We start from the raw sequence: 72,089 nt of genomic DNA, 5'->3' as shown, positions 1-72,089 counted from the left end.
AGAAACATACAACTTATATAGTTAGTAACAAGTAGAAACATACAACTTATATAGTTAGTAACAAGCAGAAACATACAACTTATATAGTAAGTAACAAGCAGAAACATACAACTTATATAGTTAGTAACAAGTAGAAATATACAACTTATATGGTTAGTAACAAGCATTGACATACAATTTATATAGTAAGTAGCAAGCAGAAATGATAATTCTATAAACACTTAACCATACGGTTATACTATATTTTTGTATAATTATACTATATAAATCCAAATACAAAAAAATGTATAAAATATACATAGAAAGCAACATAATTATGTTCAATGTATATACTAGCAGAAGCAACATATATGTATACAAAGTACAAGAAATGTATATACATATAGAAGCAAAAGATAAAAAAATATCGTTAGAAAAACCATCGAATAATGTAGCTGTTTAAAGAGTGTGACAATCATAGAATATATAAAATAATTTCTCTTTGCTATGTTTGATTAAAGAATAGTTAAAACTATGTATGCAACAGTTACATTTAACTTCGTTTTGTTGTCATATTTGGCATGTTTATCAAAGATATGTAAGGTTTCTTAAGACATATTACAAAAAACCTTCAAATTTTCAAATTTTCAATTTATTAAAATGCGTAGCTACGAATGTGCTCGAGTCTTTAGTCTCAAGCTCCTGGTTTCCCGTATACTAGTAGTTTTGTGCATGGTTTTATGTGTTTATGGGTTAATCTTATTGAAACTATACTTTTCAGTTTGCTAACTATGATGGAAATAACTTCATTCTATCTGGTGTAGCACCTGCCATAGATTCTCAATGTCCGAACTCGCCTTGTTTGGAATGTGGTGAGATGCCATCTTCGACACAACCAACTACCAAACCACCCACGACGACCACAGTAACCACAACAACCGACATAACCGAGGGAGGGAAATACACTCAAGTACTCATGTTGTCAACACAGGAATTTACAGGAGTGTATGCAGACCAACGAAGAGATATGTACGAATTAAGATTTGAACTAGGACAGAAATGGATCATTGCGTTGGGTGTTTTGGCGGGAGTTGGTCTGTTAGCTGTCCTTGTATTTGAAGTTTATATTTTATACAAATTAATGGGAACAAAAACTGGACGTCAATGGAGAACCTTATGGCTAGGACAGTTACTTCTTTTTGGTATATTTTTATCCTACTTAACTCTATTTGCATATTTACCTATCCCAACCGACGCTACTTGCGGTATCACACGCTTTGGTGTAGGACTTTCATATTCAATTATGTTCGCTGTTCTTTTGGTTAAATTGATGGTCATTTTAACTTCAAAATCAAGCGAACAATCAATTTTAGCTGATGACATTGCATCTCCTAATTATCTTAAAGGCATCTATCAGTTTCTGATGTTTGTATTTGTCGTCGGTGTGCAAGTAGTAATTGACGCACAGTGGTTAATACTTGTTCCCCCAAGAGCAGTCAAGGTCATTACAAATAATGGAGACGAGGCTTGGGTGTGCAACCATTTCACATGGGAAGCAAAAACAGGATGGAGAGATATGAAAAACTTTGTCCGAACTGGGTTCGAAAATCATCTAATTTCTCTAGTTTACATTATGTTTTTAATATTGATGAATACTGTCGTGGCCATGAGAGCTCACGGAATTATTACCAATCATAGAGAAAGCATTTTTATTGGAATTGCGTCTGGTTTCTGTATTCCAATTTGGATTGCATGGGGTCTGGTAGCAGGACTCAACCGGGAACACGACGTGTCACACGAGTTTACGGACGCCTGTATGGCATTTGGGTTGTTCATTACAGCTACCTTAGTTCTATTTTCTATGTTTCTACCAAAAGTCCGCCAACTTGTCAACATGGGCGTAGAAGGCATCTATCTGGAAGATGACAGGGAATCATACTATGCACAATCTGTTATCATGGCACCACCAAGCTATAAGAGCAGACCTAGCTCAGTAATATACGTCAATCATACAGATCCAGTTGTCCTTAGCAACGGCGATCCAAGTAAGAATTATCAATTTAAAAACAAAATTTAATAAATTACATGCGTCCGAAGATCTTTCATGGATTTAACTTCATCAGCTGAACTGAAAGCAAATGAAAAACGAAACAGTTGGAATGTTATATTTATTTGCCAAAATGTGTCTTAAAAGTAATAGCCGAATCCGACTTTGCCTGAAATAATTGAAACCTTGAACATAGTTGTGTAACTGTTTAATAATTTCACAATTACTGTTTATATATATATCCGAGCGGTTGCCTTTAACTGTTCGTCCCTACATCTAATTCATTTGAACTTTGGTGGATAGTTGTCATATTTTCAATCACACCAAATCTCCTTATAAGCATCTTCTATTTTAAATTTAACATTGTGTAAACATACTGATTATTTAGTTTAAAGCTCATGTCCCTCTGTTATTGTGTACATATATATGTCGACTTTGGATATTTTAACTAACTAACTAAACTTAGAACGTAACCCGAGACTAGTAAATAAAAAAAAAAAGCCAACAGGTGTAATTAACAGACTTCTCCGAAAAAGTTAGAACAGATACATGTCAAACAGGTTGGATTGTCATAAGGGAGAACATGCATCAACAAAATTTAACAAAATAGTACTTTGACCTATAAAAGTATAATGGTTTACTTTTACAAATTGTGACTTGGATGGAGAGTTGTCTCACATCTTCTTAAATATAACTATTATTGTAATTCATAGAAAAATCGGATTTGCAAATACTTATTGAAATGACATTTTAACTTTTCACACTTATAATACATTATAATTCACAATAAGTTAACAATTTGAAACAATTTCCAGATCATTTAAAACATCCTGGGAGCATGTATAGTGGACACAGTGCTCCAGTTTATACGAAACGACCAGATGCCATGTATGCAACTGCAAGTAAAAGTCTAAAATTAACAAACGATTTATCTGGGAAACACCCACAACAACAAGAGAGGAAACGACCTCAATCAGAGGCAGGATATATGTATAGAAAAACCAGATCAGAAAGTGGAGGTACTGTAAGGAGTTTAAGAAGTGAGTATTTCTATGTCAGAGGGTCTGAATGGGGGTAATGTACAGAAAACGAATAATGGACAAGGCATGCAAATTAGATGTCCCAAAAAACAAGAGTAGAATAATGTTTTCTGATATAATAAATAGAGATAAATGGCATGAAAGTTAAGCTGGAACATTACACCACAGGGAGATAACTCTGAACATTTTAGGTATACTCTATTGTTAAGGAAAAATTAGGCGTCTAAGTTATCAAAATAAGTGTTTGTAAAATTGCTATTTATCCAAGTTTTTTTTGTGAAAATCTGTGGTTCAAGTTGTTTGAAATTATATATTATTGTTAAAGGGTCAAAGTAAATACTTTTGGTCAAGATTTTATGAAAATTAAACGGGCCAAATTAATTTTAGTCCATGTGTTTGGTAACACCTTAGGGAATACAGTAATACATATTCTTCATAATATATACTCAGAAACATTGATAGCATTTTGAGTTTAAGCCAAGTTTAAATATCTTAGAAAGAATTTGATACGTAACGAAGTTTTTCATGGATCATTGTCATATTTACTTACAAAACTTTCGTTTCTACCCATGATCTCTATAAAAAAGGGCTCATCCTGCCATACAAGGACCACTTTACAAAATATAGTTCTAGAATAAATTAACTATGAAATTAAAAACGAGAACCGCACAACCAAAATCACGCTACAGACTACAGATAATTTCAATGCTTCGTAGAAAAATACAACAAAGCGGGAGCCTCACTTCATCTTGTTACTAAAACTCAGAAAATGAAGTATTTTGACACTTTGTAGAAAAGAACACGGGTATACGTAATTGAGACAATACCAAACGACAACATAGTCAAGATGGCTTTGTTGTGTTCTACAAATCTAGACAGTTGTTTGTTGGTTTTACATTATGCCAGGCTCTTAATAGTTATCAAAGGTACCAGACTTATAATTTAATACGTCAGACGCGCGTTTCATCTACATAAGACTCATCAGTGGCGCTCATCATCCAGTGTCTAAATGTAAATAATTTCAACAGAACTATAGCTTCGCTGTATTAACGTGATGTTTTAATCATTTCTTAAAAGTATGACATCGTTTAGTTAAACTCTCTAAGTACTGTGTTTTCATATTAAAACAAAATGAGGCATATACATTTGTACTTTATCATGCAGACATGTTGAAAAATAACTAATGTATTATGTAACATACATTCTTTTTTTCTTCCTTCACAGAATCGCGTTCACAGACAGATCTTGGTGCTCTATGAGTTTGCATATCAGTAGCCATGTGATATTCGTAGCCAATTATTTTCACGATATATAAATACATGTGAACTTTGACTCACTTCCAGTTCACCTGATAAAACTGAATGAGAATGTGATATGAATTTTTCAATGATTATTATAGACATTTGTGTGCAATTATAATTTTGTGAAACAATTCCATATATTGCACATTGTCCGAATATTAACCAATCAAAACGACATGCTTGCATATCCATGTAGTTTGCAAGTACGCATGTCACCAAACAAGAGTCACCAATATTGGCGGAATGTGATATTATAAACATAGCATTTTGTGGGGGGAGGGGTCGTAGCGTTCATAAATGTATGGTTTGAATCATATTTACTCCATTATTGTTACCTTTAATTTAAGTATTTTTTCTAAGGAAATTTAAATAAAAGAAAATTTGAAAAACGAAAATCAGACAGCCACCAAATGAAATATTTACTAGGCGTAGTTTAACATACATTCTATTTATCTGACAGACATATGTTACAGAATACACTTGTATAAAATTAAAATGAAATGGGGAATGTGTCAAAGAGACCACAGCCAGACCAAAGAGCATGCACGAATATTACACGTGCATCGATAGAACTTGCAAAGTTGTCATTCATCTGTTTAATATTACAATTATTGAACCGTTTGACAACCAGTAAAAGAAGAAGATAATAGATTAAGGTACTTAGAACATGGACACTCGTCTAATATAGCGTATACACAGGTTTTTCGTTCACCAAAGCCTGTGACTTGGTAGGAACAAAAACACTGGTGGTTGGTTTTGGCTAAGGAAAAAAGCACTTTCGTAAATTCAAAACAATAATTCGTTAGCTGATTTGTCTTGTGGTCTGTCAGGTTAAACAGCTTTAAAACATAAAACAGTTCATTATTTTTTTGTTATGTTAGCCATATTTCGTATATGAATTTTTAAGACGTGTCTCATTATTGTAGCGAGAGGGATATTACTAAGTGTATTGAGAGCTTGCCATATATATTTTTATTATGACAATATAGTGTGTTTGTATTAATATTTATATGTATATTAAATACACTTGTACATAAAATTTACATATAATTGAAATGTCTTTCTTATTAAAGTGCTACAATCCAGTGTGTAAAAATGTCTCTTAGTTCCTCGAGCTCCATAGTAAAGCGTTTCATTTTTCAGTTGAATACACCGTTGCCACATGTACATGTATTTCCTTGAAGGATTGTGTTCTTTGAACCCTTATATTCGAACTTTAAGGGCACTGAATTACGACCCTCCAGGTGACTCGAGAAAAGACCTCTGTGGGATATTTCATGGTAATAAAGTATTATCTGATCGAATGAATATTCTTATCAAATAAAAGTAGAGTTCAGTTTTAACATTAAGAGATTACAAATTGAGTTCGGTTCAGATATTGTGAGTGTATTTTAAGTTCGGTTAAAAACATTGAGAGTGCAAGTTCCCTCCGTTAGTCGCAGATATTGAGAATGCCATTCGAGTTCCATTCAGATATTGAGAGTGCTAGTCTTATTTCGTTAACACAACGAGAGTGCAAAATGAGCTTGGTTCATATTTGATTGTATTACTTGTTCTTAAAAAGTCTACCAGCTTTATAATTTTTTTTATTAACAATTCAAAGACGAGATCAAAACTGCAATGTGATCACAAGTGCAAAAGAAAATTATTTAGCATTCGAATTGACTCCATTATCTCTTATTGATTATAATAGTAGTTACAATTTTAAATACTTCGTTTTTTATGACATGTCATACTGTGTTGATTTGTCTTTTGAAAATTGTGGGGGAAAAGTAAAATCACAAAAATACTGAACTCCGAGGAAAATTCAAATGGAAAGTCTAATAAAAATGGCAAAATCAAAAGCTCAGACACATCAAACGAATGGACAAGAACTGTCATATTGTATGCGCACACATTTAACAACGCATAATTTGGTAGTATGTACACAGAATTTCTGATTTTATACCATGCACGATATTGAACTATAATTGATAATTGAGTGTATACGTACCATCAGGTTGGTATATTGAATAATGTATTACTGTGATGTCAATTTATATGTATACAAGCGTTTCAGCTAGACAGTAAACCTCGCTTGACACTGACAGACATCAGTGGCGATCAAAACAGATCAAGACCAAATCAAATACAAAGGTGAATATTTTGGGGTTTTCTTCCCTTGGAGAATATAAGAAAAGGTTTCATTTTCACAATATTCACAAAATTCAATTAAAATGTTTTGTAAATCTCTCACCTCTCTCGGAAAACATCATAGTGTCATCAACATTAAATAGCATAATTATTTAAAAAAAAAAATTACTGCCATCTCGTGTTCAAGGTCATCACCAATAGAGATAAAGGCAACAATAGTAAGCCGCTGTTCAAAAGTCATAAATCGATGAAGGTTCATCATAACCTTTTGGCTAATATACCACATTTACACCACAAATTTTACTCTTGAGTACAGACAAACCTGTGCACCTGAAAAAGTGTTTAGGCATGGCAGGATCTAGATAATTAAGTTTTATATGCATTTCATGATTCAGAAAATTATAAACTTTTCTGGATTTTGCTGTTCATTTTTATCTCACCTGGCCCAACATGGTCATTTGCCCCTTTATTCATCTTGTAACAGTATTAAAACATTTGACTTTTCTACTCTTTACACAAGTATTCCACATTCCAAACTAAAAGACAAATTGAAAGAGTTGGTATTACTTTGCTTCATAAAAAAGAATGGCCAACGTACAAACAAGTATCTTGTCTTAGGGAGAGATAAATTCTACTTTGTAAAGAATCACACTGATTCAAACAAAAAATTCTCTGAAACTGATATTATCAAGATGCTTGATTTCTTGATTGACAACATATTTGTTACGTTCGGAGGGCGTGTTTTTCAACAGACTGTCGGCATTCCAATGGGAACAAACTGCCCCTCTACTTGCCGACTTGTTTCTTTATTATTATTATGCAGGAACTTCTTAGGAAGAAAGATAAGAAGTTAGCAATATCCTTTAACTCTACTTTCCGCTATATAGATGATGTTCTTTCACTAAACAATTCAAAATTTGGTGACTATGTGGAACGCATCTATCCCATCGAACTAGAGATAAAGGATACTACAGATACAGTTAAGTCGGCTTCATATCTTGACTTACATCTAGAAATTGACAATGAGGGTCGGTTGAAAACAAATCTTTACGACAAAAGAGATGATTTCAGCTTTCCAATTGTGAACTTTCCATTTCTAAGTAGCAACATTCCAGCAGCATCTGCATACGGGGTATATATCTCCCAATTGATACAATATTCCCGTGCTTGCATTTCCTATCATGATTTTCTTGATAGAGGGTTGCTGCTCACAAGGAAGCTATTAAACCAAGAGTTTCAAATGGTGAAGTTGAAATCATCCCTTCGTAAATTTTACAGACGCCATCACGAATTGGTTGACCGTTATGGAATAACCGTTTCACAAATGATATCGGATATGTTCCTTACGTCGTAACTACAATCCCCTTCCCTTTCATGAATGTGACCTACCGAATTGGACTATTTACCGGATTTGTAATCATATAAGGAACACGACGGGTGCTACATGTGGAGCAGGATCTGCTTACCCTTCCGGAGCACCTGAGATCACCCCTAATTTTTTGGTGGGGTTCGTGTTGTTTATTCTTTAGTTTTCTATGTTGTGTCATGTTTACTATTGTTTTTCTGTTTGTCTTTTTCATTCTTAGCCATGGCGTTGTCAGTTTGTTTTAGATTTATGAGTTTGACTATCCCTTTGGTATCTTTCGTCCCTCTTTTAATAAGTTATTGCCTTTATATTCAATTTTTAACAATTTTTCGTAAATTTTTGTTAGCTTTTACAAAAATCTTCTTTTCTAAAACTACTTAGACAAATTAAACCAAACTTGTCCACAATCATCATAAGGGTTTCTAGTTTAAAAATGTGTCTGATGACCTCGCCCGCAAACCAAGATGGCTGACATGGCTAGAAATAGGGTAAATGCAGTTTTTGGCTCATATCTCTGAAACTAAAGCATTTAGAGCAAATCTGAAGAGGATAAAATTGTTCTTTAGGTGAAGTTATATCTACTTTGTAATTTTCAGACCAATCAGGCAACCTGTTGTTGGCTTGCTGCCCCTGAATTAGTAATTTTAACAAAATTTTGCAGCTTTTGGTAATTATCTTCAATATTATTATAGATGGAGATGTCCTGTAAACAGCAATTATGTACAGCAAAGGAAGACCTACAAATAAGTCAACTTGACCAAAATGGTCAATTGACCCCTTAAGGAGTTATTGCCCTTTATAGTCAATTTTTAACAATTTTCATATATTTTTGTATTTTTTTTACAAATTTATCTACTGTAATGACCGAGTCAAGTTTATTATAGATATATATGATTGTAAGCAACTAGAATGTTCAGTAAAGTAAGATCTACAAAATCATCACCATCACCAAAACACAATTTGTCTTGAACCCATCTGTGTCCTTTGTTTAATATGCACATAGACCAATGTGCGACACAGGCTCTTTAGTGCCTCTAGTTTTATGTTTCTACAGAAGGTGCAAAAATAAACTAAGTTGGGTAAACGTTTGAGAAGCTGACCCCCTTATATAATCAATATTGTGAGTAGTATTGATTTAAATGGACAATAGATCGACAAAAGACACCTGTAAACAATAGCTATAGGTGATTTATACTGTGTAACTGAGTGGACCGTATCAAATACAACCCGTGTGTTTGTTTATTTTGCTATCTTCTGCAGACTGGAAAAAAATGCACATCAAAAATCCAGGTAAGAAAAATAATTTTCTGAAACAGACTTTATATAACTTTTATATATCAGGGTCCGGTCATTAAAATGTTCCTAGATGCATCAATTTGTCTGTACTCATAGTAAATGTTTGGATGTAAAACAGTCATATTTTTCAATTCCTTCAGATGAAGGTTTATGACCCCTTCTGTAGCCATTTTTGTACGAATTTTTCAAACATCAATTGTATCAAAACTACAGATATAATGAATAATAGAGACCGACCATTTTGTACATATACTAGGGGGAAACTTGATGGAAAGCATTATAATTTACTATTTCATTGCATTTAAAAGAAAAAGGGTACTTTGTGGCAAACAAACCAAGATTTTTATAGAAAATCCACAGCCTTTAATACAGAGATTTTTGTTATAACATTTGAAACAAAGATTACTCACTTGCTTTTCTATGATGTGCTAGTGTTTATTTTTTACAAAAAGTTCTAACTAACCTGTTAATTCCAAAATGCCTCGTGCTGAGTCACTATAGTCGAGCGCACCATAAAAGGTGTACTTGATTTGATTCATATTTTTATTTTCTTTAACCAATAACTACATTAATTAACTTGTTTTACGGAAATCAATGCCAACACTGCATGTAATAATCCTATAACTATCAGTCATCAAATTGCCAAACATGATATTACAAGGATAAAGGCTGTGGATTTTCTATTAAATTTCCATATGTTTAGCATTGACAGAGGCGGATTTAGAGGGGGGCCCAGGGAGCCCGGGCCCCCCTTTTTTGGAAAAAAATGGTTGCTTATATAGGGAATCACTGAAGCGTGACTGGAGCGGGCCCCCTCTTAGGTCAGTCAGTGGGCCCCCACTTATGAAAATTTCTGGATCCGCCACTGATTGAATCAACAGAAGGGTACATAATCCTTTATGAGGATTAAATATATGTACCCTTGTGTTGATTCAAAGCGAAACATGTCAATTTTATAGAAAATTCACAGCCTTTTACCTTATACTCTCATATTTGGCAGTTCAATGCTTAATAGATAGAAGAGTATTGCATGCAGTTCTAGCAGTGATTTCCTTAGAATAAGTTTATAAATTGAGATATTGGTTAAAACAAATATTGATATGGACAATTCAATTACACCTTCTAGGGTGCGCTCAATTTTGAATTTGAAGTTTTTATTAGGACTTTTAGTAAACAATAAATGCTAGCACATTATAGAAAAACAAGTGATTAATCTATGTTTTAAGTTTTAGAAAAAAAATCTTTTTTTAAGGTTTGTGGATTTCTACTAAAATGGTTTTATTTGCCACAAAATTACCGTTTTCTATTAAATGCAATAAAACAATAATAAAAATGCTTTGCACAAAAATTCTCACTTAGTATATGAACAATTTGGACAATCTCAATTATCTGTTGTTTTTGCTGTTTTTTTTGTACTATTGCAGTTTGAAAATTTCGTAATTCACATGGCTAGAGAAGGGGTCATTAACCTTAAGAGAAAATAAATCTGGGTCACAAACAAAAACCGAGGGAAACACAACAGCTATAAGAAGATAACAATTGAACAAAAGAACTGAACTGCGACAAAAACAGGTACATCTCTTTCTTCAAAATTGTTGTAAATGGTTTTAATAAGAATATTTTCGAAAAGAGCAGGGGAAAATTTTTCTCCCCGTCTAACACTCATCTTACAATCAAATAACACTCATTTTCACCAATAGATGTAATTCGTGATCTGACTTTTTCGTATTTTTCATTATACAGAAAACTGCCGTATATATTATTCTCTTAAAGTTTATATAATAAGATAATTCTCTGAATAAAATTAAAGTCCTTTTCAAAGTCGACAAAGTCACAGTAAAGACTTTTTGTCTCCCTTAATCCGAGTAAATCACATATGTGATACCATCGTTCTTAAGTTTATTCCACACAGCAACTCCAATATAGGTGGACACTTGTGTAATGTCCGGAGAAAATTTGCGCCTGCTTACGACATGAAGGCAATCAGAAATTTTATAAAACCAACAGCACGTTTTACTATTTTATGTAGCTGATCGTTTAATTTTCTTGTTTTCTTAAAAGACCATAATTGGTTATTTCAAAGGCATTTGGACTCGGGTGCATGGAGATTTGTCTCATTGGCAATCATACCATATCTTCATATATTTATACATACTTATGGTTTGAGAGATGGTTTATTTAAAAATAAAAAAAAGATGTAGTATGATTGCCAACGAGACAACTCTCCATGCACTTGAGTCCAAAGCCTTAGAACTTACCAATTATGGTCTTTTGAGAATACAAGAAAATGAAACGATCAGACTTCCGAAAGCTACATATGATAGTTTCAGCTCTCCGCATCAGATCAAAACGACACAGAAATGTATTACTACCTTCAACAAAAAGAAAAGCCCATACATACCGCACAGTCAGTCATAAGATCCCGAACTAACAATCGTTAAACAATTTAAACGAGAAAACTAACTTAATTTATGTACAAAATAATGAACGAAAAACAAAACAAATATTTAACACACCATAAATACATCCACTGAATAACAGGTTCCTGACTTGGGACAGGCTCATACATACAGAATGTGACGGGGTAAAACATATAAGCGGGGGATCCAAACCCTTCCCTTACCTCGGACAGTGGTGTAACAGTACAACATAGGAACGAACTATAAAAATCAGTTGAAAAACCTTTACTCATCAGATGAATACAAATAAAAATACATGTTTCAAAAACACAAGAGTGAACTTGGACTGGTACTTTTACACCCGAACAACAAAAAGACAAAGATCTGAGAGTACGCATAATTACTAACAGCTAGTTCAAAGCCAATACCAGTAAATAACAAAATCATACATCTAAGACTCAATTATATTTTAGTTCTTCTTTTGGTAAGAAAACTGCTTAATTTTGATCCTTTGACTTTGAGCATTCCCGGCAAAAGGAAGACACTTTGAAAGCATACAACACAGAAAATGTTTTTTTTTTAATTGTTTTTAAGTACTGCATTACAAAAGAAGGATCAGAAATTCGTTTGAACTTTGAACTTCGAAGTATAGTCACAATCAATTTGATTTTGACGGTTTCAAATGTCCATTTGATTTCTAGAAGTGACTTTTCAGGCAAATCAAAGTTACTCATATGTTAACATCATCCTCAAGATCTTATGTTTGCGCTCTTTTTTAAACTGAATTTTTGTTTGAATTTAACAATATCTTTCATTTTGCGATAGTAATCATTAAATTTAAAAGCAACAATTGTAATTGGCATTGCGATTACTAGAAGACCACACACAGCACATGCGCCTCCGATCACTTTTCCAGTTATTGATTTTGGAACAGCATCACCGTATCCAACCGTTGTCATGGTTACAACAGACCACCAAAGACCGGAAAACATTGATGGGAATTCGGGAATGCTGTTGGGTCTTTGTATTCCGCAAGGAATATTAAATTTGCGAACAGTGTAGCTAAAAGTATGAAGCTGACAAATAAAAGCATAAGCTCTTTAATGCTCTGTTTCAAGGTAAGAATTAGGATGGGTAGCTCTGAATACTGACTATTTACACGCAGTAATCGAAGAATTCTCAACGAAACCAAACAATAGGACGAGACCCAAACCCAAATTATCACGTGATAAGAAGTCGTAAACATTTTTTCATAATTAAGTTCTATACCAAATCTTATCCATATTGATATATTTAAAAGAAAATCAAAAATATTTAACCAACATTTGGCGAAAGTCTGTTTTGATGGGCAGGATATGAACCGCACAAAAAATTCTAATGTAAAATATCCCATTAAGGAATAATCTAACTGATACCACCACTTTGGCATTCTCGTTGTTGTAAATAAAACTTCTTTGGAACTGTTCACGTTGAAAGCTACTGCAGCAAAGGCTGATTTTGATTCGTTTATTAGTGTTTCAAGATCAAAAGCCTTTTCCCGAATTTCATGAATGGTATACAAAAATGACATGACAACCGATAGTATAACTATTAGCAAGTACACTATACTGTAAGCCTGAAATAAACAAAAATGTATGTATATTAGAACAACCTATTTGTTTATGTGTTGCATATTTGTTTTTGGTTCATTTTTTGTACATAAATTAGGCTGTTACTTTTTTCGTTTGAAATGTTTTATATTGTCATGTCGGGGCCTTTCATAGCTGACTATGCGATATGGGCTGTGCTCATTGTTGAATGTCGTACGGTGACCTATAAATGTTAATATCGGTGTCATTTTTGGTCTTGTGCAGAGAGTTGTCTCATTGGAAATTATACCACATCTTCTTTTATTATATATTTTATATTTTAGTTTAATAGTAGACTTATACATTTCTATTCGTCCTCATATCAACAACGATGACTTTTAATTGTAAACTTGCCTTTGGGTGTTTCTTGCTTTATGGTAGAATTGTTGTCTCTTTGACACATTCCCCTTTTCCATTCTCATTGTTTTTCTAGAAACAAAATCATTGCAACACCTTTATAATGCATTTTGATAGACAAATAATGAATTCTGCTTACTTTATATTTCAATATCTTAAAAATATCTGAAAATTCAGAAATTACGCAGTTTATAAATCCTCTCCTTTGCAGGCAGTTTTAGATATCGACCTCTTTCATTATACAGATTACTATTACTGATTACAATTTAAACAGATGTTGTAAGTCTTTTTTTGTCAATATCTGAGAAAGGGGCACTAGCTGTCAAATTCATGTTCACCGATTTTAACCAAATTCTAATATTTGATTTATAACAATATAAAACATTTATCCAAACTATTAAATAGTCTAAAATAAACAATTTATAGGACACGGGTATGAACATACGTTGCTTCGTTTTGTGTGTTATCCATGTCAAGCTAAGGGGTTAAATTGAAGTTCATATGAATACGAATTCACTTGCGATTGAATAATTCATTATCAATGTTTTTTTTAAAACTTATTTTGACAAAATTGAACCATATTAGCTGTTAAAAGCGTATTATAATTTCACTATTTGCATTTTATTAATGATTGAGCTAAGCAATTACTATATTAGATTTTTGATATATCTCGTAGCTAGTACCCCTTTAATAAATATTTTTCTCTGACAAAGTTTATTTTAGAATTTAGAATAATACTGCTTTGGTTTGCTGTGGATCATTGCTTTTGAAACTGGCATGTCCAAAACCGACATGTAGGGCTAGTCATAGCAGGGTTCATAGCTATATGATATTAATATTTTCTTGTCCTCGATGATAATATTGAGAAATGACAATAGGGAATGTGTCAAAGAGACAACAACCCGACCAAAGAGTAAAAAAACCAACAATGGCAACCAATAGGTTTTTGACACAGCACAATATACATGTAGTATTGGCCATTTAAAATTGAAGAATCATACATTCGTCTTTCCAATCTTTGGAGAACACGTTGAAACTATTACTTTAGTTTATGGAATAATGCACATTTGTACCTCAATGTGGTTGAAGGCATACATAAATCAACAAAATAAGTTTACAATACATCATAAAAGAACAAAACATTATATACATATGTATTCATCATCCAGTTGTTAAGTCCACCCTTCTTAGTGACCATGATTTGTTTACAAATGGATCTGCACACTGCATTATTGACAGATACGAAAGACATAAAACCAATTTATCAAATTCATATATATAATCTTTATCGGAATAGATATTTTTAACATTTTGTAAAAATTCAAATTTCAAATCTCCATTTTTTTGTACATGTAAATAAAAAATGTTCTTCGTCATCTATTATAGATAATATATCTTACCTTGGCAGCTCTAGTTGACAACGGTTCATTACACAACAACCACACTTTTTGTAGACCACACTGTGTGTAGCTGTTCTTTCAGAGGGTTATTGTTAGTTCCGAATGCAGAATGTATCTTCCGAGACGTCTCCAGTTCATTATCGGAGTTCAGAAACTTAGATCTGCAACATTCAGCTATATGTAGACATGGGATCCTCCAGAAATCTAGCTCCGCTTGAACAAGAGCACTGCAAACACACGAGGATAGATGAACGGTGTCATTTCGGTAAAAATCTAGTATTATATTGAATAGTTCAGGATTTCTATCAACATAAAAAAAATCCTCTTTCCACAAAGTACTCTTCAGATTGGAAGTTGAGTAATCCAAGCCGTGTTTCTGGATATATTTTTAGAATGGACATTCGGAACAAAAATGTCGCACCTCCTTTGTTTATTTCTAATAAATTATCCATTCTAAATGATAGAAATTGTGTTTGTTAATGTTGAAATTTCTTTGCTTGCTATTTATTAATGCAAGTAAAAAACGAATTGATGCGATTTCCTTGGTCACGTGTATCTCAAATACCTGCATCTGTACATAATAAGTACCAAATACTTTATAGTATGTAAAAATCTCTTTAGTTGGAGTGTTTCCATTGGGTACTAAATGAATATTTCTAATATTGGAAATACAAATGAAACATACTGAAATATCAGATAAAATAAATTAAATTGCTATCATCTATTGTGACATTATCATGCTTTTAAATTTAATGCACACGTGATAATTATCCTATCATGATTTAACAATTCATATTGTTTTGATATAGAACGCATTTGTGATGATCAATTGGGTTTATTTGCCAAAGGTATTGAAAAAAAAAATCATCATCAAATACACAATTCCAAAACGATAATTGTTACATTGTATCTTGTTTATTGGATTGCATAACAATTTGCCCTACATTTTAAAATATGTCATTAGTAAAAATAAATAGTACGTAAAGCCTTATTTGGAAAATAAATAAAGGCAACAGTAGTATACCACTGTTCCAAAATCATAAATCGATTGAGAGAAAACAAATCCGGGTTACAAACTAAAACTGAGGGAAACACATCAAATATAAGAGGAAATCAACGAAACAACAGAAACACTACAGTGCAATAGAAAACCAAACGACAATGCAACACAAACAGAAAAGAACTATAAAATAACAATTGCCATTTTCCTGCCTTGGTACAGGACATTTTGAGATAAAATGGTGGGTTGAACCTGGTTTTATGGCTAGCCAAAACTTCCCGCTTTTCTGGCAATGTTAAATGTAAAACTTTAATGACAACATTACATGACAAGAATACAGAAGAAATAATATAATTGATAAACATGTCAATACCGAAGTTGTGAATAACTACAGAATGAAAACTTACACGTAAAACAATCTAGGTCAGCACATAAAACAGCACTGCCAAAAAAACACACATTGTATGTCATCCGACTAGATCGACGCACAAAAGTGACGTCACAGGTAAATTTAAAAAAAAATCCCCTAAGAAGGATAAAGTTCAAGGTTAGGTTTGCTATAATGAAATTTGATGTATTTAAAAGCAATGAAAATTACAGTACTGTTAATATACAATTGTGTTAGTAATTACATAATTAATGGTATTGTATCTAGCTATGTCGGTATTTGTCCTAATTCAAACTGTAAATCAAATACATCCTGTAAGTTTAGTTGCCCCAACTAATATCTTATAAATGAACTGGATGATTAATTATCTTTACCCTCAAACACGAATATAACATAAAAAAGTTAGAATTACAACTACAAACGATAAGACATTTAACAATATCCGATCAGTAAACAAATACAACATCAAAACTAAAAACATGAATGTTGGATAACAAAATACCGTGACACGTCTTATAGCAATGCGTTTTCACACTCAGCAAAAACAGTTACAATCGGGAATAGGTCAAATTCGGTACATAAAAGACCAGACTACGTAATGGCAAACCTCAATTTACGACATGGTTAAAATGTCCATAATTAGTTAAGACAGAGACACTTTGTACGGATCAAACAATTCGTGATGGTGTCTATAAAATTTTCATATATTTGTTGGAGCATTTTCTGCGTAGGGGCACACTCCTATATATGAAGTTTGTATAGTGTGAGCATACACGAGTATGACGTATCAATTGAGATATGTTAACACCATACGAAGGGCAGAGGGTATGTTACTGCTGAGAAATGGGAAATTGATAATTGTGAAGTTTAAAAATATAGAAAATTCTAAAGTAGAAAAAAATCAAACAATATAAATCAAATAAGAAATAATCTGGCTCTCATATTGGAAAAATTTTGATTATTGGTTGACTCAGATGATCCTGCATGAACAATTGCAATGTACTCGAATGAATCATTTTAATTTTGCTATAAAGTATACACTTGTCACACAAATAAATAAACTCATCATAGATACCAGGACTAAATTTTGTATATACGCCAGACGTGCGTTTCGTCTACAAAAGACTCATCAGTGACGCTCTAATCCTAAAAAGTTAAAAATGCCAAATAAAGTACGAAGTTGAAGAGTATTGAGGACCAAAATTCCTAAAAGTTTTGCCAAATACAGCTAAGGTAATCTATGCATGAGGTAGAACAGCCTTAGTATTTCAAAAATTCATATATAATGACAATAAGTTTTGAATTAGAAAAAAAGCGAATTCGTGTCTGAAAATGGATCAAGGTACTAAAGTACTTACCATCAGATGACCGCAAGTTCTTGTGAATGGTCACACGCACTTGTCTCAGAAAACAAATTCACATCGCTACACCTGAAAGTGAGGTTTTTGTAAAGAGATATGTTTTTTTTTCTGAGACAAGTTCTTGCGTGAATGATGAATAACTGTCAAGGAAATCAGCCTTACTGTAATATATTTTAGTGATACAAATCAGTATTACCTGTTTTTCTGTAATATATTATATTAATATTTGTAAATAACAGTTACATAATTATATATATATATATATTTATCCATTTATATATCATTCTAGTCTACTATTCTAATAACAGTGCAAGTGCATGGTGGACACTCTTCTGTAATAATTCGACTTTCACATCGCGATGACCCTGAGGGCATTCCGATGTATTTTTGCCGACGAGATTTCTCCTTGCGTAACTTTCGTATGTGTCTGGTAAACGATCTATATACGCGGACATTATCGAGTGCAAAATAACATTTCCTATCGCTTGTTATCAATTCATTTCTTCAATTAATACTCATAACAATATTATTGTTTAGAACATAAATTTCACAAAATGAAAATGTTTCGTCGTTAGAAATGTATACATAAGTACAAAAAATATTGATTATATCTATGCACACGTACAGATAAACTGTGTTAACGCTTATGGAAGAATAAATGTTTTGCTCTGTTCAGGTATGTACCTTCGTTTATATTCGGAGCACTCGACTTATCGTATGAGCAATTTAAAAATTATATTTACCTAACCGAAGAAGCGGACATCTTTATATTTGCCATTGGTGGCCTTCGGCTGTTGTCTTTTCTTCGGGTTGTTATCTCCTTGACATATTCCCCATTTCAATTCCATTCACAATTTTACTTGTCTTCAATACACAACATAGAAAAACTTGAAAACTTAGTAACGCTACCCTTAACAAATAATTAGGCAATCTCCTTTATTTCAGAAGGGTAAACAGATCTTGCACAAACGATGGCACCAGTTCATAATAACACTGTTTTTCTCTAATCTTGCGAATTTACATACGTTTCGACAGATAATTTTTGTAAAAACATCTTAATTATTAAATTTTTTTTTCGATGTAATACATCTTCCGATTGGCTGAAATTATTTTGTTCATCAGCTCATAGACATATAAAGTAAACTCACAAAAATACTGAACATCCCGAGGAAAATTCAAAACGGAAAATCCCTAATCAAATGGCAAAATCAAATGATTAAACACAACAAACGGTAAACAACAACTGTCATATTCCTGAATTGGTACAGGCATTTACAAATGTAGAAAATGGTGGTCATTGAATGAATCTTTCAAAATTATGTCCTTTTGCGTTGAAAGCAAATACAATCTGCACAAACGGTTCCTAAAATTGCCCAAAATTCATCAAATCTCGTTGACCAATGCAAAGATTTTTCTTGAAAACTGAATGTAATTGTTGATATAATTCGAAACAATAATTAAAAAAAGTAATTTCCTTTCGTTGATCGAAAACTTTGGCTGCAAATCAACTTTCGAGTTTGGATTTCGAATTGTTTTGATGATCGTGATCATGACAAACAGCTTACACAGAATGGCAGATGTTGTGTTGAGCACGCGTACTATACGCGAAATAATTCAGCAATATCTACTTGTTTTGTTTTATAAAGTTTTTTCCATGCTTACAATTTAGTTTATTAAACTTTGATAGAACAGTTGTGAAAAGGTTTGATGTATTATTTCCTCTCTTTAGGAATAGTCTTATACTATCTTCTACGTTTGTTTTTTGTTGTTGCTTCGATCATGTTTTTTTATAACTTTGTACTTACGCACTCATATTGTCGAATCAATGTACATAGAAAATATGTCATGGAATACGAATACTTGAAGATAATGATACAAAAGCAGTTGTTTTCATGAAGCCTTTGATAAAATAGATATTTTCTTAAAAGAAAGTATATATACAAATGTTTTACAATAAAAAATAAACATTCACTTATAAAAACATAAATCATAGTTTTTGTAAAAATTTGAAGGATTACATGACTTTGATTTCGAACAGTATAATCCAATGGACGTGTATTGTTGATGTGGCAACCCTTGAAACAAACTAGAATTTAAATCGTAGAACAGTTGCGTGCATGATGTACATGTGATGGCTTACAACGAACAGCAAGCTAAAAATTCCCCTAAAATGACTAGTGCAAAACCATTTAAAGAGACAAACCAGCAGTATAATCTATATAAAAAGGAGAAACGAAAATCACTTATGATCCCCATCTGCAAAGACAACCACTGAATATCAGGTTCATGACTTAGGACAAGTGCAAACAAATTCAGCGTGTTTAAACGTGTGTTTAATAGGCACAAACCTTCAACATAACCTGAAACAATAGTGTAACGTCACAACATAGAAAGATACAGTATAAATAAATGGCAACAGTAGTATACCGGTGTTGAAAAATCGAAAATCGATTGAGAGAAAACAAATCGGGTTACAAGCTAAAACTGACGGAAACACATCAACTATAAGTGGAAATCTTTCATTGTTTTTTTGTCGAAATGCGTATCTAGGGCAGTCAAATTTGTACTGCCGATATTATTTCTAATAATGAGCCGATTCCTTTATTGGAAGACTGTTAGTCCCTAGTGGTATCATTAGCCCAGTAGACTGGTCTCAAAATATGTTACTGAAATTTGTTGTAACAATATTTTGCAAATTATTTTGGATTAGAAGTATATCTCCATCAGGTCTAGTTCAGTGCCCGGCTTCGGTTATACTTTTTTTTCGGATTTTAATTTAATTAGCTTTTCAATTTCTTAATGTGTCTGCGTGATTTATAAATTGGTATCATGTACCTTAAGTAAGAGAGTAAAAATAAAAAAAATGATCAAAGTTATAAAGGTGTAAAGCTTAAAAACGGTGCTGACATTCTGCCCAAATTTAGACTAACAGTTTGTCTGTGTGTTGTGGTTTTTGGCATTGTGTATGACTTTTTTAAAGATTTGAATGAGAAAATTATAAGTTAGAGTGCAGAAACTGACAAATTGCAATTTTTAAAGTTTTAAAGTGACATACCTTAAGACTAGAACGATAAATGGCTAACGACTCAAATTTATAATCTGTCTGCGTATTGTGGTTCTTAACATTGCGTTTAATGTTCATAAAATATGTAACTAAAGTAAGAGTGCGGAAAATGAGAAATTAGTTAATTGTAAAGTTATAATGGTTTCAAATATACTACCAAAATTAATCTCTGTCTGCGAAAGGACGGACAAGGTAACACTTAATGACACATTGTTTACTGCGGGGGTTAGAAATTGAAAAGCTGATTAAATAGAAAACAACAAAAAAGTATAACCGATGCAAGACAAGAAACTGGACTTGGGAGAGATATACTCCTTTTTCTAAAATAATTTCCCGTATTTTGTAGCAGCAAATTTTAGTAACACGATTTCTGTATTTTGAGTCCAAGCTACCTAGCTTGCTATCACCCATAGGGACTTACAATCAACCAGGAGAGGTAAAGAACCAGTGGTAGAAATGATACTGGGTCTTTCGGTACTGTTATGGGTTAATATTAACAATACCAATTGGATGCATCAGACGTGCATTTCAACAATAAACGTCTCTTCAGTGATTTATTCATGTGCGACACAAGTTCAAACCTTAAAAGCTATTTATTAATTGTCTCTATACATCGAAAATTAGTTCATTTTATACACAAGAGCAAGTATTAAAGCTTGGTTTTACTTTTGTCAGTTGATATTACTTTATCAAGTACCAGAATGTCTTACCGCATAGTAGGTAACATGTCGAAAATGATTTCTTCCCAAGTCAAAAGTCGATAGCATGACAATCGTAAATTTCAAAAACGAAAACATAAACAAAAAGAACTATTTTTGTATTTAACCCGCAAACTCTAACAACGAACAAAATTTCCGGATTGACGTGAATATGACTTAGCGTTGTTTACTGTTCCTGATAGATACTATAAATTTTCGCTTTAGGTGAAACAGTACTCGATGAAGTGCCCACAAATACTCTTCTATTGAAAGCATCCAAACTTAATGGTCTAACAATCCCAAATGTGTTGGTAGTATCTACTAACGATATGAGTTCTCCTTTATGATTCAGAATATGGAAGGTGTTGTTAAGTGGATCGCATGCAATTAAGTTTTTACGATTTATTTCTGTGACATCAGTTGGCGAGAACATCCTCTCCTGACTCTCTGTTTCTGTTCGTCCCCCATAGTACCATTGCAATTCACTGTTTAGGTCTGATGTAACGGCACAAATACACCCTTCGGCATCTTCTTCCGTACCCTTTTTCATTACAACCGTAACATTTCCTCTGGAACATGCTATAGCCTTTACTGGCACGAAGGATGTCTCCAAATTAATTTCTGCAACGAGATGTATTTCAAGAGGTTTCTTGTCAGTAATTACAGAGATCCTATTTATTCTGTTGCCATTGTTTTTTTGTGTGGTTGCAATATAAATATTACCGTACACCTTCGACGTGTGGAGCGCAGTGGGAATCTGAGAATCGCTAAAAGTAAAGAATGTTTTAATTTTCCACGACTTTGAAATTTTCAAAGTGTCGACAACTTTTAGTGAATAAATAGTACAGTCCCCTCTGCTATTGCAAGTATTCGTCCTGAGTTAACTACTGCAATCGATAGTATTCTTTTCCCGGGTAGATCTTTAATCTTTCTGCTATTTCCATCTCCATAATACTTCATTATAGCATTTTCAGATGACGAAACTACTTGACTTTTCATCTTTACTGTCATGGGCAATCGATGTTATTGAACATAATGAAGTTTGAATTGAATCAATTATTTCAAAGGATGTTTTATTTTTCGTTGAGTTGATCGAACTAGCGTTTTCTCCATCTACGCGGGAATACAGAAAAGACTGTTGACAAGAATGCGCATGTTCCAATTTTCCGACTAGATCAGGTGTAATCTCGGGTGCAACATAGACTGGTAAAGTGGCTGTAAGAGATGTATGTTCATTTGTGAAATTTTCAGTGATGGTCAGCCCTACTACATGAGCAGTTTCGCACATTTCCACAATATCACTTTTTTGCAACACGTCCTGCATATTTTTCTTTATTTGTATCATTTCAGATCTTTTATGTGTAAGTCTTGATGTTAGATTTGAAGTCTCCTCCTGAACTGCTCCCCATTTTTGTTGTAAATCTGACTCGATGTCGTCAATGTTTTGTATCAGCGTGTCTTTAAATGACGCAATCTTTCTTTTTTGTTCTGTGAATTGTTCCTGTCTAGTAGCAAGTATATTTTGAAGTTCACTTTCTTTTGTAATCAGGTGATTAATATTGTCGTCGTATAACCTACAATATGTTTCAAGTTCATCTCTTTTATTTGACATCGTTGTAGTGAGTGTTATAAATCGATGCCCTTTGTGCTCCTCCTGCAAGCATACCTGACAAACTAGTTCTTGGCATCCTTGACAATAAAGACGACAACGCTCATTGTTATGATTTCTACATAAAACAGACGTATCTGCCATTTCTGATGATGCCCGCGTTCTAATTTATCTTTTTCAATTAATTAGAATTTCAACCATTACAATCCTATCCATTTTGGAATAACAGGGAAATGTCTCACGATGAAAACAATATTGTAGTCCTTGCTTTGACATTTAGTTCATGTGAAATGTTATAATCCTAATCAATTATAACAAATCAATTGCGTAATAATCTTGGTAAAACCAAAAAGAGTTCCTTATGATACTCATTTAATACATAAAAACGATAATAAATTCGAGGTGTCAAACCATAAATAATACATATATTGTCTTTAAAACGTATGAAGTATTCTTAAGTGCAATAAATGACTAAAATGATATAATTATGATTTTATTGAAACTTCACCGTACTAGTAGATAATTTATTAGGTCTTTCCACCTTTCCGTGGAAAGACCTATTGAATTTGTTCTGATTATTATTTTTTTCTTTTTTGTTTTCTTTCGCCTAATTTTTTTTCTTGCGTAGTATTGATGTTTCAAAAGATGTCGATTAGATATTTGGAATATGATGTCGTATAGTTTATACGCTTTAAAAAGTTACAACTGCGTAACAAAATACTGTTCCAAATATCTCCCCAAACACTGTTTTTTTTGTGGCCACTACTCCTTCGCAACCGTAAAAGATTACGACAAATTTATTTTACCAAATTGCTCGTTACTTCTTCAGGATTAGGATATTCATTTGGACTGAAGTTATCAGGAGACTCCATATGAGAGTTATTTCCCCTTATGCATTTGATATAAGTGATATGCTTTTCTAACTGGTAAACCATCAGTGATATAGGCCTAGGGTCTTTGGATTTAAGTTCCTTGGTCCAAAAAAATGAAAATAAGGTTAAGGTCAAAGGTCAAGGTCATATTCTAAATTTTGATTTTGGCTTATTTTCACTTATTTTCAACAACCGTGAAAGATATTGACAAATTATTTTCACTAAATTGTGAGTTGCGACATGTTGTAACTTATAAATTTTGGTTGGAGGGTGCGTAAACAATAAATGAGACTTTTCGCCCATCTTATATTTAAAATCATGCCTAAAGTGATATAACTCATTTACCATACATATTCCAGGTCTAGGGTCTTTTTATTTGAGGTTCTTGGTTGGTGACCTTGAAATTGAGGTCAAGATCAAAGTTTAATAGGACGTTCTAGATTTTGACCGTTGCTTTAAATTCATATTTATACATTATAAAGTCATAGGAACTGACATTTTAGATTGAGTTTTAATATTTTGATAATAAAATAGATCTTTACTTGGGGAAAGACCTTCAATTGTTTTTGAACAATTGGTTTTTAATTTTCTTATATTATGCTATTGTATTTGTTGATGGCTCCCTTTTTTTTGAAACTATCGTTTTTATTGTAAGTTCAATAATCATATAGAACCTAAATCAAACTCCTGTTTTCTCAAGTTGACAACGTCGTCACATTGTCCTATAAAGTAAACAAACAATATCTTGTCATACAATCGTCGGGGCAAAACTAATAAATACAGCTAAACAAAAATTTTACCCTCCTAAAAAACCATGAACAATAATTCAGGTTGCTCATAAAACAGCTGATTCACAAACCAAGCCCCTTTTGGGGATATCTAATATTCAAATTAATATGTTAACCTACCAGTTCACAGATATAATCGCAATGTTTCAGCTCTTGGAGACACATTTCGGAATTTGACCAATAGAAATACTTACGGATAGCGGAGAGTTAAATTCTGATGAAGACTCAAAGAAAGGAAGGGTAGCACAGACTTTAGATATAAGTTTATACCTCTTAGAAGTTGAAGGCTTATGCATGTTGAAAAAAGGTTTGCACCTTTGCAAAACATAGCAGTGCATATGAACGTTTCATTTTAGGATATGATTTTTATGCATCTTCATAGTAAAGGTAGCACAGTTTGTGTCGTTAAAGGGGTTTCTAAAGACAATTGCCTTGTCTATATTTGCAGGAGTGCAACCTCTTTTGGATGAAAAAAAAGCATCATGTAGAGTTTTTACCGAATCTATTTTATTTCCAGATATTTAATAAGATCACATAGTTGATGTGTTTCCCTCAGTTTTAGTTTGTAACCAAGAATTTTTTTTTCTCAATCAATTTATGACTTTCGATGATGACTGGGGACAGTGTGTAAGAGTAAATAATTTATATTAAAATGATTAATTATTAAATTTTAAATCTATAGTATACCAAAATTGTATATCAGAGTAGGTTAATACTTTATATTAGAATACAGGGTGCTGTACCGTTATCAGCACATTAAAAATATTGAGTAATACTTTTGTAAAACAAAACCTCCTAACATTTTTAGGTATTTATACATTCTTGGCTTTATCATGTTTAGATTTGTAAGCTCCTGCTAAATTTTATTCGAAAGGGCGCATCAGATGCACAAAACGTGATATTTGTTATTTTCATATACTGCCGAGTTGTTGATTTTGTTTTACATTATTTAAGATCGTTTATTGCACCAATATTCAAATATCTTACAAAACATTACACCAGAAGTATACAATGTGTATATAACCTTTTATTTGTCAATAATTATGAACATTCAGTTCCAAATACTGCAGTTGCGTGATAATTTTCATTAAATGAAAACCGCGAAAACATTGATATATAACCAATTTTGTATATGTGTAGTCACATGTGTAAATTTACTGAGGCTCATACACATTATATTGTGAGAAGTCCTATACATTATAATATCATCGCGTTTTACTGCCTGTAGATTGCACTTTGTAAATACAGTTGTTTCTCAAACTACACCTCTTTTGGAGAGATATAGAATATTCATAGATAATTAATTTTGTTTACATACTGGTTCCCGGATACGATCTCTATGTTTCATTTCATAGCGACATACCTTGGGAATATTACCAGTAAATATACATATGCATATGGTATTGGTTATTTTGAAGGTTGGGATAGTTAAGAAATTTAGTGTTAGTTTAAACTCTTAGAAGTTCGGGGCATATAAACGTTGAAAATATGCCGTTCAGCCCTATATTTTGACCTTTGCAAAAATTGTAGTGCATATAAACTTTCCAATTCTAGGATATGATTTTTATTCAAAACTTCATAGTAAAAGTGGTTCAGTTTTAGCTGTAAAAGGAGTTCCTATGGGAAATTTCATTGCATTGTCAATATTTGCAGAAACGCAACATGTTCAATATAAAGCAGAGAGATATTCATATTCAATAACCTCTGCATAGATTTTTTGATTGTTTTGTCATGATTTTTTTTATTTTGTCCAACAACAAAGACTTACATTGATGTCTTCCATATATTTTTTTTGTTTATAGTTTTTGAAAAAAAAACAGGCTGTTGGCTTTTTTCTTTTGAATTGGGACAAATTTCACCATGCCGACATGTCTAATAGCTCAAAATGCTGTAATCATTTTGCTCATTGTTACGATGACCCATTGTTGTTTATATCCACATAATTTGGTCTCCATTAAAAAGGAAAGGTTTTGTTCTCGTATTTTTATATTATTTGCATAACCTTATTATTTGATGAATATTTCAACGGTCAAAATTCATCATATTAACATTACATTGTGTATTGATTAAATATAATTTGGTATGTCTCATTTTGATATAATCTTGTTGTTTTCTAGAATTTTGATAATCATGCATTACTAGCACTGGATTAAAACACAACAGCAGCTTACGCGATCAAATTTGATAGTTTATATGACACAAAAAACCAACAACACCTAAACTGTCACGCTATTCTGTTATTACTTTGTACATAATAATTGAAATATCAATTTTCATATATAAATTAATATCAATACATGTTTGCCAAGTCAAAGTTTTTTGAAAAAGTATAATGTTCAAATCACATATTCTGCTTTTATCTGTTGTAATATTGTATGTATTTGCAGAAAAATTACAGGTGGCAGAAAAAAGTAAGTAAACAAAAGTTGAATTTTCGACAAAAAAAAAAACATGTGTGTTGATCACTTTAATTATTTTATGTCATTTAACATAGACGCAATTGCAAAAAATGTTTAATCCATACTGACTTTTCCGAATATACCTACTAATGGAACTGGTTGAATACATATTTTAACTGGGTAATTTTACACAACTCTTGTATTGAAATATCATGTGCTACTTTATTTTTCTAGGTGTTTGTTTTCATGGAGAAAAAGCCGACTGGATTTTAAAACTTGTTGGTGAAGAGAAGGCTCATACCAGCTGCTGTGAAAAACTACACAATGCAGAGAAAGAAAAGAAAATATGTAAAGGTATAATGATATCCATATCAGCATGACAATATTTGATTTATTAGAAATTTCTCATCTAGTTTAGTTTCTTTATGTATGTTAAACATTAATTATTTGGATAAATCTGTAAATATTTATATACTTAACAATATGTGTGATACTATCAGCTTCAGTCTACTGTGTATGAGTATGTGCAATATTTTCTGTAATGGTTGAAGAAAAAATATATTATTAGAAGGGACCTAAAGGAAGATCGCTATTAAAAATTTAACATTAACAATAGGATATAAACAAATCTTCGTTGATATTTCTGTAAAGTTTCCCTCGTAAAAAAGAAATATTCAAATCTAATGAGTTCAAATATTTAATTGCTGTTCACAATTGCTTGACATTGTTAAGCGTTCTGATTTTACAAATTTCCTGAATTTAAACTTCAGTTAGAACCATTCCGAAACGTAAATGATGCTTCAATTACGATTATTGGGTTGTATTATCTACCCAGAAGGTTCCTATACTCTGTTCGATATCTTCATTTCTACGTGGTTGATTTGTAGTAACTTTAATGCATTTATCACAAATTCTACATACCCCTACGAGTATAAACAGATAGATGGTATCGTTCGTATGAGTAAAAGGAAATTTTGTTAATTTTTCAAGAAAACGGTTGTTGGGAAAGTCATGTGAACTATATTATTGATAAAGCTACGCCTCGCTTAAATCTTATGAGGAGTTTAAGGTTTAAGCTATCGCGTAATAATCTGCAAGTTATATATATCAGTTTTATCAGGCCTATTCTTGAATATGCGGATACTGTGTGGGATAATATACCAATTTATTTAAAGGACAAACTAGAGAGCATTCAAATAGAAGCGGCTCGTATAGTCACATGTCCCACTAAGCTTTGCTCTAAATCTAATCTCTATAATGGTACTGGTTGGAAATCTCTGAGTGAGAGAAGATCTAGACATACAATTATTAAAGTTCACGAAATGTTTCATGACCAAGCTCCTAATTATCTTTGTAGTCTCGTATCTCAACAACTTTATCAAGTCTATATCTGTAATACTAGAAGGGCATTTAATGTTCAAAATATGAACTGTAGAACTACCTTTTATCAAAATTCTTTCCTACCATCACTTATTCGTGAATGGAACAGGCTTCCACAAGATGTTAGATGTAATCACTTAAAAATTATTTAAATCGAGATCCTAAGAAAGTCCCTACATATTATAATACTGGTTGTAGAAAAGGCCAAATACTTCACGCCAGACTCCGGTTGAACTGCAGTGGCTTAATTAAATGAACACCTTTTCCAGAAAAATATTGTTATTTCCAGCCTCTGTAAATGTGGACAAATTGAGAGCAGCAAACACTATCTGCTAGAAAGTCATAACTATAGACTCATCAGGACACACACCATTTCTACACTACCAATTTATAATGTAAAAACATAAGTATCAGGTAGTGAACTCATCAGGGATGAGGAAAACGAAAATATTTTTAAAGTTGTACAAAGATTTATTTTAGAAACAGGGAGATTTGGTCCATAACAATTATCCTTATGTCTATGTCGATTTAGATGTTGAAACTTTGATTTAATGTTACCTTATTTCCGAAACATTTACATATTTCTCAGATACATGAACCATAATTGTAAAAAAAATTGAGTTGATCACATTTTTCGATCAAACTGACTTCTGAGTAACGGGCAAACCACAGAATAAACATGTTAAATATGAATTGAAAACTAGATTATACGAGTTTCTTATATACTATGTTCCTAATTTTGTCATTTATTTAAAGGGAGACGGATTTATATAAGTTTTTCTTGCTTCCTATTCCCTGTATTTATGTTGTACTAGAACACACTCGTGATATCGCAGGTCCGTGACTGAATTAAAGTATATAATTATGCGCAAGCCTTATTTTAGTATTAGTATTTTCATCTGAAAAAGTCATGCCGATTATAAGATACACAGTTTTCTCTGCTTTCACATCTTTGTTTGAACCCGTCGAACTGGAACTTATCAATTATTGGTAATATTAATTATTTGGAAAACAAAAGGACCTGGAATGGAGTATTTTTTAATCAACAGCATTGTCCTATATTAGTTATAAATAAAGTTGAATTCTTTGATTCGCTGTTTTACGTCATGCCCGCTAATAAATTGAAAACTGTACATATACGCCTTATTTTTAGTCCAGAGTTTTAGTATTCGTATTGTTATATTAGAAAGTCTTACTGATTAAAATACTACAATAGGTAACAATTTGACAATGATTGCATTTAGTAGTGTCAACCCTGTTATTATGACCCGTGTATATAGCATAATCCTAAATACACCGTTTGGTGGTGCGCCTGTCAGATGCCGAACGTACATATAAGCTAATATGTAACAGGTGAATATACTATTGGTATCGGTATCGGACTCGACCCGGAATTTCTTAATTATTGGCAATATTAATTACGTGGAAAACAAAAGGGCCTGGAGTGGTGTAATTTTTAATCTACACCTTTGTACTATATTAGTTATATATAAAGTTGTATTCTTTAATTCGTCGTTTTTACGTGATGACGGCTGAAAAATTGGACCTCGTTATTTAAGTATTATAGATAATTATATTTCATGCACTTTTTGAATTAAATATTGTTTAAACTAATTTGAAATTTTAATTGTAATTGTATTTTTTTGTGCAGAAAAACAGGAAAAACCAAACCTACGTCCCATCGATTGCACAGATGTCAAATCAAAAAGAGGAAACGGAATATATAAGATCTATCCAAAATATTCTAAAGGATTTGATGTTTATTGTGATTTCGAGACCGACAATGGCGGATGGACGGTAATTAAATGTCCTGATAATTAACTTAACCAAACATACTTAGTAGTCATAAAGAAGTTAAAGTTATTAGAAAACATATATTCATTTATTTAAGATACTAGTTATAATCGAATTAAAAACATGCAACTTTACACTTCATTTTAAACATCTCCTCATCAGGAATCGTTCGTTTGCAAATTATTTCTAGATCAAAAGATAGCTACTATCATTCTTGATTATGGTTGCTTTGAATCCAGGTAATATGTTCAGTTTTAAAATATGCAATCTATAATTTGAAAACTATAACAAGCAAAAGATATATAAGTTTCTTGATTTAGATTAAACAATAACTATGTGGTGTTAGCTTTGCTTTGCTTTGCTTTGCTTTGCCCATAAAAAAATTACATGCACAGTAGGTTGTCTCATTGTCACTCACACCACATCTTCCTATATCTATAGTGAGGTAGAGAGAAAAATAGAATATAAACTGTATAGTTGTTTTACAAATGAAAGTAGGTTATAAAAATGATGATATTTTTGCATTTGTCACTAAGAACACAATATCAAAGGTTGAAATAATCATCATTGCGAATTAACCATGAACAACATTGTGCTATGGTACAATTTGTTTTTCGTTCATTTTTTTGTACATAAATAAGGCCGTTAGTTTTCTCGTTTGAATTGTTTATCATTGGAATGTCGGGGCCTTCTATAGCTGACTATGCGATATGGGCTTTGCTCATTGTTGAAAGCAGTACGGTGACCTATAGTTGTTAATGTCTGTGTCATTTTGGTCTCTTGCGGAGAGTTGTCTCATTGGCAATCATACCTCATCTTCTTTTTATATATTAAAAGTATAGATATTGATGTCGGACAGACTATTGTCTTTTGAAGATGCGACGGATGTTATTTGAAGATTCCTTCGTTTTCGAATTCAAAGTAGTGAAAACAATATTTTATAATACCTTATTAATATCGAAATACAGAAAAATAAAATTCCTCAATTATCTCCAGAAACAATAGAGTCCTAACCATGTTAACAGAAGCGCACATGATTTTCCTGAGGTATCGCATTGTAAAGCAATCGCCTTTTTTCTTTCTATAGAATAAGAAGGGTAGTAATTACAATTTTAATTTGCTGCCGCATTTAGCTTTGACCTATACTAAATCGTGAGATAGCAAATAATTGTAACCTTTTCCAAAAGTGTTGTCAAAAAGTACCCGTTGAATCAGAGAAAAATCGTTAGTTTGATTTAAATATGAACACTCAAAATCGAAAAAAAATCTTAAACTTCTGTACCCTCCATAATATTTTTCTTTTATTTATGTAATTCAGGGAATTGTCATATTTGAATTAGTTAATGGAAATAATTTTTGTGTCAACATTCCAATTTGAAAAAAAATAAATCATAAAAAAGTGTTCCCTCATTCCTGACGCAAAAATCTTACCCTTTGTAGTGCCTCTCTATCATTGCCTTTAAGCAGAGAATATGCTGATGTTCTCTATGCATTATCCAATGTTAATAACAATGTTTACGTATAATAATTATATATTGACAGGTGTTTCAGAGAAGAATAAATGGTAAGACCAAGTTTTACAGAGGTTGGGAAGCGTATGAAAATGGATTTGGAAATTTGGAGGCCGAATTCTGGTTAGGTAAATATATCTTATTTTCTTTATAATCAACTACTACTAATTTCTAAAACATGATAACCAGTATGGTAAAGGAGTGATACGACCAAATATTTTCTATTGCTACTTTTTTTTAACCTTTTTGAAAGGGAATTATGAAAAGGAGGAGGTCTGTTAACATGTTTAAAACCTGGAACAATCTGTGTGTGCTTATCATAAGGCTGGAGACTGTCATCGAGTGGATGTTGTTTGGTTGATGTGTATGATATTTGTTTTTCCGTTAATTGATTTGTAAAATTTGTTCTTATGCTGTTCTGCTGTACCCCTGTCCCAGATTGTGGGAAGTTGAGTTGGGGCGTCCGCTTTTATATTAAACCCCATCGCATTGTGTATAAGGCTGTCCCACGTCAGGAGCCTGTTATTTAGTGGTTATCGTTTTGTTTTAACAAACCTTAGGTCGATAGTTTTCTAGTTTGAATTTGTCATTTGGGGCGTTTAATAGCTGGCTATGCATAATGGGTTTTGTTCATTGTTGAAGACTGTACAGTTCCCGATTGAGAGTTGTCTCTTAGACAATCATGCCACATTTTCTATTTTTGATAAGAGTCATTTGTTATCCCTTGAAATTGCAAAAAAAAATACTAATTATCTACATCTGCCAAATAATACAAATTTCATTAACGAAGGAACAGGTTGAAATTATTTCTCTGCACACTAAAAGTCCTGCTACTATCATGTCTTAAAGATGTCGAAATCAACATACATGTATTTGTCTTAAAATCGTCACTTTAAAAATGCTATTACAAATAGTTTTTGGTAAAAATAGATATAACAAAGGTCCTACCCAATAAGATAACTTAGACAAAATTAACACATGTGTTTGGAACGACTTGTAGAGAAATGTTTATGTTTAAATATTTAAACATTTATGACAAAATGTCAAAATGAGGCTATTCTGTCATTTTTTGCAATTTTTCAATAGTTTTGAAACTCAAATGCTAATATATGTTAAAAAGTAAAAAACAATAATTATTATTTATAATTGACAAATTATTATCCAATGAAAACATACAGGAATCTGTTAGGAGGATTTAAATACTTTGTACCGATTAACATTAAGTTCAGCTATTTTGTTATTATTCATAGCTGTGAGAGGTGACTTTTGTGTGATCGCAAAACGACTGCGTCAGTTGCGTTGAAAGATCGTTGAAACAAAATTAACACTTAACAATTTTTTGTGAACACTTGTGAACATATATCTTATAACATATTACATATAACATATAGTCAACCAATAGTGGCTATGGTTCTATCCTACCTCAATGACAACTTCCCGAATGATATCAATTTTGCTTGTTAATCATTTTATATGGACAACTGTTGTGTACAAATAATATGTATTGACATTTCACTTGGAACCAGGATTTTACTTATGGAACATTTTGATCAGTTATATAGACTAAATGATATTTTGTTGCTTAACGTCCAACGGGAAATATTTCATACAAATTCAGGACGGACGAAAACAAATTAACAATAGGGAGATCATACAAAAGAGTCCGTCCGGATGAATAAAAAAAAAAATTCCACTGCCACTGGAAAATGAGGGTATATTGGATAGGGATTGAATTGTAAATTTGATGCATCGTGTAGAGAGACCGCCACGTTCTCTGCACTTTAACAACCATTGTAACAAACCTTTGAGGGGTCTTTAGGTGATATGTTGCAAAGGAAAAATTCTGTCCTTATCTATTATATTCTGATTTTCCACTCCGTAAATTTTATGGACACCATCACGAATTGGTTGATCCATACGATGTGTCTGTGTCTAAACTAACTAAGGACATTTTTACCACGTCTTAGATTGTGGTTTATCATTCACGTCGTCTGGTCTTTAAGGTACCGAACATGACCTATTCCCGCATGTGACTGTTTTGCTGAGTGTGAATTCGCATTGTTATAAGACGTGTCACGGTTTTTGTTTATCCAACATTATTGTATTTAGTTATGATGTTGTATTTGTAATTCTGATCTGATATTGTTAAATGTCTTATCATTTGTAGTTGTGGTTCTATTTTCTTTTTTTCTATTCGTATTTGAAAATCAAGATAATTAATTACCCAGTTCATTACTTTGATTTTAGTTTAAAGCAACTATATGTACACGATTTATTTGTTTTACAGTATGATTTAGAAGAAATACCGACAAAGCTAGATAATACAATTAATTATCTAATTACTAACACAATTCTATATTAATATGCTTGTAATTGTAATAAAATACGTCAAATAACATAATAACAAACCTAATCTTGATTTATATCCAATTGTAAGAAATTTTCCTGTGACGTCACTTTTGTGGCGTTGATAAATTCGTGTGACTGGCAGTTCGTAATTCTGTTATGCTGTTTTTTGTGTACTGTCTTAAATTATTTTACGTGCTCGTTGTTACTCTGTGGTTAACATTTCGAAATGTACTATTATATTATTTATTTATGAATTTCTCTGTCCTGAATGTTCTTGCATTTATTTGTACTGTATTCCTGTCATGTAATGTTGTCATTTTAGTGGTATATTTTACATTGCCATAAAAGCGCGAGGTGTGGCTTACCACAAAACCAGTTTCAACCCACCATTTTTTCTTAAATGTCCTGTACCAAGTCTGGAAAATGGCAGTTATTATCTTATTTTATATTTCGTTTCTATGTATGTTGCATAGTCGTTTGTTTTTTGTTGCACTTCAGTGTTTCTGTTCTTTCGTTGTTTTCCTCTTATAGTTGATGTGTTTCCCTCGGTTTTAGTTTGTAACCCGGATTTGTTTCTCTCAATCGATTTATGACTTTTGAACAGCGGTATACTACTGTTGCTTTTATTTTCCAGTAGCAGTCAAAATTATCTTTTGTTTCTGACGCATTGCATTTATAAAGTGTTTTTTTTCCATTTTAAAAGAAATGTTTATCTGGTCAATACGACATTTGTGTGTCTAATTTTAGTTATACCCTTGCAAACGGTGTTTTTGTAATATAATCAAGCTACACGAAGTGACGAATCTCAGCTTTTGAATAATATGATATAATGATTTTTGTAATGTATGTACATTCGTCATAAGCAGGGCGTTTCGTGATCTACTGTTGTCCTACTGGCCAATTTCACACGCCGTACAATAATTAAAGATTGTTAACGTACAATCATAAATTGTGTGTGGATATTCAAAATAATAGAAGAAAGTTTCCTTTTGATTTTTTAAAAATTTTACTCATTGGGTCGTTATAGAGGTGTTGGACATAAACAATCAGGTTTAAGGTATTGCTGCATATATGGCACATTCACTTTAGTATTGATTTAATTGTTACTTAAATAATTGAGACATCTTTAATTAAAAACCTTTAAAATATTATGTTATTATGAATAAGTCTGGCGTATCGGTCAATCCTAATTCATGTTCTCGTTTACATATCATAGAAAAAGTAACATCATGAGTGACGAAATTGTCAAAAAATATTTTCAGTTAAAGCTATAAATGTGCATCTGCTGATTAAAATAAACATAACGTATAATTGAAATCAAAAGTGAAATACAAAGTAATGTCTGTAAAAGATACATTATGCAACTGATTGTTTACCATGTTTACAGCAGATATTTTGTTTTGTTCTGGTTCATACTTCGATCTTTTCCAATCATTATTTAATAAAAAGGTCCATGATATATGTTGAGAATAATTCTATTTGATTTTGGTATTATGATTATTAGGTAATCGAAGAATTAATAAACTGACTGCACAGGGAAAGTACGAATTAAGAATTGACATATCCGATTTTAATGGTAAGAAAGCTCATGCCAAATATTCAACATTTTCCGTCGGCGATGCATCTACCAACTATAGATTAACTGTTGCTGGCTACAGTGGGAATGCTGGTAAGTAATGATTTATTTAAAGAGAAAAACAATTACAAATAAATCCTGATATCCAAAAATCAAAGAATGAATTACCCGGAACCACCAAGAGAACCATAGTGAATGTAGTTCGTTAACGGTTTATAGTTTCGGAAACATTCCAAAACATTATGGGCTTGTGCTTTTTCTCAATGTATACCAATCGCATCAAAACTTGTAACATATACAGTTTAAACTATACAAATGTTAACTAAAATTCTTCTAATAGTCTAAATCCATCTCGAGTAATATAGCTAGAGGAGTGTTTCCTGTCTTTCTCAAGTGTCTGTTATCAGATATGCTCAGGTAGAAACGTAGTAGCCAAATGCGTAGTAGTTGGTAAATATTAAATGCAGATGGAAGATTTTCTATGAAAGGGAATAATTCATATTTGGTCTGCATCTTGATAATTTTGAGTAAAAGGTGTAAGCCATTTTGCATCTATAGCTACCATACAGTAACGCCTTGTTTGCCAGAAGATTTACAAATGTTACTAAACTAATCATACATACGGACAATTACCGAAAAAAAACTATTCTTGCTTGGCTTCTATGCAAACGAATACTTTTATATTTGGTCTGGTCCTTGATAACGTTGAGTTTGAGCGTGTAAGCAATATTACAACCTGCCGTGCATCAACTTCCTGTTTGCTGATTGTTTGGTATCTTACACCACTCATTGTACACTGAAATTGTTCTTGGCAGATGATTTTATATTTGGTATAAAGCTTGATATTTTAATTTTTCATGGTTGTAGTATTTAAGAAATGTTTACATCCGCCGTGCATCCACTTCTTATTTGTCGATAGTTTGAAAATTCTATAACTCTCTTTTTACGGGGAACATTTTGTCAAAGTTTTCTAAGCTTCGAATCCAATGATTTTATTTATTTAGGACTGAAGCTTATTATTTTGTGTTACTTTAATCTTGCTTGCAGCAACGCAGGCCGCTAGTATTGGTTTTGTTTCAATGGGTTAAGGTATGCTTCGAAAAGTAATAACGACGGTGTACTTTGGAAATGATGCAGGCTGATGTAAATTGTTACTATCATTTTAATCGGAATTTTGTAGAAGGTTTGTCATTTGTTTTACCTCCAACTGCTAATGTGTTTTCCTCTAGTCTATTAAAAGTAAAACTAGTCTTGTGAGTGCATCGCGACAAAGCATCTAGAACTAGCATTTGCCGCGAATTTGATAATACGAATTTTATTGATTTCAATAAATTTTTGATCAACCATTATGCGAATGCCTAAATCACAAGAGTCTTAAGCAATTCTTAACGGTAAATTTTAATCTGGAAAGGCCGTATTGGGAGAGTTCCGAGAAGAAATTTTACTATCTGAATGCATATTATTGATCATCAGTCCACCTGAAACGTTCATATTTCTTTTATAGCCTTATGAGAGGTTCAATTTCAGCATTTGAATATCTAATGCATCCTTAAACGAAATAAATTAACTAAAAAGGCTATGTTTACAGCTCGTTTACCCTTTGTAAATAATAAACAAAAAGTACTCCGTTAATTGAAATTGTTTAAAAGTCATCAATCCTTTTCAATCCTTGAAAAACATCTTTTTGTTGTTTGGATGTACAAGTACCCGTCCACGTCCACTTGTATTTGTAGTATTTGTTTGTTTATCCATCTGATGAGTTAAGCCTCTTTCAACTGATTTTTATAGTTCGATCTTATGTTGTACTGTTACACCACTGTCCCAGGTTAGGGGGAGGGTTGGGATCCCACTAACATGTTTAACCCCGCCACATTCTGTATGTATGTGCCTGTCCCAAGTAAGAAGCCTGTAATCCAGTGGTTGTCGTTTGTTTATGTGTTGCATATTTGTGTTTCGTTCAAATTTTGTACATAAATTAGGCCGTTAGTTTTCTCGTTTGAAATATTTTACATTGTCATTTCGGGTCTTTTTATACCTGATTGTGCGGTATTGTTTTTACTCATCAGTCATTGTGTAAGGCCGTACGGTGACCTATAGTTGTTAATTTCTGTGTCATTTGGTCTCTTGTGGAGAGTTGTCTCATTGGCAATCATACCACATCTTCTTTTTTTATTTACTATACAAAAGTCGGAAGAACGTAGGCGATAAGCTCATTCACATCGAAAGTGTCATCAATTCTTAGAATACGAAAACATGCAAAAAAGTTGACAATTTCTTGAACTTCAGTTGGTTGAACCAAAAACATAAGTGTATTGAAGTAAGAAAACTCAGAGTTGAAAATTACAATTCAACTACGAAATAGCTGAGTTGTGAAATTTAACTACATAAAGTCGCAGCAAGTATAAAACTTAAACAAACTATTCTCTATAACTTAGCTAATTTGTTTTAGTGACATATTTTTGAAACAACTACAATTGGAGCTAAACAATATAATCTCTGGTTGTTTGGCTTAAAATCGGACTACAAACATATCTGGTGTTGCACTATATATAGTAAAACGCTAGATTGTTATTGTTTCCAAATAATCATTTATGGGAATGTGAAAACCGAATTAAAGTCAGATCGTGAATATTGAAAACAAAATGTTTACTGTTACCTGTAATAGCTCTTATCATTGCAAACATCTGTGACACTTTTAATGAATAATTATTTAAAGTCCATTTGCTGCATACTGTTACCTTTGGTTGAAGTTAGCTTGTTGGTAATCCAACTCGACATGGTGATTTTGTTCAGGGCATGGTATTTGCATACTTGTTATGTGAATGCCACTGGACGTCCAGCAGCAATCAAGCAACATTGTTTTATTCAAACTATTTGTCGTTACTGACTCACATATTTTGAGCCTTGACATTAAAATTCTATTATTTTTTGAACTCATAAAAGACAGAGAAAAAGTACATAATTTTCCTTCTAGTAACACAAAGTTCAAAGCCATTTGATGCATATTTCAGAAAAAAACAACTACACATATAATTGTTTCGTTAAAACTAGTCCTTAGAGATTGAGGTGACAAATTCGTAAAAGACTGAAAATAATACTCTGTAAATTTAATGCATCCGAATCGCTTTCCGTTGTTGGTAATGAATGAACATATTTTTCGTCAATTTCTCAGCAAATCTTTTCTCGACAATATCTTAAACCAATCCATAAGCTGCGTACAAATCAGTAAATAATGCAATTGTGACTATTACTTGATTATTTGAGGCTAAGACAAATGTTCAATTTTGACTAATTTGCTTATATTTATTTTACGCACGACTGTTGCTCAAGATGCATACACTGTGTCAACCCTTCCTTTTATAGTTAAGCAGCATTTGTTTTTCATATATAAGGAGTCTAGTAATTTTATTCAACGCAATAGTGATGCAATATTGCATATTTTGTATGTTTAAACATGTCGTATACAATATTGGCTTTCAGTTGTTCTCGGTTTTGAGACTTCTTGATGATGATAAATCAGAAAACGTGCTTTGTTAGCACATAATTTTAAAGTGTTAAATTTACTATTAGACATTCCGTTAAATCAATTGTTTTGTATCCGAGCGACACTATGTAGGCCAACTTACAAAGAATATAATATAAAACTCGACACTAGTTATTTTCATATATTTTTGCATCTTTACACATATGTTGAAGATAAACATAAACTGACAATGCCATGGCTTAAAAAGGAAAACAACAAACCAACCGACCCTCTCTGACTTAGGTTTTAAAAATTTTGAATAATAGAATGAGCGAAAAGTGAAGAAATGCTTGATAGCCATTTTCAATCTATGTATTTATTAGATATGGTTAATATTTTTAGATCATCCGAATTCCATTGTTTTCTATTCAGAAATTGATTAATTGTTTGAGATGGCAACCAAATAGGTTTATATGTAAATCGAAATTCTTTTGATTTTTTTTTCATTCTAGTGAAAAATAAATAAATATGTTTATTCCATATTGATAGAATTATATTATATTAGTGTATTATAACGGTACTATGTATGATGTTTAGTTGGTTTTGGTAAATAATTGTTATTTTCTACATTTTTCCTCCCTCGAAACATGCATGGAATAAATCAATTACTGTCATTTGATTCGGTAAAATATGTGGTTTAATATTTGAACTCAGTGAATATCTGTTTTTCAAAAGTCAATAAAACCACACATTTACCCCACCAAAAGACAGTTATTGTATATTATTAGTCACAAAATAAGGAAATTATGTGAAAATTAATATAACCTTATTTAATAACTTATCAATTAAGTCTTTATGTTAAAATATACATTGTTAACGATTGACAACGCGATTCTTATGTCATAAAATGAAATAATTAACTTCTATTCGTTTGATGTGTTTTATCATTTGATTTTTCTATTTGAATAAGGACTTTCCGTTTTAAATTTTCCTCGTTCAGTATTTTTGTGATTGTACTCATTTTATATTGAAAAGTCTATTATGTTTTGCGATTTCATGACATTTATCTTAAGAAAAGTTTGATAACTTTATCTGAAACTAGTAAACAATGTTTTTTATGCCCCAATGATTGGCATTATGTTTTCTCGTCTGTGCGTCTGTTGGTCTGTCCATTCGTCCGTTCGTCCGTCCGTTCGTTCCACTTCAGGTTAGAAATTTTGGTCGGGGTAGTTTCAGATGAAGTTGAAGTCCAATCAACTTGAAACTTAGTAAACATGTTCCCTATGATATGATCTTTCTAATTTTAATGCTGAATTAGAGAGTTTATCCCATTTACACGGTCCACTGAACATAGAAAATGATAGTGCGGATGTGGCCTCCGTGTACTTGGGAAATATTCTGGTTTAATGTCTGATTCTTATACTTATTACAGGAGACAGCCTGTATTATAGTAATGGGCAAGCGTTTACTACCAAAGACAAGGACAACGATCCATGGACAAACAGACGTTACAACGGTAATTGTGGAATACTAAGATCGGGTTCTTGGTGGTATAATAATTGTGGCGATTCCGGCCTGAATGGGTTATACACAGAAGGAGGAAAAGGAAGTTATAAAGGCATTTATTGGTATCACTGGAAGAATAACACCTATTCAATGAAGTCTTCGTCAATGATGATTAGGAGACTGTAATGTTATATGCATCTTAATTGATATATGTTATAATAAAAAAGATTTATTTGAAATACTTCATATTGCATTGTATTAATTTTTTTGTTACAGAAACTCGTTGCAATTCTTTGTATTTAAAGTATGCATTTGCTGATTTTGACGATCTTAATTCTAGTATCCAACTTGCTGTGAATTTTCCTGATCGTCTCGGTCATGGTATATCCAATAATGTCTTTTAGCAATACATCGGTTTCAAAGATAGCTTGCATTTAATCTAACTCAACTAATGATAGTAAAAGGAAATTTGCATTTAACAAGAATCATTGGCATAAAAATATCTATACAGTTATAGTAAAATAGTGATAAATAGAGATTAATACATGGCCTTTTCCATATCGGCCCGGAAATCATCTCGAGACCCCCATATCAGCCCGGGACATAGTCGATAGGCTGATATGGGTCAAGGCCATGTATAAAACTCCTTATCATATACTTTCGACAGTTGTTTTATGTAAGTCAAATAAACAAATGAAATAACTAAAACAGTCAATTTTTTTTTAAAGAAGTTAAATCATGAATCCAACAAATAGAATAAAATAGTCCAACAATAGCTTCCCTACCTCCATATATATTACGGTACCACTTCCTATAAAGGCATTATGAAACATTTAAATTTGGAAGCTGAAAGCACGGAGGAAGTATTTACAGTTTTATGATAATTATTGCTTCATGTTGTATCATATGAGATGATTCATAATTGTCAATGTCATTTGTTATCAAGTACTAATTGTAAACTTGCATCATTTCGAAAATCTATATTATTGGATTTATCCATGTTAACATCTGTTTTTTTTTCAATAACAGCTGGTTCTGCACAAACAGATTTACCACTGGATTCAAAAAATAAAATCTTATCGATATTTGTCCGCCATTACTGGACATTACAAAAGTTCCCGTAAAATTTTGACGTCATGATAAAAAATATCTGACTCCACAATTGAAAAGTAAACAGACGATACCGAAAATACCGGAAGTAACTTGCACGAGACGGCATGTTATGTTTTTTTTTGCACGAGACACCCCTGATATGGGTTATCAGCCCGGGTGGTAAATTATGGATTGTGTACTTCCGTTCATTGCACATACCAAAAGCTATCATATTAATGTTAAGTATGTGATGATATCAATTATCAGGTAATAAAGGAGGAGGTTTGACCAAACGACGTGCTTGATCAATACATGTGCATTTACAATGGTATCATAAACCTACGAATCAACGTCCTTCATCGGTTCATACAATGCACGACTTTTTTTTGTGTATTATATCTTTTAAATTTTATCTTTCATATTACCGTAAGTCTCCAAACTTCTAAAACTACGTGTTAAATGCCAAATGCCAAGACAGTCTAATTTTAGTTTCCTCTCATTGATATTCAGATATGAGCAACGGCTTCACAGTAAAAGTCTATGTTATAAAATGTTTTTTACAAAGATGTCAGCATGATTTGTGTAAAATATATTTCTTAGTGGAAAATGCTGCTTATATATATTTAGACCAATGTTTATGTGTAAAATTTAACTAAAGATTGACTGTGTAAATTTTGACATTATGACATCAAAATGGCATTTGAAATGATCTTTTGCGATTGAAGTATCCAAAAATGTTCATTTGTCAATACAATAGGGAAACATTTTAAGGCTTTGCATAAATTCGTTTTTGGAATAAGTAAGGCAAATGATTTCGTCAAACCGGGTTTTCGTGTCACAGCTGATGACCAAAATGAGAAATCTCATATTTGATAGTTGAAAATTTCGGTCAATGAGTGTTTTTTTTAAGTGGATATCAGTTTAGTGTTTTATAGGGTGTTGCTAGATATCGTTAATGGCTGTATGTTGATTATGTTTCAACCTGTCTGTGATTTTGGTTTTGTGGTTTATAGTTATGTTGAATGATAGATGCAGCTTGATGACATTTACAAAGTGAAATTGCGTAAATTATAATGGTAAATCAGTACGGATTGATTTGCTCGTATATGCTGATATAACAAAAAAGAAAGGAGACACAATCAATAAGCGCACAACTGAAAACACAAAAAAAAAAAAAAAAAACCACCGAACACGCTTTCATTTTTTTTTTATCATCACATGTACATGTTTTAATGAACCTTTATAAGTAGTGCTGAAAACCGAATATGAAAAGTTATAAGATGTACAAATAGTTAAAAATCTGACATGTAGCAACGTGATATTCCGAAATTTTCATGATGCTACGATGTACATGTAATATGTAGACCATTGTCTGTGCGGTACGCAGTGTCTTGCATATACAGTACGTAAAACATCAATTGTATATTTAGCTGTTGACATGTGAATCATCTAAGACCATTTTGTCAATACAATCACACTAATTAAAAAGAGAAGGGCATTTTCCCCATCCTAACCTAACAGAGGCAATGTAAGATCTTTGATAATATAATCACGTTCCTCTTTTCCTTTGCTGATAAAGTACAAAATAGTCACTCCAACAGGCTCTTGAATTCTTTCGTTGTCTTAGATTTACCGGTGTTATTAAGGACTTTTGTCGCGAGTTTTCTTATACATTTTTATCTGATTCAGCTTAATTTGTTTTATTGACAACTGTTCGACATTTTATCTTTAAATAAACAATAATATTGTCTCGCAATTTTATAATCTTGTTTGTGTTAGGGTTTATTTATAAACAATATCTGACGTTGTTTCCCGTTTTACTATGATAAATGCCAAATGTAGTTTTTGTATGTCTTCAAATAAATGCAAGTAATTTATGTATCCTTTTACTTTTCCCCTGGCTGTATAAAAATGCACTAAATTTCCTAACATATTTGTGACTTGTACCTCTACATATATCAAAATTGTGCGAATTTTACCCTACATATATATGAATGACTTTGTGTCTTTTAATCTTCTGAATATACTTAATATATTTAGTTTTAGTAACAAATCACTGAAAATTTTATCGAAATATTTCTACTTTGTTAAATGTTTTGCCTTTAAAACAATACATCATGAATCAGATATTTAGGATTGTTTACAAACGTTAAATAATGACACGAAATCTTTTTTTTTTGTTTATCTAAAAGTTTCATGAAAATGTTCAAACTTAGAGGATAGACCTTGAATACTATATAAATAAGCGTTGTATAATAATAAGTATGCATAAAAATGGAAATGCATTATTTGGATTATGTTGTTGTCCTCTTATGTTATAATTTTATATAACATAATGAAAAATTATATGTCTTTAACCAAATCGAAATATTTATAATAAGACAGTTAATGAGTGAACGTGAAGATTTCGTATGACATGATAAACGAATAACATTCTAAATTAGCTTGTTTTTTTTTAAAGATTTATGTATAATTGAAATAGTTTGATGAAAATCTAAGTTGATTTGAAAAAGTTGAAGAAATTGTTAAAGGTGACTATTTGTATTAAGTCTGAACTGGAATTTAAGCTTTTTGTAACTACACATTAAAAAATAGAATTTTTGAAAGAATAAACCAAACTACATGTACCAAACAACCTAGCATTCTATAAGATCAATGAGATTATTCTATAGTTTATGAAAATCTAAGTTGATTTGGAATAGTTATACAAATAATTAAAGGTGACTGTATGAACTTAGTCCTTACTGAAAACTGTAGCTTATTTGTCCTATCAATTAAAAAAATCCTTCAATTTGACAGCAATACCCCAAAATGACCAAACAACCTGGCATTGTGTAAGATGCATATATAATTGTGATAACTCTATAATTTTATGAAAATCCAAGTTTATTTGGAAAAGTTATAAATAAATTAAAGGTGACCGTCAGCTGAAATAGTCCGAACTGAAATTCTAGCTTTTTTTACCTATTGATAAAGGCCTTAAATTTGACAGCAATAAATTAAAGTACCAAACAACTTGGAATTACCGAAGCTTAATGTATACTTGAGCTACCTGTAAAATTTGATAATTTTAAGTTGATTTAAAAACAAATGTAGAAATAGTTAAAGTTGACTATCTGAATTTAATCATACTTAAAATTCTAGCTTTTGTACGTATTAATAAATCCTTAAATTTGACAGCAATGAATTAAACTACAATATAACCTGGATTTTTGAAGATCAATAAATTATTGAGTTAGTTCAGACTAAGTCGAGACTGGTCGAGACAATTTCAGACTTCATCAAGATAATCAAGTACTGAATCAAACTTGTAGAGACAAAGGTCGAGTACAGTTAAGTACTGTCGAGATAACGTTGAGTCGTATTAAGTAAAATTGTGCTCAACTTTACTTAGTTGTTGATAGTGTATATAGTTTGTCATATTACTCATTGTCCTGAGTCTAAGAAAGTAAAAAACAAATCAAATCCGGACTATCAACGAGATATGTATTCATCTCCCAAGCCAATATAGATACATATCTTTCGCCGACTCGTTTAAAATGTAATGATTTTGCAAAATATGATGTCACAATAAAGAACTCAAACATATATGCAGTAATTTCTAAGTCTAATAGATATAAAAAGATGTGGTAAGATTTCCAATAAGACAACTGTGCATCCAAGTCACCATTTGTAAAAATAAACAGTATACATGGTATAGTTCAAAATACGGCCTTCAACACGGAGCATTGGCTGCGTCAAAACATCAAGATATAAAAGGCCCATCAAATGTCTAGCATAAAACCATTCAAACTGGAAAACCAACGGTATAACGTAACATAATAAACAAGAAACAAGAAACGAAAAAAACTTATGAACCACATCAACAACCGACAACCATAAGAAAATAGGTTCCTGACTAAGGACAGGTGATACAAATGCAGCGGGTTTAAAGTCTTGAACAGGCGTACCATGCACTCTAACGTGAAATAATAGATGTGTAACATCACAACATATAAAGACAAACAATAAAATATCAATTGAAATGGTTAGATTCGATAAAAAGACAAGGAAATCTACACTAAACGAATAAAATAATATAAACGTGTACATAAAAGTAATGTTGTTGTAAGGAGTACATGGAATACTAAATATCTTGTACAAAATATGCTAGAACTGATATATCAGAACTGTGAAATCTGCTACTGCTTCTCGAAAAGAAAAAAAAAATAAACAGGGATATTCAAACATCAAACAGGGTCTTCCAGGTAAAGGACTTTCTCAATTCATAACACTTTGTTTTATAGGTGAGGGAACAATATATTTTAGTTGCTATCACCGTTGAATAAGCAATCATTACTTCTCGCCTGTCATACAAGCGATAAAAAAAGTCTTCGTATTAGGGATCCAGCGAGACTAGCTCACAAGTGAAACCGTTAATTGGTACACCATGTATATTCTATATGAATTAAAGTAAATTAAAAGAAAACATCAATTATTGAAATAAAATTAGATGTGAACAATCATAAAAATTTATACGTATATTTAAACAAAATATATAGTAAGGTTTCCAGACAATAGACAATTGACAAACATGTACATAGTATATTGAAGCCAGATAAGTTGGTTGCATGATAATCATCGATTGAATTGGTTTGAAAACTTGACTTTCAGGCGCGTAGCTACGTTTACGTCAAAACGCCCGGGTGTACACTTGAATTTCGATCACAAAAAAATGTAATCAAAAGAAAAAAAAAAAAAAACTTGTTAGAAGCACATCAGCTTTATAATTCTTTCTTCATTGGCTTGTAATTGCGGATCTAATTGAAGAAATTTATGTTTCACCAAATTAGTATCATATTATTCATTTGTTCATTTTCTGTCAAGTCTGAATCTATTCTGTGAGTTCTATACCCACTTCCCATTTGTTTAAAGCAATTCATTATCTGCTGAGATTGGTTTTGTGGTTTACAGTTTTGTCGAGCCGGTGACATATTTATAACGCCATAGCGAGACATTGCAATCCTATGTTTCATCGGCGGCCTATAACGTTCAGTATGTTGTTCAACTTTTTTTTTAAATAACAATAACTTTGCCAAACCTTTATGAAATTTTACGGGTGTTGAACTGAAACTGTTTTTAAGTCAAAAGAGTAAACTGACTGAGAGCATAATATTGAAACTGTATGCAGTTAGTTTTCCCCGTGTTTCACGGACAAAATTATAAACAGGACTGGTACTTATAGATACAGTCTGCATGGGGTTTACATTTTTTACACAACAATTTTTTTATCAAAATTTCATCGAATTGAATGAAACGTTAGCAGAATCCAAGCAATTTTTACATTTTTCGTCTGAAGCAAAATTTTGAAACTAAAATTGAGAATGGTAATGGAGAATGTGTCAAAGAGACAACAACCCGACCAAAGAGCAGACAACAGCCGAAGGCCACCAATAGGTCTTCAATGCAGCGAGAAACTCCCGAACCCGGAGGCGTGCTTCAGCTCGCAACTATTCAAAAATGTATACTATCTCAGTGATAATGGACATCATACTAAACTCCGAAATATACACAAGAAACTAATTTAAATTAAAATCACGCAAGACTAATAAAGGCCAGAGGCTCCTGACTTGGGACCAGTCTGTTTGTTCATTTTTCAGTATTAAACTAACAAACTGTATGGCTTTAAATAATTAATGCATAAAGCTTCATAGATTGTCATGAATATTTGGCCGAAATTAATATTCCAGATCAAGGAAAAATATCTAAAGAAAATGTTGTTTTTTTCAATTCCTGTAATGGACTGGTAAATGGATTCACTTAGTGCGGGGGAAATCTTAGAAGAGAACCAGGGTTCCATCGAACAATTTACGATATTTAATATTGCACCTGAACATCTCTAAAGATTAAGTATTTCATGTTCATTTACGAAATTTGGACATAAAAAGGAGTTTTTGTTGGTTGAGTGCCCCCACGGCTCTCTATAAGCATATTCTAAAGTTACTGGTTTTGACATTTTCTCTAAATACAATGACCATTATATTTCAAATTAACAAAATGAATAATTTAACATAACAAATAAACAATTTAGATTCTAAAGTATGTTGCAACTGATAATTCTTTAAAGACAGGAATGGTATTCATTCTCGATAACTCGTAAACTTCCGGGGTTTCGCTCCATAGCTCTAACCCATCACCAGCAATTGTTTGACATGGACCCGTTTGGGGTCCTCGAGCCCCTCGCTAAGCCATGATTCGGGCGTACACGTGAACATGACCTAGCTACGCCACTGACTTTTACATGGACAGTTATCTTTATAACCATAGGAAGATTGGTATAACTGCAATATACAGAAATATTGAAATACCACATCCCAGTCTTTAAACTTTAGTGTAGTCAATGCAGAAAAAAAGGAATGAGTTTATGTATAACTTGTATAAAATACATAAAATTCTCAAAACAAGCCGATGTATTCGAGACTTACGATTTTCTACTCACACACCATCCGATGTCCTATATTTACTACATAAATGACACGAATCAAATTGAAATTTTAAATTATTTTCCTGTGACTTTATTTTCTTTTCACCAGAGATAACAGTCACATATATATGATATATTTCTAATTGTAAATGTTGTTGTACACTTAAAATAGATATTTAAGAATTTTTTTACACATCTGTTTCCTAGTAGACGAATATTGCACTTATTGAGCAAAACATAAATACATATATATGCTTGTAAATCAAAACCATGGAAAATATTTTGATCTTAAATGGAAAGCGTTATTAATTTTGCAAATTCAAATGACCATGAAATAGTACGGAGATGTAATATAAATATTAAGAACAGCACACAAATAATTATTAAAGAATTTTTATCAAGTCATGTTGCCTTTGCCATGCTGGAATGGACTTGAAACACATCGGAAACACAAATTTAACAGATTTGTATTTTATCCGTATTTACCTTCAGTACTGCATTTGAATAAAAAAATGTCATTTTTATATTAAGCTGCCCTGATAATGAACATTCATTATTCTTCTTTGCCATATGATAAACAAGGCAAGTAGTGGTCAATAATCTATGCAGAAATGGGAAGTGATTATTTTTACTTTCGTTAAACTTTGAAAAAAATGTTGCACTTAAATCGATTCTGCATTGGCGCTAAAACTTCAATTGTTTCCTCTTTGAAATATCCCCAACAGAGTATTTGAAGGCACATTTGAATAAACTTACTACTTAACTGATGTAAAACAAATTCATATTAAGTGCGTCATTTACCATGATATGATTCCTACCCAGATATAATTTCTGAAAATAGCTAAAACATGTGCAAATTAAAAACAAATATTACTCGATTCTATTTTAAAAAAATTATCTCAAACTCACTGAAATTCAGATGATACAAATGTAAATGACAACTTTATATGTAATTAAAAAAAGCTATAACTAATTTCATATAACTTCAGATGATAGAAGGTACTGGTCAAAAATATTTCTATTGATGTCTTATAATTATTTGATTTGTTTGATTGATTTCCCTTTGATGTGTACCACATAATCCGTTTCAAACATAAATTAGCATTCGAGTATCATTAAAATATTAATTAAAAAAGGAAAACGTTATTCACATCATAAACTATATCAAATAATTTCATCTTCCTGTTCAAAATTCAAAAGTTTAAACGACACATGAGATGCCTAGTATCTATGTAAAAGGAAATAGTCTATTGAAATTACAGCTGGCTTTAATAAAAGTACGTACAAAGAAAAACTTGACATACTTACAAAACTTGAGGTTTGAGAATAAATATAAGTATATGACGTAGATATTGTCAAAGCTAGGATATCAGTCACTTGGACTACATTTAATTTTACCAAGGGAAAATAAAAATGTTTAAAACATTGAGTAATGTATTCAGATTGTTTGCGCTGGTATCAACGGCCACATTGAATTCTAGTGATCAGCATGTAGAGGTTCGGTTACTTGATAATCAAAATGCTCCTTTATTAGCTACCCTGGACATGTCGAATGCAAACGAACGTGTGAAGCAGTTTGTAAGTGACACAATTGAAGAAAAAATGAAAACCATAAAGGAGTCTGTGCAATCCAAGTTATTTGTTGATGATGCAATTGAAGCAAAAATGAAAAACATAGAAGAAACTGTGAAATCTAAGCAATTTGTAAGTGATGCACTTGATACAAAAATGAAAGTTGTGGAAGTAAATTTAAAATCACAAATTGCTAATTTTGAACAGAACTTGACTGATCAGTTAACCAATTATATTTATGAAATGGTCGGCAAGTTATATGAAGAAAACGGTAAGAAATATACATTTATTGTCAAGGTGTTTGTCCTCAAGCATTTTATTACATATTTTTGTCAAAAAAACTCCTAATTGATGCACATTATGAAATTAAATGTGAGGTATATATCAGTGCAAAGGCAACCCAACAACAAACATTTAACAACAGTCTTCTAAATGGTCGTATAAGTTCTCACAATGAAGCTAGGCGACCAATATTTTTAAATGGGTAAGATGAAATCAACCCTTTGTTAATTCTATTGACGCCATGACGAGTTGGTCGACCTTTTTGGAATATCCGTTTCACAGATGACAACGGATATGTACCAATTGTCGTCATTACAATCTCGTCCCCTTTTCTTTAAACGTAACCTAAGATACCATCATCGGGTCTCTGGTAACTTGTATAACACGACGGATGACACATTTTAACAGGATCTACTAACGCTTCCGGAACACCTGAGATAATCCGTAGTTTTTCTGTTTAAGCCATGGCGTTGTTAGTTATTTTCTCGACTTTGAATTTCCCTTTGGTATCTTTCGCCTCTCTTCAACATAGGGTACTGAAATTTTATTGTAATCACTCTGTTGGATCTTCTTGTAAATGAAATGATTACACAAAACGTATTTATTATTTAAACATAACATAACAAGAGTTGTCATTTATTTGATTGACTTTCGACTCCAAGCATCTGTCAGAAACTACTGGCTATATCCATTTTTTTTTGGAAATACTAATTGACCAAAATCTTAGATTTTTGTTTCATAACTAAATTGAGTGATAATAAGGCTACTATTGTATGCAGGAAGCGAGTTGTGTGCTCGTACAAGGGCCAACTCTCTACTTTTTAATTGCAAGGGGTCACCTACTTCAATTCTTAAGGTGCAAGGAGCTTGGCATTATCCCTTCATGATGCATAACATTTGTGCCGAAATTTTGAAAGGAATGTTTGATCTGAAACATGTGAAATTATAATTAAGACGTGTTTCGTGCAGTAGGTCCAAATCTTTGCCGTGACACAAACTCAAGTCGAAGTTACACCCAATTGTTTATTGAGCGATCAAATAGCTTAACATCCCCAATGTGTATCTTTTAATCAAAAACATTCACCTTTAGTCAATTCTGCTGTCAGATAATAACTCAAATTTAGCTGGAAATCGTGTTAATGATACAGGAAAAAGTCAAAATATGTATTGATGTTCATGATTGGTTTTTAAAGGAGACAACTGATAGGCTAATGAAGATGATATCATGTGTATTTAACAAAGAATTTTAAACAAATTACAATATTCCAATACTAGTATGTAAAGTAATTATATATGTACAGTCATACACCAAAAGCCGTCGAGAGTGAACATTGATATCTTTTCTCAGTTTATAAGATGGCAAACTAAAGTTATAAATCTGGCACATGATCTGATTTAGCGCCAGGTTATCTTATGTTCAAATTAAAAAAGAAAACATTATATTCTCAATTTTATACTGATTTTCACTCGCAGACAGAAAAACATCTACATAAGCTGATAAGACAACTTATATAGGTCATTTCAGACAAAAACCTTACTCACTATTTACCAATGAACAATTGAAATGAGTTATTATTAGTCATGTAACATAACTTTTGGTGACTGGCTGACCATTTATACCGCAAATTGGTGTATAGACCATGCAAAACTTGTTTTTTAAGGTGAATTATTTATCGAGAAATCTCAAAACAAACTAACTGGAATGCACGCTTTGTCGAGCTTACACTATTCTCACTAGACTAAAGGAAGAGTAGTGATAAGTGATGTAATTGTTATCAACGTTGCAAAAGTGTTCTGTCGCTGTTATTACAAACGGGAATCGGACAATATTTATGTTAAGTAGGTGTCCAGTGAGTGCAGATCACAAGTAACACCCACAAAGGGACACTTAATGCAAATCCTTGATATACTAAGGAATATTAAAAATTTAATTTAAAGAAAATGAAATAAGTGTGAACAGTTATGGTAAATATAACTTAATCATTACAATCAAATTAATGTGCATAGTATCAGTTTATGATGAAGTTGGTAATCACTGAAGACAAAGTTTGCAACCCCAAAATAATTTTGAAAAATACACTAATTGTGTTATATAATATGTATAATGTATATGGAAAAAAGTATGAAAAAAGGTTCATCTTTTTTAGATTTAAAATTTTGGACAAAGAAAAATATAAACGTGCATTATACTGTATTTTGACTGCTTCATAATAGAGATGTTATAAAATACCAATTATTTTGCAACATGAATTTTCTAAATTTTTAGATATTCATTACATTCTCAAGGTTATCCCATTTAAGGTAGCACAATACAAAGATTTTTCATCCCCAATCAGACATCTTTAAACTGATGTAATTCCACTCATCCTTCTTTCAATTTAAAAAATGAGGTACCAAAAGAAAGAAGAATGATTAATCTTTCAAATTGTGATAATTTCATTATGACATAATTATTACATAATTAATTGTTATGTAATAAGTTGCTATATTGTGATGTACATACTTGAATGAATTTAGCTTCTTTGTAAAAAATATTTTATAGATTCTTACACAACACAGCTTGACCTCCAAAACTGTCTCTCAGATTTTTTTCCTATTGTATTTTATTCTCTCATAAATCTTCAATGAAGTTTGCAACATCAATTCATAAGAGATCACTAAATTCAATGTGGTATAAAATTTGTACCTATTGATGTTTTTGGAAATCTGAGACACAGTTTTGGAGGTCAAGCTGTGTTGTGCAAGAATCTATAAAATATTTTTAGTGAAAAAAGAAATTCTGCATATACTTTCATTGACATAGTATATGATCACTTCCTGTTCTAAAGTCTTATCAGATTAAACAACACATATATATAAATATAAGCAATGTGTTGATTTGGAAGATTTTTTTCTCACTTTTTTCATTGATATAATAACGAGAGGGGGTATATATCTAAAGTTGTTATTATTCGAAAGAGGATAAAAAAAACTCCAATACAATCATTATTTTTGCCTCAAGAAAAACCACAGGAGCCAAAACCACGTCCGATTGATTGCGAACATGTCAAAACCAAAAGAAAAAGAAACGGAATCTACAAGATATATCCCAAACATTCAGTCATTGGATTTGACGTCTACTGTGACTTTGAGATTGACAACACCGGATGGACGGTAATTATTATCATTGAGAGTTTAATCTAGTTTTGAACTCAAAATGTTTTACTTAATAATAACACATTTTTAGATGTATGATTTACTTAGTTGTTCTTGTCTTTGAACTACTAGTAGCTGTCAGTATCTGTAATTACTGTCAGATCTGTATTAAGTGTCTTTTTGATGTTTGAATGTATAAGAACCCGTCCACTTCCACTCTGTTAAACTATGTGTATCCGTTTGATGAGTGAAGCCTTTTTCTACTGTTAGCATGAATAGTTAGTTCTTATGTTATTCTTTTACACCACTGTTTCAGGTTAGGGTAAAGTAAGCGCCTTCAACCCTTTAACCCTGCTATATTTTATATGTATCTGTTAAAAGTTAGGAATTGAGTTGTTGTTGGTGTTGTTGTTTATTGCTGTTTAACGTATTTGCTTTTCTTTTAATGTTTTGGATACTGTGGTCTTACGACGCTGTTCAAGTTTAGGGGGAGAGTTTTGCTGCATCTAACTAGTTTAACCTCTCTCTGTCCCTTGGCAGGAGCCCGTTATACAGTGGTTGTCGTTTGTTGCTGTGTTACATATCTGTCTTTGGTGCAGTATGTTTACATAGACTAGATCATTAGTTTTTTCTCGTTTGAATTGTGTTTTTAAAATTTTTTTAATTTTGGGGCCTCTTAAAGCTGACTTTGCGGTATGGATTTTGTTGATTGTTTGAGACCGAACAGTGACCTATAGCGGTTAATTTCTGTGTCATTTGGTCTTCTGTTGAGAGTTGCCTAATTGACAATCATACCATATATATATATATATATATATAATGTTATAAAACCCCTCACTCAGGCTCGTTCGGAAAGAATACACAAGAAAATAGTACATATTTTTAACAAATACAGCCTACGAATAGCTATAATGTTGTCAATACGTGAGATATAAGGGGAAATTGTTTGTATCGAACGAAAGCTAAAGTGTTGGTTCACTGAGTAGAACCATTGTTGAATAATCCAAAAAATAAAAATAATTATTATAGGAGAATGGAAATGAGCAATGTGTCAAAGTTGTTTATAGAAGAGTACATTTACTATGTTGTTCAGGTCAGACGTACCAGTGTTTGCACTTTTAAACTTCCGGGAACCAGTGTGGTCTAATGTGCAACTAATAAGGGTATTCTGATTTTTTCAACACCAGTCAGGATAAGCTACAGTTCTGATATGATTTGAACTGAGAAAGAGTACCCATGAATGCCTCAAGTTGCAGAATTCAACAGAGTATGAAAACGGAGAGTCAATGGTTCAGGTCACTAAACACATAAAAAGTGTATGACTCAACAAGCTGAATGCAAATATCCGTATTTGACCATGTAATACATGTAATACGAATCGAAATAGGTCCACTTACTACTCTAATTTTGAAGAGGTTAGCTGCATGAATACGTCACTATTTCATGCTTGATAAAATAGGACAGATAACTGAAGATACACAACAGCTTTAGATGAATATTTCAGTTGCTCGGTCCTACCACAGAATAACTGGAGTGTCCTTTCTCTCATGAATGATAAGAGGTTTTTTGTATGACTTGTTTCCTAATGAAGGGACAATAATCTCTGTAACGATGTAGCTATATAAGAAGGAACAAACTTATGTGTTATATTTTAGTTTTTAGCTTTTTTTCATCTAATTTAATTTTTGTATAGAGTTCACATTTTAAATACAAATAATTCAAAACCGGGGTTGGGGGAGGGGGCGGAGCGGTATTCATTATCATAGATATTTTCGTTTCTTAACCTACTGGTTCTTACATATGATCTTTATATGTTTCATCTCATAGAGAAAAAGTTTGGAATTCCTCCAGTTTTAGTAACGTGGATAAAGAAAAAACAAAATTATGATGCAAATCAAAATCCATAGTGAAAATAGGGGTAGTACATACTTTTAGTATAGGTATAAACTCTTACTAGTTTCAGGCATATAAATGTTGAAAATATCATTATGTTTTGACCTTTAAAATCGAAATAGTACATTTGATCATTCCATTCAAGGATATGTTTTTAACAAAATTGAGTTCATAGTAAATAAAGGCAACAGTAGTATACTGCTGTTTGAAATTCATTAATCGATTGAGAAACAAAACAAATCCGGGTTACAAAATAAAACTGAGGGAAACACATCAAATATAAAAGGAGAACTACTACACAACAGAAAAACAACATTAAAATGTAACACACAGAGAAACGAAATATAATATAACAATGACCATTTTCCTGACTTGGTACAGGACATTGTGATTAAAAAATGGTGGCCTGAACCTGGTTATGTGGCATGCCAAACCTCCCGCGTTAAATATAACATTAAAATGACATCATTACATGATAGGACTACAATACAAATAAATTGGAGAACATATTGGACAAAGAAACACACGAATAATAGCTAACAAAAGGTGCCAGGTTTAAATTTAATACGCAAGACGGGCGTTTCGTCCACACAAAACTAACCAGTGACGCTCTGATGAAAAAAGTTCGAAAGCCAAAACAAAGGTACGTATACAAAGCTCAAGAGCATTGAAGACCAGAAGTTCCAAAAAGCTATGCACAATATGGCCAGGGTTTTCTGCCTGGATAAGAAAATCCTTATTATTTAGAATAATTCATACTTTTCCAAACAGTAAATTTTTGAAAAATGACTATATAATAGCTATATTTATATTGATAAAACCAGTGGCTTAGACTTTTGAACTTCTGAAAATTTCCCCAAAGTAAGATAGAAGTGGAGAGAATTCAAGATTAGGTTTGTAGTATTGATATAACATTTATTATTAACAATGAAAATTGCAATACTAATTAATATCAAATTGTGGAAGTAATAAGATAATATTTTTTTTTTATCTTGCTATGTCGGTATTTATTCTAAATCAAACTGTTAACCAAATGTATCGTTTCAATTTAGTAGAACCATACTAAAATCTAATAAATGAACTGGATGATTAATTATCTATACCATAACACATGAATACAACAGAAAAAATAAGATATAGAACTACAAACTATAAGACATTTGACAAAATTCGATGAGAATAACAAATATTACATCAAAACTAAAAACATGAATTTCGGATATAAAAGTAACGTAACACGTGTTATAGCAATGCGAATTCACTCTCGAAAAAAACAGTCACAATCGGGAATAAGTCACGGTCGGTAATTAAAAGATCAGACGATGTTATGACAAACCACAATCAAAAACGTTGTAAAAATTACCTCAGTTATAGTGGACAAAGACACATCGTATGGATCAACCAAAGTGGCACGGTTTTAGGCTTTAAAAAAGATTATATGGGGGATTGCATTGTCTAAATTTACAGAAGTGCAACCTATGTAAAAATTTAAACAACATAAGATGTCGAAGGCAGGCACTTATATTTTTGTTTTAATGATAATACAGACTAAGAACTAATTAAAGACTTTAACATGTGTGTACCCTGTATATTAAGTATGTTATGTGAGTACCCTGTAAATTAAGTATGTTATGTGTGTACCCTGTGTTCTATCCAATTTGATAAACAGAGATCGTATAATGCGGATTACAACTATAAATGTTATTTAGTTTTATATTGCAAATAGTGATGAATAACTTAAACAACAACAAGAAATTACTTACCGTTTTACTTTTCTGAGATTAGTTTTGAAACACATTTGTTCTCTGTGTTTATCGTATGCATTTTATTAAAAAGACGATTCTTACTGTTTTCATAATATTCTGTTTTGTTAGCTATTTCAGAGAAGATTTAACGGGAAGACAGATTTTTACAGAGGTTGGGAAAGGTATGAAATTGGATTTGGAGATTTGGAAGCGGAATTTTGGTTAGGTACATATGTTTTCAATTTTTATAACTATGAATGACTTTTAAAAATAAGATTTCGAAAATAAGGTTAAGGAGTAACATATTAAACATATTGTTGTGTCAACAGCTTAAATATATATAAGAATATGTGGTATGAAAATAAAATCATAGATACCAGGATTGAGTTTTGTATTTGCGCCAGACGCGCGTTTCGTCTACAAAAGACTGAGTGTCAATGAGACAACTCTCCATAAAAGTGTCAATATGTAAAAGAAAAATCGTTTTAGGTCAAAGTACGGTCTTCAACACTGAGCCTTAGATCACACAGAAAAGTAAGATGTAAAGGGCCCCAAAAAATACTAGTGTAAAACCATTCAAACGGGAAAACCAACGGTCTATATAAAAAACGAGAAACGAGAAACACTTATGAACCACATCAACAAACGACTACTTCTGAAAAAAAGGTCCCTGACTTAGGACAGGTGCAAACAAATGCAGCGGGTTTAAAATTTTTGATAGGTACGAACCTTCACCCTTACCTGAAATAAAAGTGTAACATCAAAACATAGAAAGACACGCTATGAAATATCAATTGAAAGACATATAAAGGCAAGGGAACATTCACTGAACGAGTAAATTGAATATATGACAATATGTAAATACAAAATCAATAAAATAAGGGGTGAATGAATAAAGACAACAGTTGTGTACAACTGTGAAATGTTAAATAATTACAGAAAGTAAACTATAACGTTGAACAAATAACCTTACCGCCAAATAGAATGCTATACACAGGTAAAAGAAAATTAATTTTGTTGTAAGGTGCACAGTATAAATAGAGAATGGAAATAGTTTTTACAAAATGAAAAATTTTATTGTTCATAGTACGAAAACAGAAGTGAAAATTTATAGTAACACTAAACACTTATCAAAGCTGGTATATATTTAAAAAGAGACATATTAAATAACAAAAAAAAATACAATTTTATCAACAGGTCAAATTAATATGAGAGTACGATTTGAGAGTACTCGCAGTTACTAAAACCTAGTTAAAAGCCAAAATCAATTGATAATAGATAAAAAAAAATAATGTACCAGAGACTAAAATCAACTAAAACACATCCTAGGGATTTAGTATTTTAACGTCTTGGGCAGTCAAAGAAGACATGACTTGTGCAATGCCAAAAATCAGAGTTGTTGATATGAAACATGTAGTACTGTCCTGAGATTAAAACTGTTCATATTACTCAGGTCGCGTCATTGTCTTTTATCAAATAAAATCCAATGATTTATGTCAAGGAAAACAATCCTGAACTCTTTAAATGAAGAAAACATGACAAGTTAGGTACTTGATTTTAATTCAGAAATAAACTTTATGGTTAAGTATCCCCAGACAGAATCTTAACAGGATAATATGGAGAACATTATGAACAAAAAATTATAGACAAAATGTGAATGTGAATACTCATATTGAATAAATATATTTGGGGCATTTTCGTCCTTATTTTTATTTTCCTATATATATATATATATATATATATATATATATATATATATATATATATATATGTTGTGTACAAGTTATCTTTTTGTACAAATTATAATTTGTACAAAAAAATTGTACAAATTATAATTTGTATTTTAACTTTGTACAAATTGTAATTTGTACAAAAAGTGCCTGTACAAATTACAATTTGTACAAAATTCGACCAAAATGCACTTATAACTTGTACAATAATTTATAGTATGGATTGTGTTATAAAAAATAATTCATACACACTATAGAACCTTCTAAACCTTATTTACAAAACGCAAAAACACCCAGAGACAGCAAATGTAATTGGTACATGCATACCAGTTAATTATTATAGCCGAATAGAAATTGGTCCCTGTGACAATTCTGATAGAATAATAAAAAATGGCCTCAGTGACAATTCTGATAGACTTGTAGAAAATGTCCTCATTGAAAATTCTGATAGTATAATAGAAATTGGTCCCACTCAGAATTCTGATAGTATTATTGAAATTGTCCTCAGAGAAAATTCTGATAAATAATAGAAATTGGCCTCGCTAAGAACTCTGATAGTATAATAGAAATTGGCCACATTGAAAATTCAGATAGTATAATAAAAATTGGCCTCTCTCAGAATTCTGATAGTATTATTGAAATTGGCCTCTGACAGAGAAAATTCTGAAAGTATAATAGAAATTGGCCCCAGTAAAAATTCTAATAGTATAATAGAAATTGGCCTCTGTGACAATTCTCACAAATTAATAAAAATTGGCCTCAGTGACAATTCTGATATCTGACCTAGTGACAATTTTGATAGTATCATAGAAATTGAAGTAATTAGGATAACACTAACGTTGAAAAACAAATCATATGTGCCAGGAACCGTGTGCTGTCTGACTAACAGATCCAAGACGAATCACCATGAAAACGAAACAGAAATTATAAGAACTTGCTATTGGGTATAATGTCAGTATGATCGTACCACAACTAATCCTCGATACATTTGTCTAATACTTGCATCTGGAGAATTTTGGTACAGTATTTGAACTGCTATAGGATTTTTTTTCACAGCAACATTAGTGCACTTCCATATTCGCTATAAAAGCAGGAAAGGATTGTTTTTAATTTTGGGGACATATACAAATGTGAAAAGCAAATGATTCTGTGTTATTCCCATTGCCATAATTCACTCACATACTCAAACAAATGATAAAGAAATATTTCTGTATTTTGTTAATAAGGTTGATTGTGTGGTCATGGAATACTACAACTTCTTTGGTGTGTATCAAGGCTTTTATATAATAAGATCCATACCATAAATTATTGTACAAGTTATAAGTGAATTCAAGTCAAATTTTGTACAAATTATAATTTGTACAAGCACTTTTTGTACAAATTACAATTTGTACAAAGTCAAAATACAAATTATAATTTGTACAATATTTTTGTACAAATTGTAATTTGTACAAAATGATAACTTGTACACAACATATATATACATATCTGATTTTGTTGTTAATCAGGAAAAAAAACTTCTACTGGTGGCGACCCTGGCCTGCCAACTTTGGAGAAATAAGTTGGACCGCCTCCTCAAAGTGAGTTGTGTTTGACTCGGATCATAATTGACAAGAAATGCCAGTTTTCTTAGCTGCCAAAGTAAATGGTGTTTTAACAGGATACTTCAGCTTATTTCACCAATAGAATATTAAAAGTGTTAGATCAATCAGTGGTGCTCTGGTCAAAATAGTTAAATAACCAAATATAGGACGAACTTCTAGAGCATTTGAAATGAAAACCATCTAAAATAATATATAAACCAGGCCTGCCTATGCTGTAGTGTTTCTTAATTTTCAGTTCAAAATGTAAACATCACATATATTGCAATCATATTTATAAATCTATTTTTTCTTTTAGGTAATCAAAATATACATACAATAACTAAGCAGGGAAACTACGAACTACGAGTGGACATATCAGATTTTATTGGTGCTAAAGCTTATGCAAGATATTCAACATTTACCGTTGGTGATGCCTCTACAAACTATAGACTTAATGTTGGTGGTTACAGTGGGAATGCTGGTGAGTTAAATTATAACAATAGAAAAACCCTTAGTTTAGTTTAAACATATTTATTTATAGTGAATTGGAAAACAAGTTATTGCAAAACATATTAATCCCTTTCCACTTTGCGGGTGCGAGTACTGCCTTGTAGCGTCAATAGCCTGTTCTTTTTTTCGAGATCTACAAGAGTGTTTTACGTGCAAGAGATATGGCTCTCCCTTAACACGGGTCAGCCATGTATCACCCCCTTCCAACGGACTATCATCTTTTTTTCAAGACGATACTCACAAATGGTGTCAAGGGAGAGCCGAAAATTCACTCCCTGAAATTTTCTCCCCGGAACGGGGATCGAATCAGGAACCTTTGTGTTAGTAGTCCGATGGGCTAACTACTACACCACGGCTCTAGAATAGCCTTTACAGAACATATATCAAAATAAATTACCAGGAACCGTCATCATAACGACATTATTGATTGTAACGTTAACGGTATATATTTTGGGATTCCGTAACATTATGGCTGTATATTAGAATAAAGAGTCATTTGTTTCTGAATGTGAAACAATCGCATAAAAATGTGAAACAATAGCATCAAAATGTGCACCATATACTGTGTAAATTCAACGTTTGGCCTATTCCTCATGTGTTTATTACACACGTACCTGCGTTTTGTAGTCGTTTCATGATTTTTTTTTTCATTTACTATCAGAACAAATAATATATTTCATACTTATCATCTGGCATCTTCTAGAGCCAGCTTAACGATGAAAATTACGGGAAAAGAAGATTTTTGGGAAATTAGGGAATGTTTGTTCAGTGGTAAGTAATATTAACACAGGACGCCTATTTCAGTCCGAATTTCATTACTGTTTTAAGTTCTCATTTTCAGAAGTGGTTAGTAAAAAACGTTTAAAGAGCCAATGCAAAGAAGTTCATCAACATAAAATTCAAATGGATCTAAACAGAACCACTGAACTGCCATTATTTTGCGTGTTGGAGTTTATCATTCTATTTTTAAGCTTTTATAAACTTCCGTTTTTGACGACTCCCCTTCATGGCTCGTTGTTCTAACCACAGTTTCCGGAATCACAAGTGTTTTGCTGTGGCCGTTTTCAAGTTGTGTTTTACTGCAGCTAAGTTTTTTCTTCTACGACCTACGGGCATTCTTTTTTTCTGCAAATATTGTCTTCTTGTTTTCCATTGTAGAGATTCTGAGTTCAGTATTCTTGTGATTTTACTTTTTTCAACGTCTGTAAATCCATATTCACTTAATGAGTCTGTATTCTGGACCAATTATAATAATATTGTATGAGGTCGTCATATTAGCATTTATCTTCACACAAAAATGATTCAGGGTTTTACTTTGCATAAGAACCAACTACATAAATGACAATTTGTTCTTAAGATGAGATCTTTTTATGAAAAACAAGTGTACGATAGGGATTGTGTGAGTATGTATTGATTCTTATGAAGGTAAATAATTTACACATTTTCACCTGTAATATGGACCAAACTTTTAAACATGTGAACAATAACATCATCTTTCTATATATATTTTCTTATCAGTTAAACGTCATTGATAGTTAAGCAGCATAAACTGGTTGTATATGGGGTTTGATATCAGCCGAAAATCTTAACATTTTTGTGTATGTACATAAAATTGGATATTCTCGTCTTACATCTAGAAATTGACAATGGTGGTTGATTGAAAACAAAACTTTACGACAAACGAGATGATTTCAGCTTCCCAATTGCAGATGTCCCATTTCTATGAAGCAACATTCCAGCAGCACCTTCATATCTCCCAGTTGATATGACAATCTAGGATTTGTATTTCCTTTCACGGTTTTCTGATCAAAAGGAAAGAGTTCCAAGCGTTGAAGTTGAAATCGACTCAATATAAAGTTTACAGACGCCAACACGAGTTGGTTGACTGTTAATGAATATCTGTTTAACAGAAGACAACGAATATGTTCCAATTGTCGTCATTAAAATCCCGTACCTTTCCCCCGAATGCGAACTACCGAATAAGACTTATCATTGGGTTTGTACTAACATGTACCATACAGCAGGTGCCACTTGTGGAGCAGGATAAGCTTAGATTTCCGGAGCAACTTAGATCACCCCGGTGTTTAGTTAGGTTCGTGTAAACATTGGTTTTCTATGTTGTGTTTTGTTTGCTGTTTTTTTTTTCTTGTTATTAATTGCGTTGTCAGTCTTTTTTTTTCGACTTCTGAGTTTGAATGTCCTTCGGGTATCCTACGCCTCTCTCTTCAGATAAAAAATTAGGAACTTTACCCTACGGAACTAAAAAAAATGATAACAGTTGCATTTGATAATATTTTTTAAATTTCAAAAATATATTCCAAGATCTGTACATTGTGTATCCAAGTGGAGGATATAGACATAATAAAACTTCAGTCAAAGGATCTAGTGCATTTGAAATACAAAGATTTGCTTCAAATGCAAACAATACAAATGAATGTTTGATTCAAGATTTTTTGTGGATTATTTCAATTCTATTGAAGGATAATCTAATAACTTGGACCTTATGAACGTTTTTGCTGGGCTATTGATATCAATGATTATTAACTAGCAAAAGGACAGCAGCCCATCTTTAGATCTGATGACAAAAAGTTTATGATCAATTTAGCGTTGTATCGTTCTCATATAGAACGCACGTACTCCCCCATCTATCCGTTAAGACCCTTCGTGAAATAATTACCCCGTTTTACCCTCATCTTACATGTAATACATGAAAATGTGTTTTTTTTTCAAATAATAAAGCAAATATTTAAACCAAACATTGATTTTCATTTTTAACCGTACAAAAGATGCAACATGTGATGTGTTCATTGATGGAATAATTTTTAAACATTTTGAGAATATTTTAAAACAGTGTGGATTGATATCATCTCCCATTTCATTTTTCCCCCAAACGTGTTAGATTTGTACCTCTTAAAACTCAAAAAGGTGATATCAAATTTTAATTTGAGAAATTTGTAAATTTTATAAGCAATAAGAGTCCAAGAACCTTACATTTAGTTATGAAAGCGGTGTAATAAAAACATCTAAGTATATCTGTTAAAGTTTCTAGAGCATTAGAATTAAAAAGATGTACTTCAAATGAAAACTCTAATACAATTAATCAATATTGAATAGATGAAGATCATGCTTCATGCTAATAATTGGCACCCTAATACATGTACTATAATCATCGTCATTTTAAAGTTTTGATTAGTCCGAAACAAAAAGTAAATAAGTCACACATTCCGATTGAAACATATCAAACTGTTTTATATCAGAAATTTATTTTTATATGTATAATCAGTGTAATTGAACAAATTAAAAAAACTAAACATTCGTTAAAAAAATACTAAAGACGATATTGTAAAAACTAGTTCATATTGCAATTAAGTAGATCGATCATTTATATAAAACATTTATTATATATCGGAAATTGACAATACGGACAACATTTCCATATACAATGTTGCAGTCTGATTAAAACCAAACCTCTCAGCGCTCCCGTTTTCTGATATGGTAGCCCATTAAAAGCGTCGTAGTGTTATATGTCCACTTTTGATAAAAACAAAAAGCGATAGCTGTATATTGGATATTCAGGTGCAATGGTCTAATTCCTTATTCAACTATAAACTTGTAAAATACGAGATTTCTAAACTTTGCACTCATTCTATGCGTAATTCTAAGCAAAGCTACACGTATAAGATGTCGATAAAACGCAAACGCGTGAATAACAATTTTGTCATCAGGTACAAAAATTTTCATAAGTTGCAAGCTATTAGAGTGTCCATCAATAACATTGAAAAATTCCACACCAATTCTTGAATTAAACAATCAGATATTTCAAAACTTTAACCATTTTATTGAATTGATCTTTTTGTTACTTTTGTAATGATAATCAAATTGGTCGGTTTTAAGACCTCGATTATGGCACAATCGGAATAAGAAATCGAGAGGCAAAAGCAAAAAAGCCTTATAGAAACTAACTATGGAATCCTGGAAAGATCAAGTGCATGTTAGGGTCTTGCCTGATGATTATTATCTTTATCACCATCGATGTGATGATTTCAAATCAGATATAACAGTAGAAAACAATCGTAGCCACTGAAATACAGGGTCCCCAATTTTGACAGGCGCATACACAAGACACAATGCGCCTGGATCAAATATGGGTTTGTGAGCATTCGATCATCCCCTTACCTTGACCAATGATGCTATAACATACATGTGAACTGACCCGTATCCAATTAGAAATTGCTAGGCTTTTCAAATCGGCATTAAGTATAAAAGCATCTAGCATAAAAACAAGCAACACATAGGTACTGATCTAAAAGAACATGGTTACTGAATGGTAGTGAAAAGACGTCATCTACAGTCCGAGAAAAGCATTGCTTTGTGCAATATCAAAATATAAGTTCATGAAATCGACAGGGTTAAGGACCTTAGCTTTTCATAAATTTAAAGCAATGCATATTTAGTTATATTCTATTATTTGACCACAAAGACACTCATCAAAATCGATACTTGTACAAATAAAATCATGTCCAATTATCTTTATACGGTGTTAAAATGATATTTTCAAAGAATTAAGTTTAATCAAAGGATACATACGTTTACATATATATCTTATTATAATGTACGTACTTTATGAACATCATTACCGTAAAATTTGGATGTGATATCCCGATATTTTTTTAAAGAATTAAATAGACACACGCGACCTTCAAAACAAAATCTCTGTATAGGAATACGCTTTTCAAATTTGAAACGTGCTAGCTCACAATATTTAACCCGCTGTTTATCGTTCAATCAAACAAACAAATTGTCTCCGTGATACATAGAGCGTACTTGAAACCAACAACAAGTTTGACAAAAATAAAATATTGTACCCTTCTTGTATTTCAATCAGTGTTAGATCACATTTTAGTTAAAGTAAGTTTTACAGTTTTACCTTACCCCATTTATAGTAATGTTTGAAATCTTCATTGTTATAGGAGATAGCCTGGATTACCATAATGGTCAAGCGTTTACTACCAAAGACAGGGACAACGATCAATTGAAAAGCGTTAAACTGAAAAATAATTGTGGAATATACAGACAGGGGGCTGGGTGGTATAAAGCTTGTGCATATTCCAACCTGAATGGTTTATATATTGAAGGAGGACAGGAGAATAATGTAAAAGAAATTGTTTGGAATCAGTGGAAGGGAAGCCAATATTCAATGAAGTCTTCTTCAATGATGATCAGGAGACTGTTATTGCATAAGTCAGTCATATAATATTACATGTACTGCTATAATGAAAGACTTATTTTGAAACATTTCGTTTTGCATTGTATGATTTTATTGACTTAGCAGGATATCATTGCAAGTTCGTTGAATTTTAGTATGAATTTGTCTATTTTGACGATCTTAATTTTTGTATGAAACTTGCTCATGTTACATCTTATAATGTCTTTTAGTAACACAGTATTTCTTCTAATTCAAAATCAAAATCATTCACAATCTTTATCACAATCAACTTGTGTTGCCTTCATTACTTAATATTTTCCCTATAAGGAGGTACAGTACAAGTTGCTACTATCGATACTTGCAATAGGACTAGTAGTCCAGCTAAGTCCAATATTTTGGGACAATTGATCACTTTATGGTAAAAGCATGAAAATTTGCACAGTGTTAGTAATGATGCTTATAAACATTTTTGGATATGGAGCCATCAAAAAAAAATTCCACAATGTCCGCCAATTTCAAAATGGCCGCCAACAGTCATGAACAAATATAGTACAATTTATCATTTGAAAAAAAAGCACAAAACTTTGCATACTTCTGGTAATGACAGTAATTAATATTTTCTGAATATGGAAAAAATAAAAAATAATTCCTTAATGGCCGCCAATTTCAAAATGGCCGCCCACAGTCATGAGGCAGAGTCCAAAAATAAGGTATAATAAATCAATTGAAAATGAAAGCACAACACTTTGCATATTGCAAGTTATGATACTTACTAGTCTTTTATGAATATCGATCAATCAAAAACAATTCCATAATGGCCGACAAATTCAAAATGGCCGCCAACAGTCATGAGGATGAGTCCAAAAAAAATGGTATAATTGATCATTTGAAAATATAACCACAAAACTTTGCCTCTTGCTAGTTATGATGCTAAATAAACTTTTCGGAATATGGAACAATTAAAAATAATTCCATAATGGCCGACAAATTCAAAATGGCCGCCAAAAGTCTTATTTTCAGAAACTATATCGTGTATATCCAGAAATCTATTAACAATCAAAACATATTTGTGCTTTGCAAAACTTTCAGGATTTTAGGTTATCACATCTTCAATAACATACTTTTTGTTTGTCTTTTAATCTTTTTCGATTCAAGCGTCACTTATACGTCATTTGTAGACGAAACACGCGTCTGCCATACAGAAGTTATCCACAAGGAATATATATACCAACTTACGATCTTAGTTCTTACAACATGGCTACTGAAAAGACGTTCAGGGTATCAAGTGTAGAATATTACTAACCAAATAAATCAAACAATATTGATTGGACAAATTGCGTCCTATGCCAAGAAATTATACATGAAAAACGTATATGCTCATTAGATTCTAAACGTCTCAATGTTGGGGCTGGTTATCAATCTTTAGCTGACAATATTAAGAAGTTTCATGGATTACGATTGATGCCTTAATGTGTACATTGAAAACTTAGATGAGGGATCTGGAATAGCACAGTCTTTCATTGACCAAAAAGCATGTTGGCACACATCTTGCAACTTAAAACTGAACAGGACAAAGTTGAATAGAGCAGAGAAACGAACATCGAATGAGAGAATAAATGATAAAGCAACCATATCTAAAAATAAATCTAGACATAGCTTTTCCGTCAAGTTCACTAGTAACCCGTCTGTGTGCTTTTTCTGTAATGAAAATGGCCAAGAAGCACTTCACGAGTCCTCAATGTTTGGACAAGATACACGTGTGAGAGAATGTGTGGTAAAATTAAATGGCACATTATTGCTTGCAAAATTAAGCGCTAGTGATCTAATTACATAGGAAGCAAAGTACCACTCTTAATTTTTAGTTTCCTTATATATGATAATCGTGCGTCTCGAATTGAAATGAAAAATGATAAAGTTGAATCTAAGAAGGAAAGGCAAATCCATGGGATTGCATTTTCAGAACTAGTCTCTTATATAAATAAAACAAGATAAGACCATAAGTGTTTACAAATTGTCAGATCTATGTAAACTTTATACGGAAAGAATAACATATCGAGGTGCATCTCGAGTTAATAGTTCACGACTAAATGACAGATATGTATCTAATTTCCCTGATTTGGATGCTAACAAACAAGGCCGTGAAAACATTCTTGCTTTCAAAGATAACATTGGTCCTGCATTGAAGAGATTCTGCTTAGAAGACTTTGATAATGAGTTTTCCAACATATCAACAGCAGTTACGTTTGTTATTAAAGATATTTTTGCATCAAATTCAGAATTTAAAAGAACCTTCCCAAATGGGTGTCAGGAAGCTTCTATACCCCAGTCATTGCTTTTTTTGGTCAGTATGATTCAGTTTGGACCCAACATTCAGTTTGTTTCTATTTTAGTTGACATTAACAATAGCACAGCTTCTGATGTATAGTTGTACACATAATCTATCCAACCGTCACATGAAATAGCATGAACCTCCAGTGTGTGCTTATTTGGGAATCATGATCCACTGTTTGACTAGAAAACGTGATCTAGTAGATACTTTCTTCAAACTTGGAATGTCTGTCTCCTACGACCGAATGTTAGAAATTTTTACTTCCATGGCCAATGATTCTTGTCGTCGTTTTGTCCAAGAAGATATTGTTTGCCCTACCAATTTACTGCAACATGTATTTACTTCATCTGCAGTAAACAACATTGATCACAATCCAAGCAGTATATCGTCAAAAGATTCATTCATTGGTACAGGTATATCTTTATTCCAACATATTTCAGATGATGTTCAAGGCATTGTTCAAACATTTGACTAATCTGAACCTATGTTGAAATGCCAGGCAAAGAGTACTAAGATTCAACGAACCAGATATCCCATTAGTTGAAGGAGAACTTTCAATTGATATGTTCTCATTCCCAGCTGCATTAAAAGGGGAATTCAAATGTCTTAAACATGTTGCAGATAATTCAAGTGTTAGGGTTAAAGTGGGTACAAGTATTTCATGGTCCACCTATCATGCTGCAGTACTGCCAGATGGGAATAAATTACCAGCAGTGTCTGCCCTTCAACCTTTGTTTCCTGAGCAAGCAAAATCTGTTGCAATGATACGACACTAATTGAATATTATTCGTAGCGCTGTAAGAAATCTAAATCCAGGCCAAACTCCAGCTGTTGCTTTTGACCAACCCCTTTTTACAGTAGCAAAACTAATACAAGTGGACTCGCCTCAGAAGTATGGTGAGGATCACTTTTTTTTTATGGCGGCCTACACATAGAACTGGCTGCGTTCAAAGCACTTGGTAGTTGGCTTGAAGATAGTGGATCCATGTTCCATGCCTTTACCGGTTGTGACACAGTCACAGCTTTATCTAGGAAAGGTAAGAAATCAGTTTGGACACATGGTCCGTATATGAGGAGCCATCAGATGCATTTTTGCAGATTATTGAGAATACAAATGAAGCGAAAATTTTAAAAATGTTAAAAGTAATAGAACGGTATGTTGTGCTTTTGTATGATCGGTCTATTACAGCTGATAAGGCGAATGAGTTGAGAAAACAGTTATTCACACAAAAGACAAGAACAATTGAGAATATTTCTCCAACCCGAGATGCACTTCTTCAACATACGAAACGTGCAGCTTACCAAGGTAGTGTTATTTGGGGGAAATTATTCAGTTGAAAATCCAAGTATGCCATCACCAGATTTATTTGGTTGACGAAAACTTGATGGTTCTTGGTACAAATCTGGTCTGTGATTGCTGATGCTTTAATGTCAAGCCAATAGCTCATCCACTATGGCTGTAAGAAAGGATGTCGAGGAGCATATAAATGCTTGAGAGCAGCATTTAAATGCACAGCATTGTGCAACTGCTAGACGAACTGTGAAAGAGAAACTGATTGAGACTGTGTTTTATTTTGATTTTTCTGCATTTGGATCATATTTTAATTATAATTTAAATCTGTTGTTATATGTTAAGTAGTTACTTGTGAGTTTTTTTTTAAATTTTATTTCTTACCTAATTTCTAAAAAGAAATACTCTTTGTACGATTTGATACTGCATATGTTTTGGTCTTTCATTTCAGGAAAATTGTGAAATTTTCTAAGGTAAAAAATAAGAACTCGTCAAAGACGCCATTTTGAGTTGTGTCGGATATTTTTATTTCATAGTTAATGTCACCTGCTGCATTAACAAATAATAAGTTTGTATATACGTGCTTGTATTGAAATAAAGTATCCATTATGTTTTAATCATTTTTATACCATATTAAAAAACAAAGTCAAATTTTCACATGTTAAACGGCGCCATTTTGAATATTGCCGCCATTTTGAAAATATCATTAATGTACCTAGGTATTAATTATACATTTTAGGCTTTTGTCTATATCAATTGATCAGTTTCACAGCTTTAGTAACTTGCTATCACACAATGGTGGTGTATACATACGAATACTCTCAAACTTAGACATTTTGACGCGCCATTTTGAAGTTGGACGCCATTTTGATGATTTCTGTACTATAAGGTTCAAAAAAATAATAAATGACATATATCTTAATTGTATTTCCTTACGTTTGTGATATCTTCTGAACTCATTAGAATTGGCAGACTTCATCAAGTGAATGATGTTATACTTGTGTCGGCCATCTTGAATTTGTCGGCCATATTCGATTTTTTTTCGAGGCTCCATATCTGAATTTTGTCTTTACCCTTTAATCTTTCACTATGCCAAGTTGCATGCTTTGACCATAAAATGATCAATTATTCTGATATCCGCTGGACTATAGGAATACACAAACAGATGACCAATTCTTACGTCAAAATGGTTTAAATTGTTAAAATAAAAACGCTTGGTAGTGTTATGAGGAAAACTTGAAATTTGTGTCTTTAAATTTGATATCAGTGGTCTGTCCTCAAAAGCTTGACATATATTCCTCATAACAAAAGAAGGATACTCAATGTACATGTACTAACGTTGGTTCAATCGGAACATGATTAAGAAAAATGAACCAGTCCATTCTCCATTTGAGATAAAAAAAAAAAAAAAAAAAAAAAAAAATCACAGCAAAGCTACATATTCTAGAACAAGTTCAATGTGGATATTATTAATTTTTCCTGCCAATAGGCGCTATACAAAACAATTCTTACAAATAGAATACTAATTAACGTAAACATGTAATATACACGTTCACACATTGTTCTGATCCCCGCACATATATCTACATTCACAGATGATGCGTACTTGTTTATGTCATACCAATGTTGGAGATCAAGTTTAAGAAAGTGATAGAGAATTTTAAGTGTTATGTATGAAGCCTATACGACAATTATTCAATAAACAAATGATAAACACGTTGTTTAAGTTTTGATGAATATACACATTACAATAAGTACCCCTTTATGTCAGAACCTCACAAATAAACTGAGCGTAGACATCCAAGGTCTGCCGATAGATGACGGTCAGGACATGTTCTGTACACATCTAGATCTTTTTTCCATATTCTTTATATTTTTGCTCCATCATTCTCTATTCTTTATATTTTATGTCAATTTTATTCTTTATTTGTTTTTGTCCTTTATTTTGCACTTTTTTTACTATTCTTTGTTCTGTAAACCCCACTTAGACCCTTATACATGTAGATTCACATGATAAATATACGCATTGGTTCAATAAAATAACGATAGAAAATTATACAAAACACGACGTGATAATTCAAGGAATATAAAACAAATAACTCAGTTGAACTTGTTAGAAATCAATTTACTAATTGAATGATTGTACGTGTTTGCAAAATCATATCTGGCCTTTTTTTTTAAGAAGAATAAAACTGAAGTTTCCTGTAAGAACGACCAACCATCGTCCAAAAGTGAAATACCAAATGAATAATACATAAATCGGTACGAGCAAGGTTCTATCTCACAACCCCTGTGTTAGTGATCAATGAAGATAAACTACGGCTGATGAAAAATCAACGAGAAATAGTTTAATATTTCATCGTTTAATTTCTTTGCTTAAATCCAATCTTTCGAAAAATGCAGAATTACTAGAAAGAAAATTAGCTAAAAACATGAGTGGACACATTGCTCATAATATACCGAAAAAGAATTCTCAAATGAATCTAAAATCAAATTTTTCTGAAGGAGTTGTAACCTTAGATTCCTTGTAATTTTTAAATGTACAGACGTAGAA

At 32.0% G+C, this 72,089-nt stretch overlaps 3 protein-coding genes across 3 annotated transcripts in view; all 3 read left to right on the top strand.

Annotated features, from left to right (window-relative positions):
* The window catches only part of LOC143075400 (metabotropic glutamate receptor 3-like), a 10,427-nt gene extending 4,964 nt beyond the window's left edge, over positions 1-5,463 (top strand). Inside the window, exons 3-5 of the mRNA XM_076250793.1 lie at positions 761-2,024; positions 2,842-3,066; positions 4,291-5,463. Coding sequence (XP_076106908.1) covers positions 761-2,024; positions 2,842-3,066; positions 4,291-4,325 — 1,524 coding nt within the window. The 3' untranslated portion in view covers positions 4,326-5,463. The remainder of the gene's footprint in view (positions 1-760; positions 2,025-2,841; positions 3,067-4,290) is intronic.
* A 21,586-nt stretch (positions 5,464-27,049) lies between these two features.
* Positions 27,050-40,950, top strand: LOC143075394 (microfibril-associated glycoprotein 4-like). The gene is made up of 6 exons (XM_076250787.1): positions 27,050-27,137; positions 27,360-27,479; positions 30,157-30,302; positions 31,842-31,938; positions 35,664-35,828; positions 40,631-40,950. The coding sequence occupies exons 1-6, from the start codon at positions 27,059-27,061 to the stop codon at positions 40,888-40,890; spliced, it is 867 nt and encodes a 288-aa protein (XP_076106902.1). The 5' UTR covers positions 27,050-27,058; the 3' UTR covers positions 40,891-40,950.
* Positions 40,951-49,631: 8,681 nt separating this feature from the next.
* On the top strand, positions 49,632-66,679 carry LOC143075384 (microfibril-associated glycoprotein 4-like). The gene is made up of 5 exons (XM_076250772.1): positions 49,632-50,102; positions 53,115-53,266; positions 57,016-57,112; positions 60,516-60,680; positions 65,680-66,679. Exons 1-5 carry the CDS (start codon positions 49,673-49,675, stop codon positions 65,961-65,963), a joined length of 1,128 nt encoding a protein of 375 aa, XP_076106887.1. The 5' UTR covers positions 49,632-49,672; the 3' UTR covers positions 65,964-66,679.
* The last annotated feature ends 5,410 nt before the right edge of the window (positions 66,680-72,089 follow it).

Source organism: Mytilus galloprovincialis, chromosome 5 (genome assembly GCF_965363235.1).
Source record: "Mytilus galloprovincialis chromosome 5, xbMytGall1.hap1.1, whole genome shotgun sequence".
Taxonomy (NCBI): domain Eukaryota; kingdom Metazoa; phylum Mollusca; class Bivalvia; order Mytilida; family Mytilidae; genus Mytilus; species Mytilus galloprovincialis.
Note: the sequence above shows the minus strand (reverse complement) of the source record. Positions and strands in the feature narration are given on the sequence as shown.

Coding starts and splice junctions, on each gene's coding strand:
- LOC143075394 (XM_076250787.1), top strand. CDS start 27,059: ATGTTCAAATCACATATTCTGCTTTTATCTGTTGTAATATTGTATGTA. Junction 30,303..31,841: donor CCGACAATGGCGGATGGACG/GTAATTAAATGT, acceptor ATATATTGACAG/GTGTTTCAGAGAAGAATAAA. Junction 31,939..35,663: donor GGAGGCCGAATTCTGGTTAG/GTAAATATATCT, acceptor TATGATTATTAG/GTAATCGAAGAATTAATAAA.
- LOC143075384 (XM_076250772.1), top strand. CDS start 49,673: ATGTTTAAAACATTGAGTAATGTATTCAGATTGTTTGCGCTGGTATCA. Junction 53,267..57,015: donor TTGACAACACCGGATGGACG/GTAATTATTATC, acceptor CTGTTTTGTTAG/CTATTTCAGAGAAGATTTAA. Junction 57,113..60,515: donor GGAAGCGGAATTTTGGTTAG/GTACATATGTTT, acceptor TTTTTCTTTTAG/GTAATCAAAATATACATACA.